Source organism: Aulonocara sp. 'chitande type north' Nkhata Bay, linkage group LG1, assembly GCF_057382095.1.
Source record: "Aulonocara sp. 'chitande type north' Nkhata Bay isolate Kocher_YH1m ecotype deep benthic linkage group LG1, A_spYH_male_GT1.1, whole genome shotgun sequence".
Taxonomy (NCBI): domain Eukaryota; kingdom Metazoa; phylum Chordata; class Actinopteri; order Cichliformes; family Cichlidae; genus Aulonocara; species Aulonocara sp. 'chitande type north' Nkhata Bay.
This window is the reverse complement of record NC_141344.1, coordinates 31,649,516-31,710,585: the sequence shown is the minus strand read 5'-3', so window position 1 is coordinate 31,710,585 and position 61,070 is coordinate 31,649,516. Positions and strand designations below refer to the sequence as shown.

At 40.1% G+C, this 61,070-nt stretch overlaps 2 protein-coding genes across 27 annotated transcripts in view; both read right to left on the bottom strand.

Annotated features, from left to right (window-relative positions):
• Positions 1–947: 947 nt before the first annotated feature.
• madd (MAP-kinase activating death domain) lies at positions 948–55,477 on the bottom strand. 22 transcript variants are annotated; one of them, XM_086293871.1, is made up of 38 exons: positions 55,115–55,477; positions 46,846–47,095; positions 45,073–45,717; positions 37,293–37,596; positions 36,179–36,310; positions 35,927–36,040; positions 35,695–35,775; positions 33,433–33,489; positions 32,540–32,712; positions 32,181–32,416; positions 31,933–32,089; positions 31,698–31,801; positions 31,408–31,613; positions 30,922–31,175; positions 30,542–30,681; positions 28,566–28,667; positions 28,188–28,229; positions 27,785–27,802; positions 23,348–23,456; positions 23,026–23,212; positions 22,027–22,177; positions 21,509–21,712; positions 20,073–20,123; positions 18,681–18,784; positions 18,364–18,447; positions 17,296–17,454; positions 16,824–16,944; positions 15,619–15,681; positions 14,570–14,690; positions 14,286–14,391; positions 14,052–14,162; positions 13,860–13,967; positions 12,303–12,467; positions 12,106–12,178; positions 11,675–11,781; positions 6,901–6,970; positions 4,356–4,402; positions 948–3,265 (listed from the first exon to the last, which is right to left on the bottom strand). In XM_086293871.1, the coding sequence occupies exons 2-38, from the start codon at positions 46,902–46,904 to the stop codon at positions 3,152–3,154; spliced, it is 5,079 nt and encodes a 1,692-aa protein (XP_086149997.1). In that variant the 5' UTR covers positions 46,905–47,095; positions 55,115–55,477; the 3' UTR covers positions 948–3,151. The 22 variants fall into 22 exon arrangements, with proteins under 22 accessions (XP_086149997.1, XP_086149970.1, XP_086149979.1 ...); XM_086293844.1 differs by lacking the exon at positions 27,785–27,802 and adding an exon at positions 26,787–26,846; XM_086293853.1 differs by lacking the exon at positions 27,785–27,802 and adding an exon at positions 26,787–26,846 and having other exon boundaries at positions 18,367–18,447.
• Positions 55,478–58,576: 3,099 nt separating this feature from the next.
• nr1h3 (nuclear receptor subfamily 1, group H, member 3) overlaps positions 58,577–61,070 on the bottom strand; it is an 11,289-nt gene continuing 8,795 nt past the window's right edge. For all 5 annotated transcript variants that reach the window (XM_086293811.1, XM_086293821.1, XM_086293793.1 and 2 more), the window contains 3 exons: positions 60,967–61,070; positions 60,631–60,725; positions 58,577–60,279 (listed from right to left, as the gene is read on the bottom strand). The exon at positions 60,967–61,070 is cut by the window's right edge and continues 10 nt beyond it. In XM_086293811.1, the coding sequence (XP_086149937.1) occupies positions 60,133–60,279; positions 60,631–60,725; positions 60,967–61,070 (346 nt within the window). In that variant the 3' untranslated portion in view covers positions 58,577–60,132. The remainder of the gene's footprint in view (positions 60,280–60,630; positions 60,726–60,966) is intronic.

Genomic DNA, 61,070 nt, shown 5'->3' with positions numbered 1-61,070 from the left:
ACAGGAAACTGGCACCACTTGAAGACTGGGAAAGAGTTGCAATATTCAACATTGATGAGAAGCTGACAAATCTGCAGCAACTGAGTGATGCCATCAGGTCAACATGAACCAGAATCTCTAATGAGCGTTTCCAGCACCTTGTTGATTCTGTGAAGAATGAAAGCAGCTCTGAAGACATAAGGGGGGGTTCAGCCCTGTAGTAGTAAGCTGTACCTAGCAAATTGTCCAGTGAGTATACTCTTGCTTTTCTCCTTTATTCACAAACACAGAGCTTTGGTTCCTGTCTTTGAGCACCTTCTATCCCACACGCTCCAGTGGATGTATCAGGAGCACTATGGGGTTCAGTGTCTTGACTAAGCACCTTTTGATACAGCCTTTAGGAGCTGAAGGTCAAACCACTAACCCTCCAAATTGGTGGACCCACTTTACCTCCTGAGCCACAGCTGTCATGGCAACCACCACTCTGATTAGGTTACTTTGAGCAGCAGCTCTTTAGTTCTTTTTGTGATGGCTATAAACCGATCGAGTCCCCATAAGCAGTTTGAGCTTTATTCAGTAGCTGCCCCGCTCACCCACTGCTGTTAGTGGAAACAGATCTGTACTGTGATGAGACATGCGTACAGGTGATGGCTCGTTCTCTGGCAGCAAAGATGGGTGCTTAAAATGTTTTGCATTCTCCTGCAGACTTCATGCTGTCATTTATGTGGCGTTTGCATCTTTGTTACTCAGCCACTGTTTGCAGCTATGGTGGACCCATCACACGCACAACGTAGAAGAAAAATCAATCATGATCAAGGTATGGATGGAAACACTTCTTTTGATGAAAGCCTAAGGTCTTCATTTGCTTCCGTAAAACAGTGTGAACTTATTTTTTTAAGAAAACTTTTCAGCAACTAGCACCACCTGTTGCCACTTCCCTTGTTTGCAGGATGACGAGCACACAGAGCTTCGTTTGGGACATCTTTATTATATTGCCAAAGCTGTACATATTTTATAAATACTTTTTGAATACTGGAATACTTACACCATCCATCTCATGTCATTTTTCCTTCTCTTTACAGCTATCAGATTTCACAGCAACAGAGATGAGTTGTAATAATCCAGTTTAAAAAAAAAAAAAAAGTTAACTCAAGCAGAAAATTCTCAGATCAGTTTTGCAGATGCTTCAGATCAAGTTCTGTCATTTATTAACAGCATCTTCTCCACATTCAGATTTCCTTTTGCACAGTTAAATTCCTTAAAAATACAAGCATGTCAGGATCAAAATAACATCTTCCAGCCTTACAGCTGTACTGATATATTGCTGATCTAGAGAAAAGTGTTCACCACATTCACACACGCGAACCACAAAAAACCCCAAAAAAACCCACGCACTCTCACTGTGAAAGTAAACGAGCCAGCGATGGGACCAGACACGACAAAGACTCAATCGTCTCCTTGGAGATCAGGTGACCACAGATGGCATCTTCAGCGCGTCTGAAGGGTCAGTCACAGGAGGAAGAACTGCTGCTGTGGGTTTGGTGGCTTATTTCTCATTTCTCCACACCCCATCAGTCGATTATGCAGCTCCTACACTGGTTTCGGCTTCTCTAGTGAATATTTGTGTTTTCAGTTGCGCAGGAATAATTCCAGCACGGATGTTACACTGTTACTAAAAATGCCTTCTTTTCCCCACTACTTTTTATTGGGGTTTCAGCGTGTAACTCCAGTGTTTGTACCACAGATATGGAAATATCTACAATTATGTCTCTAGATTATCACCCACCACTGAATGTTTTAATGACTTACATACTTGTATTTATGGTCAAGTGAAAGAAAAAAGTTTTGAAACATCCGTTGTTCAAAGTGGGCACACAAACAGCTCACATGTGTACCATCAAATACATTTTGCACTGCCTTTAGTAGCTCATTATCCATGCAGCCTTTGCCTACAATTAAAAGCTGTAAGAAGACGGTGACATTTACCCCGGCATCCCCGCCGCCTGCTGTGACATCGCTGATTGGGGTGGGGTTTGTTAGCACCCACAGAGAGCGACACAGCAGCAGTCCTTTGCACCGATTGACCTGTGATCACCTTTTAAAACTAAATGCTCGTGTCACACTGAAGTCGTAATATTCAATCGATCGATGTGTACTATAGAAAACAAACTCGTTCTTACATTCGTCACCCTGTGAAAGCCAGTTCACTCGAGAAAACCTGGCTCTGGCAATGGCTAACTACTTTTTAAGTATTGCACATCTAGCAAATTAACAGTTGTAACATTTTGTTTTCCAGAAATGTACAGTCAATATATGTATATATTAAATAAATACTATATATAGAAATATATATATAATATTTATTTGTCATCCTTATAGTAACATGCAATTGATAACAGCAGACCACAGACGAGAAATTTTACAGTAGAACTAGAACAGTAATTGAGCCGGGTGGGCCGGGCTAGAGTACACATCTGAGAACACTCACAGTATTTTAGGGTTCAAACACCATAACGAAGCATTTACATGCGGTGCTCTGGTGCAGTATACAGTAGCATTTTCAGCATGGAACATCCCGCACTACACGACAGTCTCTGGTTGTTGGACCAACTGGGACAGACTGGACCTTTACAGTAACCACATATCACAGAATACGTCATACAGTCATATGGAGACGGGCAGGAGAGGGCAGGAAGCTACGCTGTACGTCGAGGCTGTGCGCGGGACCTGCAAGCACTCAGTGCCTCGGGGTTTGGGGGGTGATGGGGTAGTGGAGCCCTCACATCACATACGAGTAAAAACTGTTGGGTCCTGCTAGCAGGAACAAGGAGCAAAACATTCACCGGGAGCAGAGGAGCTCTGGGGGGAGCAACTTTTCCAGAATAATGAAGCGGGCAAACATTTAGCTAGTTTGGGAAGAACATCTGGGCAACAGTGGTGAAGAGCTGGAAGTATTTACATGACATCACAGACCAAACATGTCTACACAATTGGATCTAAAAAGGGTCTCGGGTTTGTATATACACAGGAGGGGAGCGCGGGAGTTGTGTGCTTAGAGTGAAGTTGGGGATTGTCGAGTCTGGTTTTAGGAGCCGAGATGCCATTTTCAAGTAGAGAGAGGCACGCCAGGGATGAGGGAGAGAGGGAAGGGGAGGAGAGTGTGGGGTGTAGACTAGCTAGGAAGGGGTCTCGGTGACAGCATCTTGGGTTTTCCTTCCGCCTCCTTCCCCTTGACTGCCGCCACGTACGAGAAAAGGCAGAGGACCGAGTAACAGATCTGATGTGCCTGCAGAGGAGGAACAAACACGAGGAAGTGAGAGGGAACCACCTGCGTGCAGTTATTAATAATACAATGAACAAAGCTGGATAAGAGGCTCCTCTCGGTCTATATACTGTGGGGTATTTCAAGGCACTCTGTCAATCATTTGCCACTAATGATGGTATGATGCGCTTTTTACAAATGCTTCAGTTTTATTTGCGCTACGGGAGCTGGCATCATGACACACGTTCCTGCCACTGGCTGGAAACCACTAATCAGCGTAGCAACTTAATGAGCAGTTTAAAAAAAGAGAAGTACAAAATCACAAATCTTTAAATGTCCCTGCACTTCTTTAATAGGAAGCACTATTTGACCTTTAACCTGAAAGCTCATCATCCTATGGTCTTACTTGAGTTGGGAAATGTGTCACTTTTTGACACATTATTGAGAAATGTCATCGTGGGGTTTTACAACTGCTAAAATGTCCTCATTTTCTGAGCAAAAAAGAAGCTACAGCACTGCAGTGTGGTGGTTTGGCAAGAAGCAGCGTTGAGCCACAGATACATGGAAGCGGGCATCTTTAAACGTTATATAACCTCAGGTGATGTCACTCTGCTGTTTACCTCTTGAACAGTGGTTAAAATGCAATTTTCTTGTGTTAAAAGAACCTGTCTAATACTATAAAATTAAGAAAAAATCCAATCAACACAGAGGTCAGGTCAGGTCTTTCACTTGTGTCAGCATACTGTCGAAATGAAATGAAAACCAAAGGCATTTTCAGACCAGAGCTCTACAGACGCCCAGTGCCCACTGGGAAGCTCGCCCCGAGAACTACGTTTACCTTCGGGGCTTTTTCCTGTTTGCATTTGCACCACCAGAGCGCACACGGATATTCTCCAGCCCACAAAAAATCTTCTATAAACTTTGAGAGTTCCTGCTTCATGTGGTGCAGACGCACAGAAAAAAGTCAGTTCTTTGACTCCAAGAGTTCAAAGAACTATGAAATGAACTCTGGTCTGAAAGCACACATTTCTGCTGTGTCCATCTTGTCACTGGCATTCAGCAGTCACATAGCTGTATGTATTCATGATTTCAGACAAAGGAAGAGAGGACTCACCATCGGGGTCTTGTACTTGTGGATCACCACTTCTTTAGTTTCAGGAACTACGCCGGTGCAAGAGACAAAACAGAGAATTCAAAGGCAGCAGAAACCTCAATGAGTTCATATTTGAGAGCTTTTGGGAGGGGGCGGGGGTGTGGTTATAGGGTTGGACTTTCAACAAGGTGTAAAATGAGATGTGGGCCAAGAAAAGTTCACCATAAAGGTCAATTAAAGATCAGATTGAGGGGCAGAAGGGGCTGTCTACTTTTAGCTTAGATAAAATTCAATTGTGAAATCCTGCTCATGTTGCGTTTCCTTATTGTGACTAATGAACTGATCAAATGTTCTCTTTGTCTTCAAATAAGAAAGCAAAATGTTAAATTTCAGCTTGGATTGGTTGGTGAGACGTTCATGGCCCACATGATGAACAAATACGAGCACAAATGTCATAACAAGAGAGTTTGCGACCAAGAAGGCCGCAAAGTTAATATATGAAAAAACAAACAATAAAAAGGACGACCTCCCCAAGCCCTTCCAGCCAGTGAACTCAAAGTTAAACATCACAGAAGAGTCGATACAAGAGGCCAAAATCCTTCGACCCGGGACCACGTCGCTGTCCACGGGTCAGGCTGACTTTTCATTAGTAACTGAACCCATAGCAGAGATGGAAAGGCTGAGATCTGGACAGGTGAAAGGGCTGAGAAATCCTCAACCCCCACAAACTAACTGTCCCACCTAAGATCTCCGCTTGCTGAGATACAGATGGTCAGAGAGTGATGACCACGTGAGTGATGGAGTCTGGGGTGATCTCCGAAATGAATCCGAAGCAAGTGATGGAAGAAGCAGAGGAAAAATTAGCGGTACAGAAAAGGGGAAAGAGGAAGGGGGGAAGAAAAAAATAAAATCTATGAAAAGGACGGAGTGAGGAAATATTCTGCACAGGTTTAGTTTCAATAAGAAAGGAGAAAGGTGACGACACTTTACCTGCTGGAGAATGAAGGTTTTCATAGTGGCAAAGATGAGGGCAACATTACAAAAGCAGCACAGAGACACAACAGTAACCCAGCCAGGCGCTCGACGTCTGAGCAAGTTTAAGAGTTACAGCTACTGCTCACCATTCAGTCAGACATTTGCATTTTCCATGAAACTTAACAGGAACCCACTAACTGTGTGACGCATCTCAGGTCGGACAGAATCCTCATACTTGAGCTGTACTTTCAGCTGCTCCCTGAAGTAGGGGGTCGCACAGCGGATGGATCAGTGTGACTGATTTGGCACAGATTTTAGACCAGATGCCCTTCGTGACGCAACCCTCCCATTCATCTGGCACTACGAGTACCTAGCTTGTGACCCCCTGAGGCTGGGTCTGTGTCTCCTCCGTAGGCAAATGTGTTAGCCACTACACCATCCTACTAATGAGACTAAATGTCTTCCTCTTCATGTATCAGGCACGATGCAGTATCGACCGCTTTTAAAGACATTCAGACTCTGCTGCTCTCTTCCCTCAGGCTGACTCAACATGGAACAGTTTAAACCAGGCCAAAAAAATACATGGTTTAAGATCTAAAAAAGGTTACAGTCTTATTGAAAAGGTGGCAGCTCAAATTCTAGTAACAACTTATCTAACTCAGGGCTAGAACACATCACTGCTGTCATGGAGGACAGGCTGCCATTTAGCTACGAGGGGACTCGTGTTACTTGAGAGATTTAGATCTATTTATGGCTTTTGTCAACAAATGAAAACCATAATATGAGCAAAATGCCCTTAATGCTTACATATTTCCAAGCATTATAAGCTTTGATTATGTCGTTTCTGGAAAATCAGTTAATATGATGCTTTTATTTCTAATATTTGTATGGCACCTTTAAAGGGGACCCTGTCCTTATTTTCTGCTGAGTTTGTGTGTGTCTACATGTTAATACTACAGTGGTGGATTCTCATTTGAAAAATGTGCAATATTTTAAATATATAGAACCAAAATCAGAGCATTCAGACTAGTTTGAGAGCAAATATCTTTATACTGTGAGCAGAGCCACTCTACTGACACGCTGTCCAAAGCTGCTGTTGGTGGGTAGCAGCGAATCACAGAAAGCTGGCTTAAAGTTAAATAGGAAGAGTGCAAAAATGAGACTAAACTGCTTGCACCATAATCTAGTATAAGATCAATGAGGATTACTAATTACTCCAACATAAAAATTGAATTGGAAACAAGCAGAACAGGTCCCCTTTAATTCACACATCTACACAAACTGGCATAGCTATTTATGATACACGTTTCAGCCTTCCTTCTCTACACTGCGCACACCATTTCTCACAAACTTTGGCTTTTTATTACCTTGCTCTAAACCTCAACACTTGCATATGACTAAGCGCAAACCACACCCTCGAAATAATGCATGACGCACTTAATCGCCTGCAGACGTCAGTGTCTCAATGCTCCAGAGGAGGGCGGCTATCCAATTTAGTGAACCCTTATTAGCTTTCATCAATACATTTGCCGTGAAGCTGAGTTACTGCCGTGCCGAGTACAGGCCTAGAATCAATAGATGGTGTAATTACCAAATTCCTCCAGGACAAAGACTCCCTTCACTGTATTGCACTTTTTAATGTGACTCAGCTCTATGAAAACCTAAAAACAAACAAAAAACAAAACAAAACAAGACAGAACATTATTAACTCAACAACACTGGATGGTGAACACGTCATATTTAAAGAATTAGCCATGTTTAAACTTGTTTTATTCAGTGTGAAAGGTCAAAATAAAAGGCTACACATGGAATGCAAGCTTTGAACAGCTAAGAAAGGAAAAGAAAAAGCACACTATGAGAAATTTTCCATGATCAAACGCATACATGGGCAATGAGGAGAAGCTCAACGCTGATTCAACGTGGCTCATCAATGAAATGAATCAGAACTGGGACAGTTTTGTCATGTTTGGTGTAAACAGCATAGATACTTTTAAAAAAAATCTTTTCTTTATGCTCAAAGATGCAATATGGCCCATATGATGCATACATGGAAGTTCCATATAAAATGTAGACAAGGACACAAAATTAGAGTTGCCATACAGCTACAACAGGAAAGAAAAGAGGTAGAGAAAACAAAAGGAACCGAATAAGATGTAACTGCTAATAAGCAAACACAGCAGAGGTTGTGTACCTTCCGCTCCTTGCAGGGGGAGAGAGCATGGGAGAGAAATGGTTTGGATTATTATCGGACAGAAGAGCACAAACACTCGACGACACTCTGAGAGGGCACTGTCCACAGGAGCCTCGTACAGATTCAAATCAAAAATCCAGCTAAGTGGTTACAAGAGCCAATATGATTTGAAGGAGAAAAAAAAATCCATCACCAGAGGACTCAGCCCACAAAAAACTACTAGGAAATAGGAAAGAAAAAAAAGAAGACAACAAAAAAAAAGAAAAGAAAAAAAAAGAGAAGACTAGAGGTTTGACTAGGGTATTAAGAACTGGATTCACCTCTGTTTTCCTGGACTTTAAACATCTCAGTTCCCCCCCAGAGCCCTCCATGCCTCCTCCTCCAGCAACAAGGGCTGGCACCAACGCCACTTGCTCACACAGCAGAACAAATAAATGAGGGTAGTTACTGATGGACAATAAATCCCACTATGTGCAGGATGCCTCCTCTGATACATCTCACTGCAGAGGGACCCAACAAGGCGGACGCTCACTACACTGCTTAGTTTTCAGTTAGTCTTCTTGACCCCAACATGATCTATGAGGACGTTTATTGAGCTGATGCAAATACTGTGCATGGAAATTTTTAATTCATCATGTTGTATTTGGGATTAGTAATAGTGGTCTGTTGAAATATGACAGAGCTACTGGAATTATATATTACTAGTTTGATATTATTTGTCACATTAGGTGGGGAAAAAAACAAACTATGAAAGTAGACATGATTGTTAGTTTTGACAATGGACTGTATTTAAAAGATGGAAGAAGCCTTTAGGCTTTAAAATACCAAGATGGTCATTTTGATTTCCTGGCATTTCAAAAATCATGTGGCTCTGTCTAAAAACAAAAACAAAAAAACTTCAAAACTATCATCTGATATTCCACAAGTTTTCCAAAAATGGAGTTACTCAGCATATAGGGAATTTTTTTTCCACAATGTACTGAATCATATGAGGGCAGTATATATATATTAAAAACTACCACTTATACCTAGAATCTGAGTAATTTTGAACCCCACAGCTCAATATTAGCACACCTGGCTGTGTAGCAAAACAAAGTTTACACACATTTTGATGTGAAAGCTGCTACACCATGAGCCAAAGCTAGCTAGATGTGATTGATAGATAAAAATCCTTCTAAACACATACACACTGAAGAAGATGAATAATTACTGCAGGACTGAACGGGTCGTTGATGGGATGTTGAGCAGAGGTGCTGCAAGTCAGAGCGGGGTAGTGTACGACTGTGCAGAGTGTGGAGAACAGGTTATTGAAAGGGTTTCAGGCCTGAGAAGGAGAGTTGGGGGGGTGAAGGGTGGCAGACCGATGTGGAGCAGTGTGGACGATGGAGGTGGTTAACTAGGTTCTAGTTTTAAACCTGCAGTCTTTCTAATGGCCACCAGGGGTTGTTTCCTCTGGCTGCAAAACCAACTGAATATGTAAAAGTTAAGTGGAAAACAGTCCCATTTCTCACTTGATCTATGATCTTATATATTTTCTGATTACTTTGTCTCAATTGTTCGTTTCAGTTCTTATTTAACACAAAATTAAAAGCATTTTGCCAATTAGTGTCCCATAAAGTATTAAAGCAGGCTATTATTTAAGGTGCCTGTCAGTTCCTTGGTTGGATCTACTTGTCATGTCTGGTTTCAAAGAAATCAAGATGACAAGGGCCAAAATGTTCAAGTCGACACTTCATAAACAGGGTCTACAATATCACCGTGGCTATATCCGTCTTTAATATACAGTCTATGATTGCTGACCAGCCAAACATTTACACACATGTATATATCTACAGTCAATAGTTTGCATACACTAGGTTGTTTCTTTATTTTTGGTTATTATCCACATTTTATCTCTACTGTGATTTGTGAATAGTTACTGTAGAGTTATTCACTGACCAACAGTAAGTTGAGCTCGTTTTGCTGTAGTACTGCGCTGTCCACCAAATATGTGTATCTTGGGTATACCTTACTTTTCTACTACATAATTGTTTAAGATAAATCAATAGTAGCTCACTGAGAGAAAAACTAAATTATAATATTTTTTCTTGTTTAGACTGAATTTTAAGACATTTACATTTTCCAAAACACTTGGGAGTTTCAAAGAGTTTAATTTTGTGTAATTTTGCATCAGATTTTTATTAAATTCAGTTCATGAGAAATATGCATGCCCTCACTATGCCCAAAATTTTGACTGGTATTGTATTGGGCACCATCATGAATTAAAACTAAATAGAACAAAGTTCCTCATTTTGAGTACTGATATCCGGTCGTTAAGTCTGACATCACTAGCCGTGTCTGGGTCTAAACTCCGCTGCAGGTCCATATATCAAACGATCACTATGGCATTACTGAGAGTTGAAAAACAGTCTAAAGTCTTTCATCTTTAATAAAATGATCAGCGTTCTGCTCTACCAGGTGTAACAATTGAGTTTAACATCCAGGCATCCATGAAAACGGAATTTATGACATTTAACGGAGTTAGAAGTTAGCAGGGAGTTAGCTCACTAGCTTCTATCTAAATACAATATAGCATGTCCTGACTGCGGGGTTTTGGAAACAAATTAAAACGTACAGCTCTGTTATCACTTCCAACATAAATGAAGACAGAAAACTAAACAGCAGTGACGTTTGTAGGGTTACTGAAGTTGGGCTAGCTGGTATATAATGATGTGCTACGTGACCACTAGCGACACAGCTATGTTAGCATAATATAAACAAGCTAACTTTTTTTCCACTCTATAAAAGTTAACGTGAGTGTTCTCGGTGGTCAGGAACAAATGTAATCGCATGGCAGGATGCTGTAAAAGGACCAAACTTCAGCCAGGAGAACAACTGAGATAATCCATCCACAATACGAGGTTAGTCATTCATATACTGCTGCATGGGCTGGGCTGTAGTTACATCCTAAGGTTTTAAAAACTGAGCTTAAATAAATTATTAGCGGCAATAAAAGCCGAGGGAGGTCAACAGGGATCACTGACTGTTTTAGGAGCTTTTTGAGATCAAATAGAAGAAAATACATAACATTAAACATGTTAACAACACAAAAGCCATATTAAACGCAGACTACTTTAGACCCGGAAGTAGGATTCGTCGCGTCATCACTGAACAACCGGATACAGTACTATCCCAAAAACTTGGGTTTGGGCATTTTGCTTCTAATTAATCACAACATCCAAAATATAACAAGGTACAATTAAGTCTTTTGCATAATACTGCAGTGCATGTAATTAAAATGGGAGAAATTTATGCGGTAACAGAAAAATTATATTTCAGTTTTTGGGGGGTGGAAAGTGGGTCCAATGACACGTCTCTGCAGTGTGATGGACCGTCCAAATTACCCAGAACACCACTGCTGCAGAATTTTCTAAAAGGAAAAAACAAAAACAAAAAAACGTAGGACCTCGGGTGAACTGATGCCAGTTTAAAGATAGTGGGTATCTAACAATGAACACTTCTACCCCTAATTTGTATTATTCAGCATAGTTCAATCAGAGCTACACATTTTAAATGAACCTGTGGAAACAAAGCACCCAACTATCACTACTGCTCAGACATGAAGACAACACATGAAGATGTTCAAGGGGTCCAAACTTAAAATCAAAGGTTGCTATAAAATAGCCAATTATTAATGAAAAGTCTTTTCTCAAGGTCATCCGTCTTACCACTGTGGAACGTCACTCTTACACACACACGAACAGATTAACATCTCCTCCCACACAGTAACTCAACATGAAATCCGAGCACCACAGATGTCGAAAGAAACTTGTGTGGAAGGATGGGTTCATTTTTTGGCAAAGACATGCACACAATCTCTCTCTCCCTCTCACACACACACACAGAAACGGGGGGGGGGCCAAATCCAAAAAAAGCAAAAGCACAAACAGGAATTCTTCCTCTATGGGAAAAACAGGTATGAGTAGATGCCAATCAAATGTGTTGTAAGGATTTTCTTAGTGATAGAGGAAGACGTCACACGATGAAAGGAAATGATTCGGAGGCAAACACGAGAGACGAGCGGAGAGGGTGGACAGAAGGACGATGAAGTCTGAACCATCATGAGTGATTCTACATTGTCATGCCCTTCTGTGAGATGAGACGCAGTTTCTTTGCAGTAGAACTGGTCTCTTACCTGGCTGTGCATGAATTTAAGGTTGATTCCCTCCAGTGTGACCTGCAGTAGTCCACCTTCACCAGTCTTCATGTCCTGGACGGGGAACTCGCCGCCCAGTTCGGGACCTGAAGGATGGACACAGGAACAGGAATGTCTGAAAGCTTGTCACATGTTCTTCTTACCTTAAACAACCTGGAAGTACTTGGAAATTTCAAAACTGCAGCAGTGCTTTATTAAACTTTAGGTCTGTCCATGTTTTGTGTTATTATCAACATATCTATATCTATGCAATACTGACTGCTCTAAAATATTTAATTAATCAAAATAAAATACTATTTTGTACTACTCAACAATCAAACTGTCAAAAGAAACAATGTCCATGTTAAAGAGAATAATGAATGAAATAAGATGCAAAAAGGAGCCTGTGGTTGCTCTAACTCACTCCATACCTGGTTTAATGCTTTGCTGTCTTGCTGCAGCCCTTTCCATACTGTCTTTAACACAGTAGTAGAGTTCACGACACTGGAAAGCAATCAGAAAGTTATTCGATTTTAGAATCTTCTTAAGAGATGCAGACACATCTCTTAAGAAGATGATGTGTCTGCATCATTTAACACAAGAGATGCAGACACAAGAAGCCTCTGACCTTTTTGGTATAGAACTTATTCAGCTGCGTCTCTTGGCCGTTGCGTCTCCAGAGACACAGCACCTTGGTCTTGGGGCAGTAGGTCATGTTGATGAGTTTCTCGTACCACCAGCGTTCATAAACGGTACCGATGTTGCTGCGCAGGACTATGCAATCATCGCAAACCTGGAACAATAAAGCACAAGTAAAATAAGCACACTATTTCTATGTTCAGGAAAGTTTCAGACACTCTGAGACCATTTGATATTTTAGAAAAATATCCTTTGCTACAACCTTTGCGTTATGCTACAGGCACACTGGTGAAAACAGTGGTTTAAGACCACAACATGACCTAAAATTACTGCGACTGTGTAATGAGCTTCCAATCTCCATCCATCCATCCTCATCCGCTTTGTCCGGGGCCGGGTCGCGGGGGCAGCAGCCTAAGCAAAGAGGCCCAGACCTCCCTCTCCCCAGCCACCTCCTCCAGCTTATCCGGGGGAATACCAAGGCGTTCACAGGCCAGCCGAGAGATATAATCTCTCGAGCGTGTCCTGGGTCTGCCCCGGGGCCTCCTCCCGGTGGGACATGCCTGGAACACCTCACCCAGGAGGCGCCCAGGGGGCATCCTTGTCAGATGCCCGAACCACCTCAGCTGGCTCCTTTCGATGAGGAGCAGCAGCTGCTCTACTCTGAGCCCCTCCCGGATGACCGAACTTCTCACCCTATCTCTAAGGGAGAGGCCAGCCACCCTTCGGAGGAAGCTCATTTCTGCCGCTTGTATCCGCGATCTCGTTCTTTCGGTCACTACCCACAGCTCGTGGCCATAGGTGAGGGTAGGGACGTAGATCGACCGGTAAATTGAGAGCTTCGCTTTTACACTCAGCTCCCTCTTCACCACGACGGACCGGTGCAGCGTCCGCATTACTGCGGAGCTTCCAATCACGTCTATGAAATGGTTACGTCAAAGACAGGGACTAAGTCTGCAACCAACAATGGTTGCAACTTTAGTGCGCCAATTTGGCAGTGAAATGGTCTCAATCTGCTATTGGTTGGAGGTCAAGTCGGCAGTTAAACAAACTCCATTTATGATAATGTGAAATTTACAAATCTGTTGCCATTTGCATACACAGAAATGCACATCATCTACTTACATTTAGAGTCTAGCCAGAACCTCAACCATCTGAAATTACTTCACAAATAGTGACACAGTTGCTGCATTACACCAATTTAACTGCAAAATAATATAAGCACTCTGCAAACTTGCTTTTATCTAGGACCAGTAACAGTTGAGTCCCCTGCTGCAACGAGATACACAATCTGTTTGAGTTTGTTACAATCAGACCAAGTCAGAAAATGATTGTTTGGAGATCGGTTGTTCCCAACAGGCAACCTGTGCAATTATCCGGAGGTTGACGGCGGTTACGTGCTCAACCTGTGAGCAAAAAGTTGTAACTAGTAATCAATCTGACAAACCACAAATTCTTCCTAGTCACAAGCAGAATGCCCTCTTATTTTTACTCTAATGTGACCAAGTCATTAGGGAGACAGTACACATAAAATGCAGACTTTGCATACCTCCATGAAAAAGATGTCTCCTGTAGTATCAGTGCCAGCATGAACAACAAATGTTTGTTTCTTGATGTGACGGCTTCCGCTGGGCCTGATGGACAGCTCTCGGCCGTTCTGCAAATGTAGTTCAGCACATATTTCATCAAAACAATGAACTGAAGTTTAACTGGGTGAAATAAAACGAATACAAATTTTTACCATTTGAGCCAGTTTGTCAAGTATCTCGTTGATCTCTTGGCTATACGTGAGGCCGATGTGGGACTTGCCCATCAGGCGCCTCACTTTCTTCCTGATGTCATTTTTGCTCACCTACATGAAAACAAACAAACACAAACCTCAAAGGCTGACATATTCACAGGGAAACAAAAATTTGTGTATATTAACAAACAGTTTTACTGTGCTTTGAATGAACTGACAAAAAGCACTCCATACTTTCATCATTAGCATGTATGCAATCATGTTGTGCAGCAGGGTGGCCAAAAGTCTGTCTTCATCATCCTCCAGGCGCTTGCGGTCATGTTCTCCCAGTGACAGGTATCTGTGTCGACATGCAACACAGAAGAACTTATTCACAGTCCACAATGAGTTCCATGGAGTAGATATGAAAACGGTGATGCAACATAGTGAAAAAACCAAGACCAAGAGAAAAAAAAAAAAAGCATATGAAAATTAACATAAATCACACTGGCTGAACTAAAACAATGGCCAAGTGGAACCTTTCAATCATCTCCTGAGGTCCTTGGTCCATGCCCATGCCCTCACGCTCCAACATAACAGCATCTAAGAAGGCATCCTCCCAGAACTGCACCTGGTCCCAAAGTGTGGAGCGCTCCTTACCTAGAAACATCAAGAAGACAGATGAAGCTCCCCAAAATTTGAAAAGCTTCTGTCTGCACCTTGGCTGGTAACATATTAACACAAACTACACCACATGCAGCCACCAAGCTCTTTCAAAGATTTGCATACATTTCTATAACAGGAGAAAATATGCGTGTATCGGGGTCTGATACATGCTGGTCGTTAACACATCTTACACACAATAAGGTTTACTGGAACATTTGGATGAGCATAATTAAGCGCACATCAAAACAGGTCAAATGAAAACTAAACCAAAATGGTTTGGTTAAAACACACACACACACACACACACACACACACACACACACACACACACACACACACACACACACACACACACACACACACAGCAGGTACAGTGTTGTCTGCTGCAGCTTTTAAGTGCGGTTTTTGTAACCTTTCCAAAATAACAAGTTAGTGGAGCTTTTTTCCCCCTTTAGCCTCAAATTAGTTGCTTTCACTTTCCATTACATCATTTTTTCTCACCCCTATTACAATGTGGTAATTGGTCACTAGGAATCTTGACATTTAACAGTATCACTCATCAGCTGGTTGCTTGAGTGTGTTCAGCTGGTAATTACATCTCTACCAGCACTTAAAGGTAACACTCATTCAGTGTGCAAACCCATGAAATGTTAGGCTGTTAGGTTAAAATAAAAGTTAGAGGGAAAATGTTTGTGAACAGAAAAATCAAAGAAACATTAACTAAAAGCTCCTAGTTTAACTGTGATCTTCCTGTGAGACATCTTCCTATTGCTTACATGCTCTACCCCTCTGTATGTTTAACACAGATGTGCAAGGAAAAAAGAAAACCCAGAGATTAAACACAGAGCTAGCTGGGGTGAACCGTGGATACGCTCCACAAACACAAAGGAATTAAAGGGCAAAGGCAAGAGATCAGCCCTACTTAGTGAAAAGGTTTCCATGGCAGCATCCTCTAGTTGATCCCAAACGGAGCTCTTATCACGGCCTGGAAGAATTCCCCATGAGGAGCAGCAGGAGGGAAAAAAAGCAGCAAAAGCAGGAGGGGGTTAGGCGAAGAGGTGAGTAGGTTTAATAGCAACAACAAAAGCGGAGCGGGTCGAAACCCACACGAGACGAACAAAAACAAGGAGAAATGGACAAAGCAAGCCCAGATATTCACAGATCTAGAACTTGGCTGGCTTGTTATTTTATAACAGCACTCAAGGAGATGAGCCACTATCTTACGTTCTTACTTTAGTTTGACATTCTGTTTTGTTACACAGAGTCACAGTTCGATACCATTTTTTCTGGTGTTCTAAATTACAGTCATTCAGAAAAAGTCACAGACAAGTGCCACCTTCAGCAAAGAAAATTAGTCATTTGCACAGGTTAGGAAGGAGTGACAAATTAAAGGAAAAACCTGGCAGAGAATAAAGCATTTCTATCTTAATAATGGGAGTGATCAAAGATGACAATTGTTCCAGCTATAAGGCCTTGTGGGAGGGGCTTCACAATTAGAAATATCTGTATACGCTTTTATATAAAGTCACCAAAAATTGTAACCAAATGTATATCTATGGAGATGTTGGACTCCATTGAGTCCAAAGTCAACAGCACTCTGAACCACCATGATGAAAGCATCAAATGAGGGAATGTTTTTTGGAGGAGTGATGTCTGAGCCTTCAGTGGCGTTCCAGACACTTGAAGAATCAATGGAGAACACTGAAACTGTTATACTGGCATGTAGTGGGCTACTACTATTATTACAATTATCTTTACAGTTTATTTTATTTTTTAGACAAAACAAAACAGCTTTTAACCTTTAGCTGTAGTTTACTGGTTTGTAGCATTTAACATTACATAATCCTAAATCATCACATGTCTGACTTCTGCTTTGCTCTATTATAAGCAACTCCCAAATTAGTGAAAGTTCACTGTGATTACATTAACTGGCAAACCAAATTAGGAAGTTGCGTAAGTTAAAGTAAGTAAGGGGTAACTGAAAGTGCTTCCGTCTTTACTTTAGTGGAAGGACCAATTTTAAGTTGTTAGTACAGCAACAAAGAACAGAAAGCAAGTTTTTACCAAGCATCAGCTGTTGGAGCAAACTGTAAGAGAAAGCCTTAGAACAAGAGAGCAGGAGCCTACCCAGCAGGCCTTCGAAAAGGTAAATCCTCATACTGGTGTCCTCGATGGGCTGTGCAGGCAGCCCCTTTGCCAAGGCAGGTAAATGATCTTTTACACCAGGTTTCAGAGTATGGGTCTTCCCCTTTGGAAAAAAGACAAAGTGAATCAGAAGTTATTACAATAACCCCAAATATGTTCGCAAATGTGCAAATATAGAAAACTAGCTTAAATTCATTTAAATACGTTGACACCACTTGGGTTTTAACGCAACACGAACACTGAATTGCTGGAAGATGTAGGTTTCCTTAGTTTAATCTTAGTTAAAGAAACAAAAACTATTTTCCACTTCAACTTTTTCAAGTTTTAACCTCTACTGGTTGTGACTGAACTTCAACTGAACCTTGAAATCCCACCAAGGCCCAGTACCTTTTGTGAAGCTTTCACTTATTTTAACTTGTGAAGTCATAAACAAAGCAGTGAGTCCTTTACTTACAAACACTGAGCTGGTGGCTGGGTTGGTTTCAATCTCGCTGTCAGAAAGAGTCCCCCTGGACTGAGTTAAATGAGGGGCGGTTCTCCCGCCAAGGCCATCGCCTGCTGTGCTGCTCAGATCACTGTCAGCTCCGAGAGTCTCTCCAGAGCTATTGCTTATCTACAAAGTAAGAACCAAGGTGTAAGAACAATACAGAAGTGGGGAAGGTTTATTCTTGGGAGTATTTAGTTACTAAAAAACATTAAAAAAAGAAAAAAAAGAAAAAAGCACAATCACGCAAAATAAATTAAACAGTTATGCAACATATTCCTCATCTTAACCCAGCACTACACCAGTTTTAAAAACCACCTTAATCAGATATACCTTGAAATTATGTTTTTTTTTTTTCCTGTGTACTTTTATCAACCTCTCACATTGTGGAAGAAGTTTGGCCACAACACACTTCTTTACTCTGATACTGCTGTTTCTGTTCATTGAGGTTTATGTGCATTTCTTCTATGCACAGCTCTGATAAAGACCAACCACATCATTTCAATCATAGTGAGGTCTGGGCTTCAACTGGTCCATTGCAACATCTTAATTCTTTTCTTTTTCAGCTGCTCTGCTGTAGATTCACTGCTGTGCTTGGGATCATTGTCCTACTGCCCTACAAGCTTTAGCTGGAGAACCAATAGCCTCAGATTTGACTCCATGATATTCAGTGACTGTGAGGTGCCCATTTTCATTCTTCTTAACATCACTGTATGATGACTACATGTTTTTAAATGGTTGCACTCTTTGAGAATGACATCTGCATCATTTTTATATAATTACTTTTGTTCATGGAGAGGCTGAAAACTCATCATCTAAGGACATTTGGCATATTCAGTCTTCACTAAATCTATAACCTAGCAACAGCAACGTCACAGCTCTCAGAGGACTGGTTTGTTTTATTACAGCTAACAATATGCTAACACATACCACCCACATTTCTTGGTTCTTTTTTTTTTTTTTTTTTTTTTTTAAATTACTTTGTAGGTGGAATAAACCGAAATTTAGTGACTAATATCTGAGTTGGCCATGCCCTACCACTGTGCTGGCCTCTGAGTCCTGGCTGGTGCTCCTTGTCAGGATTGGTGGCTCTGAGCTTGCTACAGATTCAGTGTCACTCTTCTGTAACCCAAAAGAAAAAAAAACAAAAAACAATACATTGGTATTTTTATATGTAATGGTATTTTCAAGGGAAACAACATCAAAACTTGAATACTACAAGAATTACAGGCTCTGGCAAAAACATATACAAAGACTGGGGAATTAGATTGAACTATTAAGCTTTTATATTTTAAACCTAGTTTAATCTTCTCTATGCTTCACACATGTTTTCGCACAGTGCTGCATATACAAACCTGAGATCCAGATGTTACACTCAGGCCACTATCAGCACTGATTTGGGACTTCTTCTCCTCTGCATCTGTCACCTGGGGGCGCTGCTGCTTTGCTCCTTCTGACCCTGCAAAATAGGCATGATTATAAGCACATTTTCATGAAGACAACTACGCTGCCTTCTTACCTTATTCAGAGCCGCCTCACTCAAAGCCAGCACAGCACAGCGACACTGACGCTACATCCATCTGAAGTGCCAAAGCCTCAATTTAAACATTGCATTGCACTTGTGCACAGCAAAGCATACAGTATAACACTAGCTTATCAAAGTTTGGTATCAAAGACTTGGTGCCTTAACCTCATTCTAGCTGAAAAATACTGTAAGAATAAAAATTAATAATTCCTGCATCTTTAAAAAAAAAAAAGTTCTAATTATTTTATTTTTATCTTTCCATATAAAATACTGGTGTTATAATGAAAAAACAAACAAACAAAAAAACAGCTTAAGTTGTTCAAGACCAGACAGAGAAAAGACAGAAGGGGCAAGCAGAGTGCAGTAAAATTGGGAAAAAGTTACAAATGAAAACAAAACTGCCAGAGCGTGTGACATTAAGTCTCAGTCAATGCTGCAAATGTGGCCCAAGTTACACCAAAAACAGACACAGGCAGTTAGGCATGCAGACAAACTGATGGACGGTAAAGGAGACATTTTCTGTTTCAAGTGTGATTTGCAATTTGTTCCATCACCTCCGCAGGTGCAGATGGTGACGAGTACATCCTGACCCTTCCTTGTTCCTTTTTCATTCCCCCCCCCCCGTGATTTTGTGACGTTTAACTTTTCTAACATTTCATAAGGCTTTTAAGTGTACCTGTGAAATATTGGCTGCAAACACACAGTTTACAGCAAGCCACTTGAAACTGGAAAGAATACAGTTAAAAGAGGAGGACAGGGCAGCAGGTATTCATCTCTGTTCATCATAATGCATGTTTGCAAGGAAAAAGAAACACACTGGTAAAACAAAATGACATATTGAAATTCCCCCTTTTTTTTTTTTAAATGTCAATTAAGTTCCACAAGATTTTGGAAACAGTCTCTATTAAACACAGCATGGCATTTTTGAAAATAAAATGCTTTCTTTTCCCTAAAAGTATTGTATTTGTGTAAAATGCTTTAGCCTTAATTATTTTATAGAAAAAACAGCCTGATACACATTTTATTTGTAAGAGTAAAATCAAGACCTGTGTAACTATATTTCTTGGGTTATTCTCCTTCATTTCTTTTTTATTTATTCATGTATAAAAGATCCTGGTAAGTTTGAAAAGGTAGACAGAAGGCAGCAGGAAAAAAAGGTCAGCAGCTGAACACCCTAATCCTTTTTTGTTGGGTTTTTTTGGGTGTGTGAAAAGTCTCTTACTCTGTTGTTTTTCCATAGCTTTTTGCTTATCCTGGTGCTTGCTCCACAATTCTACCCAAGATGCATTGCAAGCAAGGAGAGAAAGACAGAGAGAGAGTCAGAGAGCTGGTTGAAAAGGCATGTATGGTGGATGAGCATCAAAATCAAAAGCAAAACAAAGTAAGCATTGAGAATCTGTCAATATTGACGGAAGGTATTTTGTAATGTTTGCATGTAGCTCTGCTTTAATCTGGAACATTTTAAAAAATAGAAAAAGAACTTTTTTTTTTTTTTTTACATTGAATCCATCATGTGTAACAGCTACTAAGGGAACATTACAACACACCCGTAGTTCCTGGCACAAAGTCCTGGAGAGCCACACAGTGACGTCAGAATGAGCTTTTGCTCTAATTACAGGCCACTGATTTGCATTTATTGCATTTGTCTGGCTCTCCAGAGCACAAGTAAGACAGCAAGAGAGAGAGATCAGGAGATAGAAAGAGAGCGAGAGAGGGAGAGAGATGGATGATTTGGAAAAGAGCATGGGATGAGGTTGAGAGGCCGATTAGCCAGCATGTGAAATGGAGCAGTTGCAGAAGCCAGGATGCAAGTCTCACAGCTTTCTGTAGAATTGAAGGTGCAGCTTCTAACAAGAAAAGAAGGGGGTATGGGTAGGAGAGGCGTCAGGGTGGTTTAGCTGAGAAAGTCCCCTGTATACAGACCCAGAATAACTTTTGGAAATTGAAATCCTGAAGAGATTATTAAAGATTTTTCCACTTACTTCCATCTGGACCAATAGAAAAGCTTCTTAGGTGACATTTGCATTCTTACTGGGACTGTTTACTGGGGAGTGATTCTTCCACCCACCATGCTGAGAGCAAAGGGAGCTGCTATTTTCTACAGCACGCCTTGCAGAAAACCTGCAGTGAGAGTAGTCTCGACTACTGATGCGCATACCTCTGGTTTCCCTCATCCACTACTGCAGATTTACGTATTGGAAGACCAAAACAATGACATGCATTCAAGGTGCCGAGAGGCTAACGACAGAACTCTGGGAAGGAGGCAAACAGGGGCACAGATGTTTAAGGGAAGGGAGACAAGCACACGCAGTCCAGGCTGAAAGACAGGGATATATTCCAGACACTTTGCAAGGCTTTCATCATGTCTGCAACCAAGGCCTCATTCTGAATTTGAATTTCGAAAATCATCTAAGCAGAACATTATTGTTATTATTGTTGTTTTGGTTTTTTAGTTTGGCTGCCCACTCTTGCGATTATTTTTAGTCAAAATGTGTGGAATATTATTACCCTGCAAGAATCTGAGTCTGGAACAAGTGAGGGGATCTTTCTTTGAGACGGCTGGAGGAGGGGAGGGAGACTGGTATTAAGGGTGATGAGCTTGTAGGGGGAGGGGATTTTTACAGTGCACATGCAACCGGGCTGGAGTGGTGTACACACCAATCGAGGCAATAAAGTTCTCCTCATTCAGACTCCGGGTATCAAAATGGCGGGCTCCTTTGCCCGTTGTGTGGTGTGGCAGCTGCAGGTGGGGAATATTCAGAAGGCCCTGAGGTCTGGCAGTCTCCATACGACCAGAAGGACTCTCTTTACTCCCTGGGCTGCCAGCACTGTCTGTGGGGCTTCGCTTGCGCTTTTCTGGGTCTACCGAGTTACGGAAATTAAGGGGCCAAAAACAGAGGTCATCAAAAATACACAAAAACAAAAGAGGCGGTGGGTTAAACTGGGAATCAATTAAAAGTAAGAAAAATCACACTTTTAGTGCTTCGAAGTCTAACATGCAACACAAAGCTTAATATAAACAGTGCAAAGACGGACAAGTGTTAGTAGCACAGGCTCGCTGCCGTTACACTCCTCAGCACAAAGAATCTTAAACAAGCTGAGAAAAGTAAAAGTAAATAAATAAATCCTCTAACTCACTCATTTCCACTCCTCCGTGTTAAAAGCATGAGGCATACCTTTGGTTTGATAATGTGTACGTGCTATTTCCAGCAGGCTGAATACACTGGCCATTCCCCCGAGGCCTGCATTAGTGTAGGAGTGCTCCAGACTGGAAACGGTGCACTTCAAGATGTCCAACATGCCTTTGTACACCTTCCTGTTCACCTCCTGGAAACAAAACACAGTAACATGGTTTCTACTGAAAAACTGAATAGAAAAATACAAATAACACTACAAGCTTCCATCGTCAAAGACTATCATTTCAAAACCTTAAACAAGTCTCAGTTATTAAAGGCAAACAATACTTTGAACAAGTCCCAGATTGAAACACTTCATATATAATATATAATCTCATGGAATTATTATTCCAATAGTTATATTCTGAAAATTAAAAAAATCCTCAAAGTTCACTGTTCTTCTAAGTGTTTATACACCATAAAAACATGCAGGATAAGTTGCTCTCGAAAATCTTGTGTGATGGAAGCAGCTGCAGGAAGCCAACGGTGGGACCATCACTCAAACTCAAAGAGTACCAACCAGGGATGGGTGGAGAGGGCAGAAAGGATACCATAATGTTATACATTAATGTATGTATACATTATGGGGGGCTAGGACTCTTATTGAAAAGCTGTTCTTTTGTCACTTTTTGCAGTGATTATGTTTCAAACGAAATAACGACCGCTAGTGAAAAAGGAGAAGAAAACCTACAGCCAAGCACTTTTAACAGATAAGTGCTTTAACATGCTGCAGAGTGGTGGAACTGTGGTTAGCTTTATTTTGTTGCATCTGTATATGCAAAAGCCTGGCAGGTTGATATCAAACACAGCAGAGCCTTAGAATACTGTTTCAGAACTTCCTTCTATATTGTTCTGGCTCAATACTGGACCAATTCCAAATGTTTTTGTCCAGATTAATCATTTAGACTAAACAAAATGAGAAAATATAGCCCAGGTTAAAAATACTCCTGGTACAGGCAAGCGCTGTCATGGAATAATGAATAAGAACAAAGATCTCACCACATCCCGAATGATCTCCTGCCTGGCGTCTTCCTCCGACTGGACGGCTCTGTTCAGCTTACTCAGCACAAACACACGAAGCTGCTCGTTCTCCAACAGGCGGCGCACCTTTTTCATATTGAGCCAGCCCACTCCCTGACCATCCAGAACACTCTGCACTACTTCCTTAAGGAACTGCTGGTTCTCACTGAATGGACATAACACAGGTTCAGTCACACTAAACAGCAATTACACAACAATTAAAATGCATCCAATCTAAAGCCTTTAGCTTAACAAATACAAAAGAATTAAGAAATACTTTTAATCTAAAATCGTTTACTACCTTGTGTTGTTTACCCGGCCCTGAGGAGAGGGCGATTCTCTTTTCACAGTCGGACTGTGTTTGATCACTGAAGACTTCTGGTCAACAAGTGCTCGAGGTGCGCGTGCGCCTGGAAGAACAACCACGATAATTATGTTTCTAATACATCACAAAATAATAACACACATAAACTACAAACTACTAGCTCGCTACACAGAGGAGCACTGGATTAGACTCACACAGAGGCACTTGCTAACCAGGAATTGTAATCCGGGGGGGGCTTTCAAATCAGATTTTTATAAGATTCAACATCAGATAGGAAAGAAAGCAGTTTACATCACTTTGTGAAGAGGACAAACACTGAAGGTTATCTACTGCTGAACACACAAATTACTGGCGTTGCTAGAGTCTATTATTACAACAGGAGAAGTGAAGGACAAATCAAACAGGGACATGGTGCAGACACTCTTCTTCTCTTGCTCTCTACACACAAACACACACAGGAGTCCTAATGGTGCTCTTGGTGGTGGCATCACACATTAGCAGAATAGTGATTTGAGGTCAGTGGGAGGACAGTGTGTAGCAAAACTACATCAGTGATAACATGCATGAAGGAAAATAAAGACGTGAGTGGATGGATACCACAATGCAGTAGATGTTAGGACTGTGGAAATCATTTCATCATTGTAGTATAAAATGATCAAAAAATGATTCAAGTCCAAGTATTGCAATTTCCATCCATTTTAAACCTTTACCTAACTGTGTGTAAGAAACCTAAACGCTGTTACACATCCAGCCATTTCAGACAAAATAACTTCCACTGATCTGATATTTTATTATTGTTTTTCTATTCCAGCTACACCGTGTTGACTCAAACTACACATTTCAAAGAGCCTTTCCTAATAGAACCCGCTCCTTCTACGACTCACCCTGTATGTGCCGGCGTTCATGCTAAATACTAATGTGCGGCACACCTGTTCGGTTATGTCAGTTAACAATTCCAGTAAAAATTTTCCAGTAAAAATTATTCAAACACAACACTGACCAAAAAAAAAAAAAAAAACATTAAATGGAGCTTTTTCACTATAAATGTAACATAGAAATAACAAGAAATAGGCATAAGTGGAGGAAGCCTGACATTGTGTTCAGTCTGGTGGCCCAGTTCTAAAATTTCCTTTCATTTGCTGACAGAGCATGCTGGTTCCGACACAGAAACTCTGCTTTGACTCATCTGCAACTAAAATGGCCAGTCATGCTGTAGCAGCAATAACCAACAATATGAAAGGATGCTGTCCATTATAACCACACATACAAACATAACACGCGGGAGCGCATCAAGCTTCAGCAGTTTTTAAGACTGGGCTGGGTGAGGAGCATCCCCCAAAAAGAAGGGGATGGAAATCTTTCTTTTTCCTTTCATCACAAGCTTGTTTACTTCCACTTTTATATGGCAGTGGAGATCTATTGTTTATTTCTGTTGTTGAAGTTTTATTGGAGATCAATGCTGCGACTGCACAAGAAGAATTTTTCAGCATGCTTTAGTCTGAAAACCAATAACTCATAGCTGTAATTTCGGTTTTCCTTATGATTTATTGTGGAAGGGATGGCAACTGAAGCAGCACTTGAAACACGGGGAATTTTCAAGTATGATGAATGTTGCAGCAGGAAGAGGGTGGAGACTGTATGGACTCTGTCCACTATGAATATGAACAGATAAGTCTGAGGCCAAATGAAAAGAAGCTTGTTGGAAACTCAGCTTCTCTATCCGGAGACTCAACTTTCATAATTTTTTGTTTGTGGCTTCTTAAAGAAGCTAGAAAACAGGGGTAAAATGCTCGGAAGACCTGAGTTGAAAAATAAACTGGAAGTGAGATCAATCTGCATACCAGTCTGAAGCCTGGAAATAATATACAACTGTAAAAGCAGGTCAGGGTACAATGATTGGTCAGATTTTTGCACTGACTGAGCCAGGTGGAATAACAAATTCTGTCAATAAATCAGAAACACTGATTCATCATGATACAAATGAAATAAATCTGTAAAAATATAACAGGCATAATTTTAAGATATGATTTATAGTTAAGATATTATTTGTGGATCAGGTGACAGAGTTGGTTGCCCCACCATTATCAAAGGAATCAGTGGGTTCTCATTCCTAGCATTAGTTTCAATGTCTCCCCCTGCGATGCACCTCCCTGTCTATTCCTGGGAAGCTTTTCTCATTACACATATTCTGATTGGCTGGTGACTGCAAAGTACAGCCTGCATATAGCTCTACTGCACAGTCATTATTCAAACACCTCTTCTTGTTTCGATATGTTTTATAGGGTAGCCAGCTCATCCATCCATAGGCAGGTGTGCTTAGCCAACTTCTCCATCACCAGGCACTAACTGCCTTTTTGCTTCACCTCACCCTGAACATGAGTCTTCACCATAGGCTGGGACATCCCACCATTTAGCTATGCAGTAAGGTAGTTTCTTTGTACAGTTTAGTATGCCAGCTAACACATGCTGTCCTTTTTGTCAGTACTGTACTTTGATTTGTTCTGTTGTTGGTCTGTCTGACAGAGTGGCCACAGACCATTTGTACCATATGCTCTGCACTTTGCCTGCACTCATCAGAGGGAGGCAAAAGTGGCCTCCCTCTGATGAGATCTCTGTAGGCAGACGGGCCATCCTTTGAGAGCCAGCAGACTGCAAACATGCTAACCCTGCTGGACAATAAATTCCACTTTACCTGCCCACAGCCAGCATGCCAACAGATGATGGAGTTCCATCCGGGCCGACTATACCTTGGCCCAATGTAGTAACAGAAACCACCAGATCAATTTTAAAAAATTAAGAAATTGTCCCAGGCCACCAGCATGGCAAAAACAATGTTTCCTCCAGGCCGCTGCTTTCAAAGCAGAGCTATTTGAGAACGTGGCCCCTAAAACTAACCCAAATATGAGGTAGGAGACTAATGTGACTATGGACATTTGCATGCAACAGTCTCAAGTCCTGTAATGTGCTCTTGTATAATACTACTGGTGTTCCCAGAGCTATGGTCAAAGTTCCAGTAGCTCTATTCAGGAAGCGTGCTGCAGCTGAGGTGTAAAACAACCTACACATGTGATGTATTTCTTACATCCTTTTATCAGTCTTGTGTTTCATTTGCTTCTCTGGGCTTAATAGTTTTATAACATATTGCTCTCATTTCCCTGCGATTGCTGAAAATATCCTCATTTGTTTTAACATTTTGTGATATTGCTAGTGAAATAGATGAGGTTAAACATACTGTGGCATGAACAGTTAGTCTGAGAAAGAACAGTCACTATGAATGGCAGTGCGATAAGACAACACTGGACCTTTAATGACAAACACAGTGACTGAAATGGAGAGAGACACGAGGAATGCTGGGAGATGTAATTGACTGGCTTGGAGAAGCATGCAGCTCACGCGATAAAAGGGCAGAACCCACCTTCTCCGCTCCCCGGGCCGGCCTCTGTAATTATCTCCATTAGAGAATTTAGCCCAAATACTGCACACAAAACCCAGAATTAGTGCCGCGAAAAGGTGGACAGAGAGAGGGACACCGGCCCAGACACAACCAGTCTGAACATCAACCCATAATACAACACACATGCACACTCAACATGGCGTCAAACAATAGAAAAAAAAATATTGAAGGAAAAAAAAAAAAAAAAAGGGTAGACAGAAAAGAGAAATACACAGTATGTACTGATGATGGTGTTGACCCTGAAAATGTTGGATAAAATGAACAATGCCAGCAAGATGTTCAACATTTACAACCCAAGTAAGAGCAGAGTATAGCTCATACTTTGTTGTGCACACATCAGTAGCCTGAACCACATGAATAATGCTGAACAGTTCAACATAGACAGTGTAAATCTAGTGCAATGGACTGAGTCCCTTCTTTTTGAACATGTGCATGAAGGAATTTATCACTAAGTGATTATCTTGTTTCAAGAATTAAAAACAAACCAAAATAGAAAGCAGTAAAATACTCAAATCTAAAATCATATTTGTTAAATAGTTCATTAAATCAAAAAGAAAACGCCACCAAACAAGCAAACAACACAAAAGTTTAAGAGACAAGCGGCCAGTGGGAGATAAACAGATCATTCAAAGACTTAAATGTTACTCCATTATATATATATAAGGACTTGACATTTTTCCTCTAGCGGTAATGATGAGCAGATGCCACACCAATTACAGATTATAGTCAAAAATCTTTTGACTGTAAATGTGTGCGTCACAGTGCATCAAGAAGACTCCCAACAGGCACACAAAGAGGGATGGCAAAGAAACAAAGGGGAAGGTAGGGGTTTAGATCTGTGGTGTTATAAGTGTGTCTTAGTCTAAGAAAAAGAGGTATAAAGATAAGCAGAGGTCACTTCAAGGTTAAAGAAATGCCTATTCAAGAGGTTACAAACTATCACACCAGACATAACATACCCGGGCTTTCAGGGGAATCTGGACAAAGACAAAACACATCAAAATCAAAGGAACAGAACATTTTCTATGGCAGCTATTCCACATGGTGTGGAGCTATTGAGTTAGTTTATCATGCTTTACCTTTTTTGTTTTTTTTTATATTATTTTGTTTTTCTCTCAGCTAAAGTGAAAATCCAGCCTAAACAGAATTCATTATAGAATTTCAATTTGCTCATCTCTGCAAAAACAACCTGCACAAGACCATGAAAATAATGTGAACTCTGTTTCTGAGTGGATTTTCTGACTCGAGAGAAATTTATTTATTTCATACATCCTCAATATTCTCCTTTAAATAGTGCCATATATGTTTGCCAATCCAAAAGGAGGAAAGTCAGGCTACAAAAAAAAAGCAAATTCTACAAACCTGCTTGCTCCACTTCCTCCTCAATATCAAAATTAAAATATTCTTTTTACCCCAAAACGAATTAGAAAAAGAAAAGAAAGGCAGAGAAGGAAAGTAAATTAATCAGTCAATAACATAAAAAATAAAAATAAAAAAAAAAAAAAACTTAAATTGAATTAGAATAGCATGTAATTTAAAGCATCCAAAATTGTATAATTGAGTAAATGAAGCCAGTGATGAACAAAAAATGTATCAAAATCATTTTTTTCCCCCACGATTCCTATTTTTAGGTCTTTTCATATCCCCACAAAATATATTACAATTTTTTTTAATCACCGCTGAAACCACGCTGAACAGATAAGTATACTGAACAACTAAGTGTTCACATAAGCCACCTACCCTTTAGACTGGGGAACGGTGTTGATTTCTCCCTTGCTGCCTTATTAGGAAGGGCAAGATTGGACAAGCTGAAACTTGTGCCGTGGTTCTTGTAGAGATTGCCTGTAAAAGGAGTGATGAGAAAAATCAAATACTGCTTTGTGTTTGAATTCCTCCTCCAACATGTTTATTAGGGGTGCAACGATACACAAAATTCACGGTTCGGTTCGATACTTTGGTGTCACGGTTCGATATTTTTTCGATACAAAAAAAATGTTCATGCCTTTTTAATTTGTCATTTATTAAAATTATAAATATATATTTTAACTCAAAAGTACAGTTTTTAAATTTAATGTTGCTGAAACAACAAAGTAATAAAAATAAATAAATCTGATTGAGAAATCACTCATCTTTGGAAAAGAGTTTATTACAGAGGAATGGCTCTTTCCAAAATAAAAGCTATACTATAGGCTTCTTCTGGGCTATACTCTCGGCAGCATATTAAACAGCACATGATCCTCCTTATGGGGACCTGATATAACGGCTGTCTAAATGACTCGGGTAAAGTTTGTAGCATGCGTGCTTGTTGTTTTTGTCTACTTCCACTTGCACTAGGATGATGTCGGAGTAAATGTGCAGTCATATTCGTTGTGTTCCCACTAGTGCTGTCAGCGTTAATCTCGTTGAAATGACATTAAAGCCACAACACGGCAAATCTCCGTTAACGAGCTACCGCGGATCGCCCCGTGCATAGGGCTGGACGGCCAACACGTTAACGAGCTAACTGCGCTAACACACTAGTTCCCACCAATGTAATTGAGCATTGCATGGCACATCCAACATACTGTTTTACTTTAGTCCATGACGCGCTTACCTTCAGGGTCATAAGTCACATGAAAACCAAAATAGTTCCAAACGCCAGATCTAAATGAGGGTGGGGGAGGTTCAATTTGCCATGTTGCAAGGAGAGCTTAACTTCTGTCTCGCTAGCTTGCCCTGCGCTCAGTGAATCTGCGTTCGACTACTCCGCCTAGGCTGCACTGTTGAGCGCAGATCCACTGAGTGCTCAACACCGACAGCATCGTCAGAAGGAAAGTTGATAAAATAAATTAAAAATTTTGAATTGTTCGATACATATGCGTACCGAACCGAAAGCACTGTACGAGTATCGTTGCACCCCTAATGTTTATATCTGTGTTTATGCAGACCCATATCATATGCATATACAGTACACACATTAAATATACTGTCTTTGCTATTACATCATCATTTCATCTTGTTTTTAAGCCTCCATAGCATTTCATCACCAAAGGCTGTGACATACCCTGCCTTCTTCAAAATGTTGGTATAACTTTTTATGACATATATAAATGCCATATCTCAATATCAATACTATAGCGACACCATATGTTTACATTCCCTACTGAGCACAACAACAACACAAGCAGTGTGTTGGTTGTGATGGACAAGCGGTTTTATTTTTAGGTCCAGGGAAAATGGTGCAAACGCTACTTTTGTGCTTACATTTGACTTCTGCTGTATATAATGCTGTCACTATTATTGCACTATAATGCTGCTGCTAATAGAAGGTTTTTTCCCGTTTATTGACATAAACATCAAAAATGTCCTTGAAATGTAATGATTTAATTTTGAGACTATATTGCAAAAACTCTGTTTAACATCGCTGACTCTTATCATTAAGTTTGGTAAAACATGTTTACTCTCAAAACAAGCCTTGGGTAAAACGAGGAAACTTGAACTTAAAAAGTAAAACCAAAAGCAAATATGTAAATAAAGTATGTCACATAATAACAGATTTCATATAGAAACAAAATCTCCTAATTTAACTCATCTCATCAACCTTATCTGGTCTTTCTGGCACTGCTGGCAACATGTTCTTCATCTTAGCATACAGTTGCTTTTTCTCCATATTCAGATCAATCACATTATATTGCCTCAGGTTAGCCGACAATACAATAATATTTAAATGTTCTTACTGGCGAAGGACATGAGTCCTCCAAATCCATCGTTGCTGTTGTTGGAAATGTTGGAGTTTGGTGAACTGTTACGTGAGTCTCCCTCCCCATCGGACTCTCCTGGGAGCCTAAGGCTACTGGGGCGTAAAGGACGCTGTGCCCTACGGAAATAAAATGGTGAAAAGACATTACAGTGCATCGTCGACACGGGAAAATATACATACACCACTGGTAACCCTCCAGCATTCACACTGTATAACATAACACCACCAAAGATTCAAGACCATGAATGAAGAGAGTATTCTGACATGCTAGGTTTGGAAAGAGATCATTGCATGGTCAGAGAGCCCATTTGAATGAAGATAATGCATTCATTCAAGCGATGAACAAGCTTAACACACTTGTTGCCATTGAGGTTCTGGTTGAATCGAGGGGTGTATGATTCCACTTGCTCTTCTGCATCAGGGTCATCCTCTGAGGGGAAGCCATACTGAGGCTCAAAGTATGGGTTGTCATACTCTTGCTTTTTGTTGGCTTGCTCCACCAGACCAGCATCAGCTGCAGGTCTGAGGAACGGCTGATTGGCCAATCCCGGCACGGGGTTCTGTAAAGCAGCGCTTGCTGATGCCTCAATTTCAGGTACTTCCCCTTGCTCCTAAAAAACACATGAAAACACATAAGAAGGGAATTTTGTAAATGTTCCTCAATGTGCACAACTATCATGCTGAAAAAGATGCACACTCAACAGATAAAGACAGTTTGTACACACTTATCATAAACAAAAGGAGATTTAGTTCATCAAAAAATAAAGAAAAGAAGAGAAGGTTAAAGAGGACCAATCTACACAAGTCTATTTAATCTTGAAATGAATTAGAAAGATCACATACATGGTTGACCCCCTGGATGATTGTGCTGGGGCTTGAGCTTGCAGTTGTGCTAGAGCTTGAGCGAAGAGGCTGTCCATCAGAAGGCTCAGCAGGTCCGTCCCCACTGGGTGGGCCTTCAGGGCCATGCCCTTCCCTGAAGTCATGGTAGTCTTGAAACTCAACCTCACTAGCATCTCCCAGTGCTGCATGGGTAGGCGGGTCCAAGCCTGAGACAATAAAGTTAAATTTTACAACAGAGGAAATGCTATGAATGTGGTCAAAGTGGATCATTGGGCAAAATAACCACATACTTGGTGTGTCTCCCTGGATGTCACCTTGAATCATCTCACTCACTAGGTCTCCAAGTGAGGAATAGGATGAGCTGGAGTCGTCGTAAGCCTCACTGTCACTGCCGCTGCAACATATTGAATTTATCACAACCGACAGCAATCAAAGTGAAAATATGCTAGTATATGGCAGAATTAAACAAAAACCCAGATAGTAGACTGAACTGGATTAAACAGAAAGACCTTGGTTTAATCCTACCTGTCTGTGGGGTCAGACTCATTGCCTTCATCCTCCAGCGGGCCAGCCATAGCCTCAACCAGTTGGGAGCTTCCATCATATACTCTGTAGACCACTGGCTGCAGCTGATGTGCATACCACTTGGGCTTGTCTCCAATTAAGGAGGGGTCAAACACATCTAAAGAGAGATATTCAAACGAGTTCAACACAAATTCTGTAATGCATACTCACATAAAAGACAACCTATTATGATCTTTAATGAGTCTTACTGTTATGGATTCTCTGAAAGGCAAGGTTTGTGGGATTGAGAGCCCACTCTCCATAGAACTCTACGGCCTGGGTGTGAGAAAGCTTGTCTGCAAAGGTAGAGCGTCTTGGCCGAGATGCAAGAAAAGACGTCGACTGAAAAGCAACCACTGGCCGCGGGAAGAGGCGCAGAGTGCGAGTGTGCATCTGGAACCCCTGAAGAACATTTGGAGAGTTGAAAAACCGTACCATGGCCACCCTGCAAGACAAAGAAGTTTTAATTAATTTTTTTTATTTAATTTTATTTATTAAGATCAGTGTGACTTCCGTGTTAACGGAAGCTCAGACAGATGCTGATAAACCCTGACAGTTCAATTCTTGCCTGGTAGCTACATCCACAGAATCGACATCATTGCCATAAATTAGAGGGTTGAATTCGGTGGATGACGGCGAAGCTTTATCTCGTCCAGGTGGGAGCAGGGGCATCTCCTGACCTTCCTGAAACTTCTCCAGGTTGAGAATTGGTTGGGTGTTCAAACTCATGCTGGTCAAAGCCTAGAACAGGTACCGGTGACATTAATTACAAACACAGCAGTGGCTCTGAATACAAAAACACTGCATTGTGATAGACCACACCCACATTTGGCATCAACATTTAGTTGGAATATAAATTTCTTTACTTAAATTGGACAGACTGGCAGGCAGAATTGAAATAAAAGGGGATTTGATTGTTGAGCCAATGGCTCTTATAGGTAGCAATTCTGCTGCTTAGCATTGTGCTAATATTAGATTATTTACCAGAGTCCCACGCCATTACATTACTTCAAGCAGCTAAAGGATGAGGTTTCCATATGTTGATGCCTGCAGTGGGTGTGTCACTTTGGAGTAGGAGGAGCAGAGGAGGGAGTAAGTTTGCTTTGAGGGGACTGCTGCAGACTCAAGAGTCAATGTTTAGCTTAGCATAATGGAACATTTAGTTGCTGCGTCTGGATGAATGTTAACTTTGTCAAAGTGATCAGCTTCATCATACAGGATCGTGTTTTCATTACGAGAATACTCACTGATGCCAAGATTAGATGCACGCACATTCAGTCATGCTCAAGCCAGAGCTAAGCAGTGTATCAAAACACTGGTTTGCAACATTCTGTGACGCTGTTATGCATTTTTGGTCTTGAAAATAGGAAACAAGTAGAAGTGACAAGCAAAATAATGTGAGACAGAGAAGATATCCGTGCAGGGGGCATGGCACATTCCACAGGAGGAGAAATAAGTAACCTTATTCTCAGAGGAGAAGATCTGCTTTTGGGTGATCACGGTCAACCTAACCAGACACTAGGAAGGGGATAAGAGAGATGCGAGGAGAATCACATGAAGGCCTGGGATGACAACTTTGTGACTGACACTGGAACAGCACATGACGGAAGGGTCACCACCGTAGCCCTTTTCTTTTCTTTGTCTCCTTTCAACAGCAGTTCCCTATTTATTAGATTTTTTTTGCTGACAGGAAATAAAAATATTTGTAATTTAAACAGATCTAAAAATCACGAGGGAAAAGGTTCCTCTTGATTTTTTTTGTGCAACATCAGACAGGCTTTGCTCTTTTATCATTTCCATTTTCAATTCTACTTTTTACTGAAGAAAGGAGATAAGAAAATATACATTTGTGCACGCTTTGAAAAAGTGATGAACAGCCTGGAGAGTAAGACTGAGTGACAGTGACATGTGACAAAGTCAGAGCAAGAGAGACAGAGAAAGATGAAAAACGGAAATGCTTTTATGTTTGATGTGAAAGACAAACAGAAAAACAAAAACAGAGGAAAAACAATAACATGACCAAATAATAGAGTTCACCTACAAAATCCAGCCACTACAAGATACATGAAGGACATCCATGGTGACCAGCTGGGACAAACCAGTGGTTACAATGGAGTGGTAATGACACACCGAAAACTGCAGATCTTTTCACAAATAAATAAAATACTTGCACAATAAAGCACCTGTAGCAAAATGTAAGCAGTATATAAACTTCTAGTCCTTAAGAAAAGTCAGGTAAGTTGTAATAATACAACCAGCCTTGCAAAAGTACACAAAAAATTATTGGCTGTTATAACCAGTTTATCTCAGTAACTCAACGGTCAAGTGCAAGTATTTTCAGAGACTGTAGCATCAGTAGCACTCTGCTATGGCATCAAAGTCTTCAGATAATCACTCCAACCATATTCAGTGACATTTTCTCCACTGCTCATATTAACACTGTGAACTTGTTTCCGGATATACAACAGCTATACTGAGCCTTGCACACTCCTACAAGTACACACAAGCAGCTCGGTCACACGCCCGCACACAGGGAAAGGGATGCTAACCACACACAGCTAACAGACTGGCTCTGATTCAAGGTAGAATGAACTAAATGAATGTGCAAAGACTTTAACTGGATCTTTGAAAAAGCTGTGGTCTGTGTTTGCTTCATGAATGCAAGGGTGGCACAACAGTTCTGATGAACACCATCATATTTAAAATGAAATATCAACATCAGATTACAGACTGCAGATTGCCTACAGACTCAAATTTATTAATTTAAATTTTAAAAAAGGTTATTTTTGCAAAAATATTATGATTATTATCATTATTATGATTAGTTTTGGTTACATTTTCAATGACTTTACTGATTATGATCTGATATTTCCTACAAAACAACTATTGCTGTTCATACCTCATATTAAACATATGATTACAAAGTGAATAATAGGTAGTCAGTATCTTTTGTAAATAAATATCTTTTGGAATATTAATAGTGTAGCTGTTCAACTAGGAGAGATAAAAAAGTAAAGTCAAAATGTAATAACATAAATTAGAAAATAAGGATGCATGGTATTCTGAATATCAGCAGCTAATGCCATCTAAGAATTAGCCATAGCAAACATTTCCTGGCTAATGAGCACACTAAGTAAACACATATTGGTAGCTTAAATATTTTTAATTATTTTAAATAAATATATTTAATTACATTAAAGACGTGAGCGGATTTTGTGACATGTGCTGTATTTCCATGAATCAGAACCAGATTCTGATGTTAGATAATCAGGTTAGAGGCCAAGTTAGTTGCTACCAGTAATACTAAGTATTTATTTTGGGTAGCAGCGACCTAGCATCTGATTTTACCTCCAAAAGCTAGAGCATGCACAGAAAACAGAGGGAAAAAGAAAAATTTGTTTATGTTAGTGCACTACAAAACCAGTTTCAAATGCCCCCACACTCATCTACAGTACATACAACTTTGATGAAGAAGGAAGCCCCTACTCTTCACATTGCTGAAAGACAAGTTTTACATTCAATGGGATTAACTAGCAATCATGGGATTAAACTTTAACGGTCCAGAGAAGTACCCGGGTTCCAGAAATTTCTCTGTGAAATGCTCATGTGTATGCTAGTCTCACTGTATTTGGGGCAAATATATGGCTGCCACAGTTGAGCAGAATCAGACAAATTTATAGTCATAACAATTTAAGAGGAATCAAAACAAATCGCATACATTACCTGTTTTAGATGTTTCTTAAGCTCGCCTGCTTCAGGCTCTGGAAGAGGTGGTAGAAGCTCTGCATTGGTAGGTGCTATAACCTGAAGGCAAACATAGCAGTCTTAATTTTTGCAATGTATTTGAGCTTTTTAAAAACAAATTTTTTGTGCAAGTCAGTAAACATTAGGTAAATGAACCACAATATAATAAAATAGAAAATCCAAGATGAGAAGGAGCTCTTGTTATACAGACCTTGCTGCTGTCAAGGTCAACAAGCCAAATATCGTCTGGCATTTTGAAGTCTGATTTGTAGAGGAAGAAGCTGGCTGGTACACCTATAATGTAGGGAGTAGGAGCAAGAAGGAGCTGCCAAAGGAAGAAAAATGTTCATTTAAGCAAAGCTGTTATTAAATGAAAAGACACCTTTTTTTTTTTTAATGTACACATACACAGAGAAATGACTTATTTATTTAACGTGTATCTGTTACAAACACTAAGTTTCACCTGTTCAGCAGAGGCCATACATGTTGGCAGTAAGGGAATGACTGGGAACATGTACTCCAGTGGGTAAATCATGGCCACAAAGGCCATGACGCTCATAGACAAAGCATTATAATCTCGGGACTGAAGAATGACCTGGGAAAAACACAAAAACAAAACAAAAACATACAACATGCAGAAGATTAATAAAGTGAGCGTTACAATGCAACAAATTTTGTATTTAGTTGGTTCTCACCACCCTGATACGTTTCCACCACTTGACGGTTTTTGATGTATGATTTGACTCTGATTTTGAAGCCATGTTCCATTCTTTGTTCATAATTTAAAGCCATAAAAAATCATTTTCGTTATATACATATGGATATTTAACAGCAATAAAATCTCAGCAAGAGTGGCAAGAAATCTCTGAGTGGCAGAATACATATCAAAATAGAATACCTTAAGAACCCCATATCTGCTAGACACAGGGTGACAGAAAAGTAGAGAAAAAAGTCTTTAAACAGTATGACTCAATCTGAGAAGCGTAGGTTTGATTTGGTTGCAAATGAGCCCATGTATCAGTGTCAACGTATGCACAGAGTAACACTACATCAAAATCAATTAAACAAAGAATCCTATTACATCTACACTAATGACTCTAGTGTTAAAAATACAAGATGACAGAGTCTTTCCTCTCTATCATAAACTATTAACACTCTTCTTTTTACCCACTGTGCTCTGTCCACACGGCTTCAGTGAGCTAACAGCAGAAAATGTGGACATTTCAGGACATTTCTAACAATGTCCTGAAATGTCATTGGGAAAGAAAAAACAAAAAAGACAAAACTCGTAGACATGCAGCTGCACTCCAGAGGAAACCACTGAACAATCAGACTAAATATAGCCTTGCTTGTACCTTTCACTTCTAAAATCGGCATGATCTTTAATAAAATCCCAAGGGTAATTTGACCGCAGCTTAAAAAGAAAAAAAAAAAAAAGAAAGAAAGAAAAAAGAAAAGAAAAATACGGAAAAAAAAAAATCCACATCCTTCTTCTTGTCCTTTAGTATATATGCACAAAACACAAAAGAATATAAAGAGACTGGACCAAGAGGAAGAACACCTGTGCCTGTCCTTACTTTGTGCTCCAGCAGGACACAGCTGAGGACCTGAAGACAGGCATCCACACCCAACAGCTCTAGGGGCAGGTGCAGCGGGAAATCGACCATGGAGAAGCGAGAGCTATCAGGTAGGGCAAAGGTGAGTGGCCTTTTGAGCTCATGGGGCAGCACTTCCACATCCACACGTCTCTGACCCGCCACTGGCACTGGTGAACGCAGCAACCGGTACACCCAGGATTCGATCTCCCGCAGGTCGGCCAGCAGCTGGCTGCCTTTCTCTTCCACCGACAACGCACCGGTAAACACACGCCACATGGTGTCCCTGGGAAGGACATTAATGTACATTTAAAGGTTTTTAGATTTTTCAATGAAGTGTGCGTTGTGACACAACATTCAAGAAAAAGACTGAGACAAACATTAAAATGCATGAACTGATGGTATTTCACTTTTCAGGGGAGGAAAAACAATCTGTTTGGGCAGTAAGGAAAAATAATAATATAGTTTTGTTCAAAACGACATATTACGTGACAGTGTGTATACTTACTGAAAAGCTTAACAAATTTCTGTGACAAGCAGATAACGCTAATACTAGGGGTGCAACGTTACTCGTATCGATATTGAACCGTTCGATGCAGTGCTTTCGGTTCGGTACGCATATGTATCGAACAATACAAAATTTGTAATTTATTTTATCAACTTTCCTTCTGACGATGCTGTCGGTGTTGAGCGCTCAGTGAATCTGCGTTCGACTACTCCGACTAGGCTGCACTGATCCACTGAGCGTTCAACACAGACAGCATCATCAGAAGGAAGAGCGCAGGGCAAGCTAGCAAGATAGAAGTTAAGCTCTCCTTGCAACATGGCAAATTGAACCTCCCCCACCCTCATTCAGATCTGGCATTTGGAACTATTTTGGTTTTCATGTGACGTATGACCCTGAAGGTAAGCGGGTCATGGACTAAAGTAAAACAGTATGTTGGATGTGCCACGCAATGCTCAATTACATGGGTAGGAACCAGTGTGTTAGCGCAGTTAGCTCGTTAACGGAGATTTGCCGTGTTGTGGCGTTAACGTCATTTCAACGAGATTAACGCTGACAGCACTAGTGGGAACACAACGAATATGACTGCACATTTACGCCGACATCATCCTAGTGCAAAGACAAGTGGAAGCAGACAAAAACAACAAGCATGCATGCTACAAACTTTACCCGAGTCATTTAGACAGCCGTTAGCACATGATTCTCCTTATGGGGACCTGATATGTTTAATATTGTGGCGAGCTCAGACAAGGAGGAGACGGAGGTGTCGTTTGGTCTTGCTTCCCGTGAGCTAGCCAGGGAGCACAGCCGTTTATTGACATCTGCAGAAGAACACTGCAGCTAGCTAACTGCTCAGCGTGGCAACCGCACAGCAACAACAACAACAACAACAACACACAGAGCGCCCTCTGACCCCGGAAGGACACACCGTCGCAGCGAGAGGGCGTCACCCGTCACTATGGCAACATAAACAAAACATAACTGTACAAACAGAACTCCGAACAGCCCTGACCCGCTACATAGCCCCCTACTTAAGGGGTCAGTCGTCCCCGACGACCCCATTGCCCCACACAAAGTCCTGCAAATGTCTAGGTGCCTTCTTTTGGCGCACCGGCCGGTCAAGTCCGGCGGGGGAAAAGTCACTCGGGTCAGAACATGGGGTGCCACCATCATCCCACTTCTGACACCAATGTGGCGACCTCAGACAACGAGGAGACGGAGGTGTCGTTTGGTCTTGCTTCCCGTGAGCTAGCCAGGGAGCACAGCCGTTTATTGACATCTGCAGAAGAACACTGCCGCTAGCTAACTGCTCAGCGCGGCAACCGCACAGCAACAACAACAACACACAGGGCGCCCTCTGACCCCGGAAGGACACACCGTCGCAGCGAGAGGGCGTCACCCGTCACTATGGCAACATAAACAAAACATAACTGTACAAACAGAACCCCGAACAGCCCTGACCCGCTACAATATGCTGTTGAGAATATAGCCCAGAAGAAGCGTATAGTATAGCTTTTATTTTGGAAAGAGCCATTTCTCTGTAATAAACTCTTTTCCAAAGATGAGTGATTCCTCAATCAGATACAGGTGTTACCGCGCCAGATCCGCGGCCCCGAACCGTAGTAAGGAAACCTCTGGCAGTTACTTGAAGGTTCCGTAACTGACTCGTAGCCGGCAACAGCTTACTATACAGGTCAACTCCGCTAGCAAAAAGATCGAAGGAGGCGTAGGAAACTGATTCACCGAACTTTATTTCTTCTCTAAGGCACGAACACCGCGTACAGTGGGCTGAAACAGTTTACTCACAGCGAGCATCGCCGACACAACTCTGGCTGTCGAGGGAGTTATTATATTCCTTTTCTTTTATTTTCGTCTCTTCTGTAGCTAACCGTTACTTTTTCCCCTTCTCCGCTCTCTCTCTTCACACACACACACACACACACACACACACACACACACACACACACACACACACACACCCCCCGAATACATTTCCCATCAGGCTTCATCCTTAAAGGGCCATGCCTGTAACACAGGGCTTGCAAAATCGCTAGCCCGACGTCCCGGAGCTAGCGATTTTTCCAGTCGGGCTACCAAAATCGATCTCTGCCCTGCCCATCGGGCTATTGTAGGAAGGAAAAATATATGTCAATGCTTTTGCATTCTTTCGGAAATGTCGCTGGGTAATTATGTCATTGGCATCGGTGAGCCACTGTCAATATGTGACATATTGAAATCGCGTTTGAATTTGCGCTTGTTTTTTGCTTTCACTTTGCAATCGCGCGAACTGTGTATAGAGAGCGACAGTACTGATTGGTGAGTGATGATAATTTGCGCACCAATTCCTCTGACATCGACTTATCAATCGTTAGCTTACTATGCAAATATGACAAGTGAAATCTCCCGCAGCAAGCTTAAACATATGAGAGGTTGATCGCGCAGAGAATCGCTGACCGTTGTGTGTGTGTGTGTGTGTGTGTGTGTGTGTGTGTGTGTGTGTGTGTGTGTGTGTGTGTGTGTGTGTGTGTGTGTGTGTGTGTGTGTGTGTATAAAAGCAGCAGGATATATATTTTAGTTCTGCTGAGCCAAATAAGAGAGGTCAGGGTGAAGATGTGACAGCCAAAGAAAAGCTTACCACAAAACGGAAAAGTTAGGACAAATCAGACTATAAGACAAAAAGAAAGTGCAGCTTTATGGTTTCATGGACAAAAGAATTTCTGTGGCTGCAATATGACGAGCTATATTACCGGGGCTGCACATAAGTGGTCCGCAGGTGCGCATTCGCTGTCAAAAACAAAAACAAAAAAAAAAAAAAAAACGCGCACAAGATATGAAGTTGCAACGCGTGTTTGCAAACATAAGATTTTCTGGAGGAGGACAGACATTTGTTTAAAACTCTTAAAGATGTCGAAGAAGCTCCTTTAAGCAATTACTTTGGTGTTGCTCTACCTCCAAAGAAATGTCAGGTGAGCTGGCTTCAAACAAATGATGAACGCACAGAGATGTGGTGCGGAATGTGCCGTGAAAATCCCACTCTAGCGGACAAAAACAGTGCTTTTTATACACAGTTCTTACAAGTTCATAGAAATTTCTGTTCAATTAGAACCAAGTATTTGAGTTGATGATTGTAATTTTTATACAATGTTGTAATTTGTTTTTCAACAATTTTTTGATTAATGTTTTGTTTCCTTTACAATATTATACTTTAATGTATAATATTGTAAAGGAAACAAAACAGGAAACAAAACATCAATCAAAAAATTGCTCTCTTTTTTATTCGGGCTACCAAAAACTGAAGAGTCCCTGCCCGAAGGGCTACCAGGGATTTTGAAATTTTGAGAGCCCTGAGAAATATTTATTTTTTTAATTACTTTTGTTTCAGCAACATTAAATTTAAAAACTGTACTTTTGAGTTAAAATATATATATTTATAATTTTAATAAATGACAAATTAAAAAGGCATGAACATTTTTTTTTGTATCGAAAAAATTTCGAACCGTGACACCAAAGTACCGAACCGAACCGTGAATTTTGTGTATCGTTGCACCCCTAGCTAATACATATATTGATAGATGTCCAGGGCAATTTTAAAGTTAAAAACAGAGTTGATGGGTTTTTTATTTTTGTTGTTGTTGTTTTGTTTTTCCCCTTGCTGTTGTTCATTTATTTTATTATTTACTTTGTATCTGTAATTTTCTTTTCTTTTATCTCTTCTTCCCTCTCTGGCTGGGTTTTAGTTACACTGTTCTGGATGGGTGGGTGGGGCACGACTGTTTGTTAATATTGCCGTAATTGTTGTTGGAAGCAATTCTTTGTTCAATAAAAAGAATTAAAAAAAAAAACAGTTGATGAAATCATCAGGTCATTTTATTACTGCAGACAGCCACAAAGAAACCTGAACAAATAACCAGTGAAATCCCTAATGTGATGAGCAAATGAGACAAATGCACAAGAGGCTCTTAAGTAGTTGGCGCTATAGTAATGTGAAAACCCACTACTCTATGCACGCAGTGCTACTACCCTTTCTAAAGTGCATACTTATATGTGTGTGTGGGGTAAAGAGTGAGGGAGGTAAATCATTAGCCGTTTGGATCTCTCCCACCAACTGCAGCTGTTACCCACGGGCAGGCAGAGACCTCAATCTGTCAGAGCCGCCATAGCAGAAAATGCTCGCAGTCATTATGTGATGACTCTACTTCTTTGTCACTGCAACACCACATTTCAATCAACCATGTCAAAGGGGGAAAAGAGAGATTCTCAGGTCTGTTCAGCCTTCGGCTTTTTAAGCTTGTCAGAGAAGCCATAGTTCTATATTACTGATAAGTGGAGTCAGAGCGACATTTTATCAAAGAAAAAAAGGCCAAGGTATGAGCTTAACTGGGTGCTAGACGTTCCAACAGTGCCTTTTAAAGAAGACGGGAAAAGCTGCGCTAGTTTAACAGCTATAAATAACAATCATTCGATGAATAAGCTCTTGTGAAGTGACAGCCTAATTAGCACTTTGTCAATCAAAATTTGCAATCTATTAACTCACCCATGGCAACAGAAAAACCCAAAGAGCACCGAAAAATACTGCCACATCACGCCACCGCATCAAATACAGGGTACAGCTGTGAGTACTCTGCAGCTTAAATTAAAAATGAATTAATTAGCCTTCAAGCTTAATTAAGAAAATCGAAACATGATCAGCAATTTGTGTTAAGTCTAATAGGCAGAACAGAACGATAAATCCCCTTTTATCATATTATTGGATATATTGGGGGTATCCAATTGAGACCTTTTTTTCTTTTCACTCTCTGGGTTATATTTTCACCTTGGCGTGGATGATTGTGGCCAAAATGATTCCCATAATTATTTTGATCATTATTGAGATGACAATTACATTACACTCCTTCCACATCTATGTGCAACATTCATGCTATTCTACTAAAGTCTGCATCAAAATGAAACTGGTCTTCCATATCTGCCTAAATTCAGCGCCTCTGAAGAAAAATCAACAAATATAAATAAAAAACCTGTACCAAAACTTAACACAAATTAAATGAATAAAGTACTGTTTTCCCTTTTACTCTGTGCTGTATTATTAATAATTAAAATATCTTGTGAGCTGTGAGATCCCTCTACATTCCCCTGATATCACTACTTTGGAAGAATAATTGTGTTTCCACTATGTTCACCCTTCTGCTGGAGTTTTTGTTACTCACTTGTGTTTTTTTGGCCACATGGAATGTGATTGCTGAGTTGATCATGGACAGTTCATGTTAACAACCACTGCATTGTTTTTCTTGCCGTCCATTCATTAATTATACTGCATTTAGAGGTGTGTTTTCAGGCAGCTGAATGAGTTAGTTGTTTCTTTGCTATCTAGACTAGAACAGGATTTAGGACAGAACAGGTACCAATAACAATATTTGGTGTAAAATTCCAATACATGAGTCAATACCTCTTGTCCTTCAGGCACAGGAAATGAACAGATTTCCCTAGCATTTCTTATGTATAGAGTCCTTACTAACATAACTTGATAATGCAGGAAAAAAACATAAGCTACATTTTGAAATTTTCATTTATTGGCTTAACAATGGCCAATAATACTGGCCGGCCAATATACTGATCAAGGTGTAGTGCAGACCCAACTATAGAGCACTCTTTGCATATGTATTTTTGGTTGACATGTATTTCCAAACAACAGCTGATGATCTGCCTAAAGGGAAAAAGGTCTTCACCTTCTTGTTCTTGATTTTTATTGCATATCTGTCTTAATATGCAGTGTTACTTGTCCTGACTAGTCCAGGAAACTTCAAGCTACACAGTGTAGGGAAGAGCTGTGGTTGGCACATGCAGCCAGGGGGTCAAGAGCTGATTAAGGGGTCACTTCATTTGCTTTCACTTGGTGTTTAATATTTCCTGATTATGTTCATTTAACTGTGGGAAGCAAAAGACCATGAAGTCTGTACAGCCCTATTTTCTCCTTTTATACAACAGATAGACTTTGTGAAATATTTGCTGCTCTGAAAACTTTTTTATACAGTTTATTATAGTAATTTAGCCAAGTGGGCAGTGTCATATTATTTGTTCAGTATAGTGCACTCAAACTCAATTGTTTACCTTCCTCTCAGCATTGTCTGCAGGACATGAGGAAGAGTGCATGTCACACTTGAGCAGATGGTGATGAAGTGGTGTCCTAACAATAAATTGCTTAGTAGTTTGTGAAAACAGCGACCCTTCATTTTCCCAAAAACCCACTATCTGTCAAGCTTGGGTGTACACACAAAATGATTCATTAGAATTATGTAACAATTGTTATTCTTCCTGAAATAATATTTAATGTAAAACAAACCACTCAAAACAAAGTTGATTTAAATGCACTGTGGACATTTTGTTTGGCATTATTTGTCATTGAGGTGGAGCTTGAAAGCATAAAGCATACTGTGAGAACAAGACACACGCCACAGATGGCCTGCAAAACTGTGCGGCACCACAGACAAAGGCTCCTGTATAATTGTGAAACACAAACATACAGCTAACAGGTGGACAACGGAAGAAGCAGACGGGAGTAGAAACAAAGGAGTGGGCACTGCAGAAAACATCAGCAGGAACACTGACAAAACAAGTTTTCTCCAACTTTTCTAGCCTTTAGAATTGAATGTGAAATAATAAGCTGTGTGAATGGTTATTAATGTGCATCAAATGCACAGACATTATTTAAAAGCTTGCACAAGAAATTCAAGTGAGTTGAATTCAACTGAAACTGTGCTTTAAAAGAGCGCTAATTGCTCTTTTTACATAAACTACAGGTGGGTATGAACAGATGTATCATCTGCCAACTGCTGTCTCTGGAGACTGAAGTATGTTACAGTCAACAAAAGAAAACTTTGAAGGGAATAAACAATGTACTGATTAATATGGATGCTAAAATCCTTTAAAATGAATCCACTCTGGTCTCTGCTTATGAGATCTTGTCATCTAACTTGGTATTTGCCCCTAAGGCTGGCACAACGAGAATGCTCATACAAAAATAAGTGTTTAGTGGGTGTTTAATGGTTTCATGTGCTTAGCAATTACACAGCAATCAACAAGTGGATTCTGGTGTTTCTATACTACACAACTTATTTTGACAGGATGGGTTCTTGGCAAAGACCTACTTCAAAATAATCTGTGTGTTATTTATTTGGCTAACAAAGCTTTTAAAGAAAGATTAAGACTATAAAACCTGTTTGTGAGTGAAGAAGCATTAGTGCATGAAATCTGAAACCTCACCTCTGGGTGGCACGAGGAAGCCCCGCCCGTTGTGTTAGCCTTTGACTGCAGCAGTCCACTAACCTCTTGAGAATATATAGGCATTCCCTAAAGGTGGAGAAGAAGGGGTAATGGCTGAGTATGCACAGAGAGGTCAGTGTGCTGTTGCGGTTCCTGGCCGCCACCTTAGCAGCACTCCGTTTGTGCTGTGGGGACTTGCCGGCATTTTGCTCAGCACCTTGCTGTCCACCCTCTTCTCCAGAAGCAGGCGGAGGTACTGACTCTGCATTCTTGGGTGGAGAAACCACACGGTGTGGAACTCCACCTCCACCACTATCAGACCCTTCGCTTGTGGTCTCTGTTGCCCGTTCTGCTGTCTCAGCGTGACTGCTCTTCTCTCCTCGAGTACGATGATGTCCTCGCTGAAAGGAGCGGTAGAAGTTGACACAGATTCCGTAGCGAGTAATTCCTGAGTCCTTGTCAGTCAGGGTGAAAACAAAAGAGGAGTCATCGCGAAGGCTGACCCTGCGCTGGCGTATACTCAGGCAGCCCTCCGGTTGGCAGAAGAAAACCACGTCTGGTGGGAGTGGAAAGTCTTGGTGGTCCTCTAGTGGGTAGCGTCGGAGAAGCTGAGGGGTCTGGGCCACACTGTCACTAGTAGGTTGCCTGGAGGTTAAATGGCAAACATTTGTCAGCAGTGCCCAGAATTATTGCTTAATGTGTTCTTTGAGCACATTACAACTAATACCTGATGCAACTGCAACTGAGTTCCTATCACATGTTAAGAGGGGAGCTTCAAATCCCTTACATGAAACATCAAAATATCAAATCAAGACATTAGTGTATTTATGTGTCAAATGTGAGCGACAGCAAATATGAGAAAAGAATGTAAAAGACAGACTTCTGTGCTCTCACTGTTACCTGCTTTCTGTTCAGACCCTGTTTCTTTTCTTTTTTCTTTTTTTCTTTTTTTAAACGACAGCCAATTTGAATAAAGCTGGCTTAAGGGGAAGAGGGAAATATGCTAAAACAGCTTGTTTCAGACAGTGGAGGAACTGAGGGGCTGCACCAACGCCCACTACAAGATACATTAAGATTATTTTTAAATTGTGAAATAACCAAAGCTAATCTAGCAGAGTATCTGAGGTGTAACAGGTTCCCTTTAATATGAAAGACATAAAAGGAAAGACAAATTTCATAAAGGAAGAAATGGAAACCACAGAGTTCAAACAAAAACATTGAACAAAGCCTCGATAGTATTTCTGTGGTTACAGAAGCAAATGTGTAACCAATTTAGCATTTCAAACTGAAGTGTTTGAACTGTTTGGAAATCTGTGCAGAGGAAGTATGAGGCAACAACCATTCCATCCAATAACAAATCTGAAATTGTTCTTAAACACTTAAATCACCAACCGCTCAAATAAACAGACACAGTGACTGAGAGTCCCCTCTGATTTCACTGTATTATGTCAATACTTTTTTTTGGCTCAGTCACTATGTTTGAAACAATATACTACTTTTCTTCATTTTTCATAAGGGTTGAGCTGTTGTATAAACACCAAAGCAAAAACATAAGCTGTGAAATCATCAGATTTCAAGGTTGCAGTTTTCCAAAAACCTTCAAACACTTGCAAGGATGCATTCAAAAGTGCTGAGAATTTTCAACAGAGTAAAAATAGAAGATGATATAAAAACCAAGAGGTCTACTTTGTATGCCTATTATATGTCAAGACACTAAAGAAAAAAGTATTAAGGTTAAAGGGTAGTGGGTGCCATGTCTGCCTAAGGGCTTACCTTGCTCCAACCACTACCAAGTAGTCGAGAAGGCGGGGGCACATTTTCTTTTTCTCCATGTTGGACTGACCATGTCCTGTATGTCACAGCATCCAGGATATACGTCGCCTCTTGAGTTAAGGGTACCTCTCCATCACAAGTGAGAAAGCTCAGGTGTATACTTGAAATGCAGCTCCTTTACTATCATTATGATGATTCCAAAAAAAAAAAAAAAAAAAAACCATAAAAGAAGAAGAAGACTGGGTCCAATCTGTAACACACAAAGAAGAAGAAAATATATATTATTGTATGTTTTTATGACCACAATATAATAAGCTTGTGTCTGCACAATGAAAGCACCTGGTGCACACACTGGATATCACCAAACAGCAGCGTAATTTTTCAGAGTAACAAAATGGGGTCAGATTGGGTTTTATGATGTATAGTTGTGACTTTTCAGTAAATGTCAAACTATAATAAAGTATAAATCCACTCAGCTCTGCAGCATTCTCCACTTTTCCTCTATGTACAATATATATACTACCTTTGTCCACAACACCAACTCTTCACAAGGCTTTTAACCCCACACAACAGCAGAAGTTTCACATGGAGGTGGTTTTAAGATGGAATAAAGCATTTGGAGCCTTTTCAGCTAAAGAGCAGACAAAGAACTGTATTGTTCTGTCCTTGTGGTATTCGAACAAATAACAAATTATAATTTGTTATAAAATTAAACTTATAATATCAGAAATGCTTTCTGATATTACCAAATTTCACAAGACATCATACTACTATAAACAAAGAAACAAAATACAAAAAAAAGGTGTGTGGATGTGTTTATAGGGTATATGTTGGACATTAAGACGACATAGGAAGAAGAACCACAAAAACCTATAAACAGAATTGTTGGAGATTAAAACTTATAATTTTGGGTTAAATTTACATAGACATAACTAAAGAATCACTCTAAACATATTACAAAATATTACTTGCTGCACTTTAGAGTTGACAATAATGCATTGCCTGGTTGTTTTTGTTGGAGGGTAAGGAGAGGTAAGTAAGCAGCTTAGGGGCCTTGGTGGAATGAGCACACTTCACAGCTTGGACTTTGTCCAGCAAACTAAACCAGCACCTCTACAGATGGCTATTAAACACCAGGAAGCCACTTGTAGCTCCAGTCTAGTTCCCTTATCGTGACAACAGACAACTTAACATTCATATTAAGGCAACATACAGTGCATGACTACAGTTTAGCGGGCATTCCCTGACACAATAACAACACCATCTCAAAATATTAGTTGAGTTGCTTTTGTGAGAATAAATTTAACATGAGCAGCTTTACAAACAGGTGCACAAGCTCTGGATCTCCTCTTGTAAAGTAATGACAAAGCACTGGCCACTAAATACAAAAAAAACAAGTCTGGGCCAGGATTATGTTAAGCTCAACTCTTAAGACTTTTCTGAAAAACAATTTAACATCCCCACAGCCATGGCATTTCATGCTATTTTCAGCAATAATTTATGCAGCTATATGATCTGCTTTTTAGAGGAACTCACTCATGTTCTATAACTTACAAAATCTGTGTATTTATTTCTTTGTCTCACAAATCCTCCTACATTAGGATCAGGAGTTCAGCAACCAGCCTTGGCACACAGCTACATCTCAGGCCCCTGACAGCTCTTATCAATAGTTATCATGATGATGTCATCACATCGCCTTGCAATCACCTAACGACAAGCTCAGATAACCTTTTTTAAAATGCCTTGCAAAAGCACTGAATCATTTGTGTTTCACAACAGTAACATTAATTTATATTCACTTCGCTTATGCATCATACAGTATAACGCCATCATGTTGCCTTGCAACCACCAAGCAATGAACACATATTTGTCTAACTTGTTATAACCATCATTTTACAATCATTTGAATTTTACAACCAACACCACAAACTGGTCAAACTATACTGTAGCATGGGCATGTACTAGTTAAACAAATAACAGCACTGCCAAACATGTTAGTAGTTATGACACAATCAGGACAACCCTCATGGGAAGCACTTGCAGGTGTAACCAATGAACTGGAAGCCCACAAGAAAGAAAAGAACAGCAGTGAGATCCCCTTAAAACCACAAGACACAAATTGACAATTTCAGTCCCATGCTCAACTTTTCGACTTGTAACTTTTCAGTGTGAATATAATCAGAGCAAAACCAACATGCTGACATTCAATTCAAAGACTAATGTGGCTGCAGTAAAACTACAGTCTGAAGTATCTCTGTTTCCTCCCAAAACCATCAAACATTACAGAATTACTGCTCTGCTTTTTGTTTTTCTGGAATAAGCAGCAAAATCTGAAGCTTAAAACACCTCAGAGGAAAACACCATAACTGCTAATGTTCACATCAGCTAATTGCACAAAACAAAACCACAGTAACGTGATCTACTTGAGCTATCATGCGATGCCAAACAGCGTTTACTCTAAAACTAACAAATACTACAGGAGGCCATGCTACTGAAACCCCACCCTGAAACACAAACACTCAGGACCCAGAGCAGTTTCTCACTGTCACTTAAAGGCTGTTATCCAGCTGAAGGAGCTTTAATTTAGTCAGTGGTTCATACTGCATCATTGATGCATTCCCACTGAAAAGCTAAGACCAGGATTCTTTTCTAAAAGCTTAAGATAATCTTACAATGACCACACCTCTATCAGTGCAATTACTGCAAAAAAGATTCAAACTTCACATTAATAAAAAAAAAAAAAAAGACCTGATTCATAAGGACTGAAGGATGAATTACTGAAGTCTAACAAACAGCAAAACTTGTGCACATCTATGAAAATATGCCAATTTCACTGCAGTTCCAGGAGTTGCTTTTGAATTAAACAACATGACCGCATCTACTCCATCACACAGACATATGAGAAGCAGTATATCCTATGTCTGACAGAACCCGTGTTGCTTTGTTCTTTTCCCATGTCGTTTGGACTAGTTACATGTTATAGTAGGGCTGCTCAATTAATCGAATTTTAATCACGATTACGATCTGGGCTTTCAACGATCATTAAAAATGACTGAGCCGATTATTAGCCCCTCCCTCATTTATCCGCGACACCTTAAAGGCCGGTCCGTGAAAATATTGTCGGGCATAAACCGGTCCGTGGCGCAAAAAAGGTTGGAGACCGCTGATTAAGAGGACCCGAGGGAAGCTCGGAAAGCTAAGCAGAAGTTATTTGGAGAGTGACTGCCGTTGGTTGAAAAGAGAGTTTAAAAAAAAAAAAAAAACTTCAGTGGTGTTGCACACCATTTTATATTATTTTTTAAAGTCATTGTTAACCCTTTAAAGCCGGTCAGAGCTGCATGCTCCGTTTTGCGTAACTATTGTTAAATCCCTGTAGAACCTGAACCGTGTAAGCTAGCGCAATAATTTGTTTTGCATATGAAACCGGAGGAGTTGTACTTACATCTGATGCCATCAGCTTGTCCTCGGTCATGGTTTCGTTCCACATATAGCTTTGCAAAAATTGCATAAAAAGCGCTTGCAGGAACAAAAACATAATATTCCAGAAACACGCTTTGCCGTTCCTATCAGCTGTTCGTAACACTTCCCACAGTGAAATGATGCACATGCTGTTTTCTTTGCAAATTTGCATCATAGGATTGTTTTTTGTTTTTCCTGCAATATATAAAAATTGCTGTATCTCCAAAATAAAACTATGAAGACACTCAAAATAAATTTCCTGTGGTGGGAAACTATTTTTTTGCAACTTTATTGTATTTAAAGTTTTGAGGGATAAACCTCTTAAATTTCTCCAAGTAGAAATATATGTAAACAAAACAAAAGCGATTTTCAATTTTTTTTGTAGTTTATTGCACTTTTTTGCAATTTATGTAATTACTATGGACTTAATGCATACATATTATTAAAATATGGGCTATAACAGTTGTATTGATGTATAGCAACTTGAAATGCTCCCACAAATGGCACTACAGCATGTAAAAAAAAATAATATAAGCTCTGGTGGACTTGGTTCTATAGTAGGTCTTAAAGGGTTAAATAAATATCGTCAAATAATCGTGATCTCAATTTCAGTGAAAATAATCGTGATTATCATTTTTGCCATAATCGAGCAGCCCTATGTTATAGACTCAGTAGCTTTAACTGTAGAAAACACTTCTGACCTAATTTGACTCTTTCTTCAAACAGGAAGCCCGCAGTCCCCCTAAAGACTCATTTACACTTCCAGTTCTGTTTTCATGCTCAACACAATATTAGAAAGAGCTGTCAGAAACTACATCTATTACACTAGAAAAAAAGGTTTCGCTCTATGAACATTAAAATTGCAGCGACCTTCAGTGAAGTGACACCACACAGAATGCTTAAAATGAATCTGCACCAAATATAAATAAATCCTGATATGAATATCGTGTTTCGATATGTGCGCTTGTGTGGTAGAAACAGAACAGACACACAACGATAACAGGGCAGACAAATGGACTGCATGTAAATCATGAGTGGGACACGATAGTCACACATTCTGACAAAGGTGGTCATTAACCCCCTCAGCCACAGAACTACCAGTGCGTGACACAGCTGTGTCCAGCGGACATTATTACAGAAGGCTTCAAACACATTATAGGTGTAATTATGTCTAATAGCTCCACTTCTGAGCAGAGAAGCTGCTCACAGAGGGACATGAACCATTAGAATTAAAGTATTCTTGATGCATGCTAAAATGTTCTAATGTTTTTATTTTTATATTTTTATTTTACGTCAATTTGGAATTGAGTGAATGTTTAACACATTTCACTGAAACTGCAGTATTAAAACACTGATTCTTAAGCTACCACAGATACATAATACCTTCTTATGGTTTTGGGAAGCTTGACAGTGTTTAATGTGAACTTTCACCACACTGTTAAATCCAAGAGTATCTGATGTGAGGAGCCACACAAAGACGCAGTTCAAACAGGCCTGCCAAGTGGGATGACACATCTTAGGAAGTCAGCTTAATGTTCACACTCATCACACTTGGTAAAGTTATTCAAATACCCTAAAAGCCTGGCAGCTTTTTACTGACTTTTGCACACTGATGTACAAGAAGGAAAAGTAAACTGTCACTTAACATTAATGGGTAAATGAGCTCTGAAACGGCGGTTTAAAATAAAAAAAAAAAAAAAAATCTTTTCAGCTCAAGCTTTAAAAGATAAATAAAATACATGGAACAACTTCTACAAGGTTGGATAGCGGCAACAGCATAAACCTTGTCACAGCAAAGAAAAACTACAAAATGGACAATTCAACAGGCCTATAGAGAATACAATGTAACAATTATCTCATGAAACCATCAGGAAAATGAACCTATACACAGGTCTGGCAGCCTGAAAGCTTCCTGGTACCAAGCCAAAATGGCTGTTTTATGAAGCAGTAGCGCTGCAGGCAGACTCATCCAGCACAGAGATACTGGCTCACAACATTATTTTTAGATAAGGATGGCAGGACTGTGCCACTTCACTGATTGTCTTTAATTACCGAGTGTGGTACTGATCCCCTTTTCCTATCTCTAAAAACCGGGAATAAAGAATTGTCACAACATTACAACAATCTTCAAAGGTTAAATAATGATGTACATTAACACAACAGATGAATCTCTTCAGAGTGGTCTGCAGGCAAGCAGTCACTTGTTATGTAAGCATGGAGAGGAGACAGATATGATTCATGGGCCTCCAACATGGTTAACATTTACTGCCAGTCACAGTAAACAGCAGTAAGTACAAACAGAGAATGCTACTGAAATCGATCAGGTCAGCAAGGCCGCATAAACAAGTAAGGGATAATGTGTAGATTAAGAAAGTATTATTCTTAGGAGGCGCATCTGTAACCGGAAGGTCGCCGGTTCGATCCCTGGGCTCTCTGTCCTGGTCGTTGTGTCCTTGGGCAAGGCACTTTACCCTACCGCCTACTGGTGTTGGCCAGAGGGGCCGATGGCGCGATATGGCAGCCTCGCTTCTGTCAGTCTGCCCCAGGGCAGCTGTGGCTACAACCGTAGCTGCCTCCACCAGTGTGTGAATGCGAGAGTACAATAGTGGCATTGTAAAGCGCTTTGGGTGCCTTGAAAAACGCTATATAAATCCAATCCATTATTATTATTATTCAATGAGTTATCACTTTTAAATTATCATTTTATTGAACCAATGGTACAGTGTTTAACAACTGGACCAGTATTGATATATTTTGGTCCCCTGCCGCTCATAACCTACAAGGAACGAGTGCTGCAACTTTAAAATGATTTATAGAAGTTCGTAATATATGCTTGGTGACTGGCCATGTTTCTACATCTTGAAATTGTGGTCACAAAATGAAATAACCAACACGTTTATGGTGTTCAGTTATCTGTTTGACTGTAGAAAACTAACTATGTGCTAATAATTTGCATTGCAAGGTGTGACGAAGACTGGCTTCATTTGAATCAGGTTCCAGGTACCTTTTTTTTTGATAAAATGGCAAAGCTGAGTTCAATGTGCATTAAATCAAAAAAAAAAAAAAAAAACAAGGACACTCATGCCTTGTTTTGATTTAACAACAAGTTACATACCAATATGTTTGTTTCACAATATCTTATAAAGCTTAATTTCGTTATCACCCAGATAACCCCCCAGCCTAAAAGCTCCAGTGTATAATAAATTATATTTGTCCTCAGAAACCATTTGTGATTGGCCTATTTTTACATTTCTCCCCAGAGGCTTTGAGATTCAAATCAAATTTTACCCCATCATCAATCAAGAGGATATAGTCAAAGATCTGTAGCTAGTCTGTAATGCATTGGGTGAATTACATGTGACTGGGACACACTCCTTTCTCTGATAAAGTTCTGGTAAATGGAAAAGACAACCACTTATTGATTGGATCTAGTGTATGGACATTGATTGCACTGTTTAACTCACACTTTAACACAATTTCACATGCAAATAATCTTGTCATTATTAAGAATGAAGGCTAGCTATTCAGTTATGTTAAAAGTTTATTCCTGAAGGTTTAGAAATCCACCCAAAACAAATATGCCCAATGCTGACAGGAGACTTCGGGGATCTTTTTGCCGTTCACCTCAGCACCTCAAAGACAGACGGAAGGTGCCTGATTCCCTGAGCCAATCCATACCTGTCACCAGCAAGAAATACTGGCCTGCCTGTGGGACCACAATCAATCAATCAATGTCCTTCATTTGCAATGCCTTTTACCACAGTCATTCGCCCAAACGCTGAAATGTTGACATAACCAGAAACATCATATTAACACACGTTCACTGATTGTATTGCAAAAGCACAAAATAATCACGTGTCCTTAAAATTTTGGTTTAATATGATAGCTATTTTAACGGTGAAATCTACATAAAGCCTGGGTTTATTATCTCATTCACCTAAATGTCGTCATATCAATAAAGACATGCATGACAGCAAATAAAAAAGACCGTGTATAGTTATCCATTGAACATTATGTTCCAGTCACCCTCAAATCATCTTTATTAAAATATGTTGACGTATATCTTAAATTTCTGTACATATTAACATACTAAGTATCCACATGAAAAAAAAAATACTTTCTCTTTCTTCGATGACGAAACCGTGCTAATGTTTTCACACGTTAACGTTAGTGCCCAACGTTTATGTCGCAAGCTAATGTGAACATTGTGTCAAATTATCCAACTGTTAAGCAATGCTTCAGGCGTGATGACGGACTTCACAATGGCACACTATTTCAACAGAAAACCGTCACGGGTTGCGATTGCAGAGCACAAATCCCGCATGACTAGCCTGTCTGGGTGTGTAGTCTAAATTTTACTGGAACAAGTTGAGATTAGCCATGGTGAGGACGTATGCCAAGAGGAAGGTAACATTAACAAACAGCACTTAGAAGAAATGTGATAAGGCAATGTCAGCGCCTCCCAGCTCAGATACAACCGTCCTTGGTGCACGGTGGTAGTGCTGTCATTTTTTTTATATTATATATATGGATAAATATTTCAAACAGGCTGTCTGGCTTTGATTCGTCCTAAACATTAACGCCAAGGAAGCATCTTCTCACCCCTCCTCTGCTAGCCGTATGCTTTCCTACGTCACGAGTGGATTAGCTAGCAAGCTAGCTAGCGAGCTGCCTAGCTACCACCAGTACGTTAGTCTCATACACATTACACCTGTCAAACGTAACAAACGCAATGACACAGTTGAGAACACACGACACATATGCGCTGAATGCGTTCACAGAGGACAGGCGTTAATGGGAATAACCTTACCTACGTTAGCCGGTTAGCCGCTAATGCTCGCTGCCAAGCCAGCCAGCTGCCGATGACGGCCTGGATGGTGGGCGCTCTCCTCGGTCACGGCGGAGAGGCAGCGATGTTTGTCAGAATTCAGTCCTTCTTTTATCATTGAAAACATCGAGCGCGGACAACCGCTGAAAAGGTTAGCCACTCCGTTTGAGTGTCCCGGAACATAATAAATTATGCGAAATATGTGTCCGCCTGCCTGCTCAGTGAAACGTGTGGCTCGGTCAGTTACAACCTGCCTTCACAACATCCTCCTCCTCCTCCCCATCATCATCAGCAGCACTAGAAGCCTGCAGGGAGTTCCGCATACTGAGAGGCCGACCTAACGGAAGCGACAAAACAAAACGGACAAAACCCACCTAATGCTCCCAACTGGGGATCGTCACCATTGGTTCACTCTAAAAATCTATTTGTACCATTTTCCTGCGTTTTATCGCGCAGCAGGAACGCCGGGAGCCATTTGGGTCCCCGTATTTATTTTTTGATAAGCCTACCACCCTTACATTATTTATAATTAACTAAAGTTAAAAGGACCAAAAAGCTAACAAAAAGTGACTAAAAATAATCCAAATAAATTTTAACTGTATGAATTTTAGTAGGCTACTTGGTTTAACGCAATGATAAAGAAATTTAAGATAAGATAAGATAAGATAGAACTTTATTAATCCCTCGGGTGGGTTCCTCTGGGAAATTCGATTTCCAAAAAAGCACAGCACCGACAGAAGTTACAGAGTTATACACACACACATATATATAAATACAGAGACAATATAAATAAAATATACGAAGGGGATAAATAGAATAAATAGGAATAAAAATAAAAATACAAGTGAATTGCACATTTCAAGTATTGAGTCTATTGCACCGTTGACTATTTACAAAAGTATTGCACAAAAGGTATTGCACAGTGAGGTGAAGAGGCACTACAGCTTAGTTGTTCCCTCCTTTGTCCTCCTGTTTCCCCTCCCTCTCCCCTCCAGAGAGGAGTTAAACAGTCTGATGGCGTGTGGGACAAAGGAGTTTTTAAGTCTGTTAGTTCTTGTCTTTGGGAGAAGCAACCTGTCACTGAACAGACTCTTCAGGTTGTTAATGGCCGTGTGCAGAGGATGCCTGGCATTGTCCATAATGTCCATCAGTTTCTTTAATGTCCTTTTCTCTGCCACTGTCACCAGAGTGTCCAGCTTCATGCCGACCACAGAGCTAGCCTTCCTGATCAGTTTCTCCAGCCTGGATGAGTCCTTCTTTGCTGTGCTGCTCCCCCAGCACACCACAGCATAGAAAAGTACTCCAGCAACCACCGACTGGTAAAAGTTTTTTTAAGTGAAATATGTGCCACATATCCCCAAAAGTTTCTTCAATCAGCCAACCTGATGACAGAGTACTTCATGCTGACTCTAGAGCAGTAGTGTTGAATAATCTGTCAGTAACCCGGGGCAATTAAAATGTCTCCAGATCATTCAAAAAGTGGAATTTGCATTTCAAAGCTCTCGCTTTGAACACTCAGCATGTGTTGCTGAGAATGAAAATGAAACGGTACATGTTGAACATCTCTATCAAAGATAGCATTAACCAAATTAATGGCTGGGTACATTCAGAGAGAAAAAAGTTATGAGGTCAGCAACATAAAAAGGCTTGAAGGTCTGCTGAAGACAAACCAGAACTGCACTGAACGAGTCTCATCAACCTCTCAATCCATTACAATTTATTCCTTGTAAAACAGCAAATGTGTGGATGAGCTAAGAACCTGAGATATCGGCAGCATTACCACAATATACATATACACAAAAATAACTATTGCTCTTTGATTACAGTACGCACACTAGAAAATAATAATAAAGGTAATCATATTCCCTCTGTGAACCGAAATGGTATACAACCAAGGGATATTAATAGTAATATTACAGAAGCTATTTTTAGGTCCTGCAAGCATCAAACCAAAACCCAACATACAAAAATTCACATTTTGTTAAAAAGGGACCTAAAGGAAAGTTTTGCATAAGCATTTCACCGGTTTGGTTACACGCTCCTGCATCCGTTCTTGTCTTAACCTGCTCATTATTTTTTTAATAAATAAAACACTATATCAGAGATTGATTATATGGATATCAACAAAATCCAAATCTATAACTAAATTTTAAGGATTGACATAGTACATGGTCAAAAATGCCAGGACACCACCATCTTTTCTGTGCCTACAGAATGAAAAAAAAATTGTCATAGCTAAAGTTTGTTTCCTGATGTTAGCTGCTGTTCCATTCTTCTTCTGGCAGGAACAAACCCTTATGGATGGTCTTTTGTTAGACGTTTCCCACAAGCAACTACTAAGTAAGAAAATCCGGTCACTAGGTTTTCCACAGCTATTCTAACATCTTAAGAGCACCCCACTGTAAGGAATGTGGCTGGACAAGCATTTGCATTTATTCAGCCAACCATTAAGTAACGTTTACTGTTTTTATCATTTTACACATTTTCTTAATGTTAGGCTGTGTGAGACATTTTAAAATCAGTTTTCATCCAGCTTGGTCAATGATGCATGAACCAGGCTAAAGGATTGTATCATTAGATCATTTAATCCGCATGGTGAAACATAAAAGTCAAGTTGTCATAGAGGACACGTCATAGACGATGTCAAAGGCAAATACAAACTAGGGAGTTAATTCACCAATTAATTATTGTCATCACTAATTTTTTTTTAAACCACTAGAGTTGTCATTAATTTAGTATATCAATATATCATTTTCACACAAGACATCCTTACATGTCACAGGCAGGAAAGCAAAAAAAATTAAATTAAAAATAAAGTGGAAAATAATATTGTCAGTTTCAGGGTTCCCGATGCTGTGCATGGTGGTTCACAGGAACACTTTAATAAACAAAGCCAATTTTATTAAAAGCATGAGCTGAACATGGGAGAGATAATCAGTTTAAGCTAATATTATACAATACAGACATGTTGGTCAATATGGCGATAAAGTTTAAAAAAAAAAAAAAAAAAAAAAAAAAAAAAGGGGTCAGTTTGGTTACACAATCCAAGCTTAACAACCAAAAATTCAAATAATTAAACATCAAGTCCACCAGCAAGTGCTTTTGGACAAAAATCTAATGTGCAATAAAGTGAATTTTGAAGAGTCTACGTGTGCCTGTGTGACATTTGTGTAGCAGGTGTAGATAATGTCCCATTTAACCAGCACGTTAGCCGTCTGATGGAATTTATTAGCTAAAAGGTCCCCAAAAACATGATTCTGGACGACCTCCCGGCTGAAATAATAGAAGTTGTTTGTTAGGACAGTTATTGAGAAATCCAACCTTGACATCTTGTAATGGCTACAGAGGTAATTAAATTACTGTAAAACAGACTGCAAAGCCATTAAACTGTCCCAATTTTCAGCCGTCTTCACTCAACATAGGAAGAGAAAACAGACTTCACAATTATTGGCAGTCCTTTATCATCCATTATGCAGCATTTCAGTGTTACACCGCACAGGACAAGGCATGGAAAACACAGCAATAAGAAAAACATATATATATCTCTAGTAAAGTAGTTCTTTCCTGTTGATTCCTGCTCCCTGTTAATAAAGATTTTGGTACATGTTTTTAGTGAGGTTTCCCAAAATCTGACCGGTTAAAGCTGTTGATGTTGAGTACCCATTCAAGGAAGATACTTACACTATTACAGACCTTTAGATCAAGTTAGCTTTCTAACTAGAAATTCAGCTTGACATTTATTGTCCTCCGTATTAGTTACATAGTAGATTATCAAAAATAAAATGTCACAAAACGTCTCCTTTTCTGCTCAAACATTTGACACACTTTTAAATGCTAGAGCGAAATCACAAAAGTACATTTCACTTACACAGTTACAAAGATGGTGTTAATCAAGCCAATACTTTTCATTTATTTGTGAATGCAACTTTGACAGAAAAGGGGCTTTCTCACTGGGGAAAACAAAAAAAGGCTCAGAGACATGGTAGATTGACTTTGCCAAACTGAAATTTCATCTTTCCTTACATCTTAAAGACAATACCGCCTGTATTTCAGGGTACCATTGCACTGAGTGATAAAACAAAACAAAACACACCATTTCCTGTGAAGGGCCCAGCCTACTAGTCACCTGCAGAGTTGTACTTTCTTGTGCGTTAGCATGTGATTGTACAATCTTGAGGATAAGCTTTGCATTTTTTATTTTTAATGTAAACAAATATACAATTTACACTAACTGTAATGGGCTTCTACAAACGACCAAAAAGGTCCCTTATTCATCTGGAAAAACTAAAGTAAATCTATTAAACTAATAGATATTAAAGAAGCCTCCAGTTCTCAGAGGTCTACTTCACATTACCTGAGCAACTACACCAGCCTTTAACTTTTGTACTTACTCCAAAGGGAACAAAAATCTATTTGCTGCCATATTAAAATGCATATTACGTATCAACCAAATGGCCTATATTTTAACCTAATGTCAATAAAGTGAAAAGCTGTCGTGGGTCTGATTATGCCCATCTTTTCCCCGTTCTATTGCACAAATGCAAATATCACCATTTTAACTGAATGTGTGACTGTAATCCTGACGTTTGAAACAGCCACAGCCAAGACCTGCTCAGTTCCTGTTGATTATTATTGTTAGAGGAAAAGGATAAAAACCGCACTAGAGATTGACAAAACGTTCAACAAATATTAAATCAGAGATAACTGGCTAAAGAGCCGAATGCTGGTATTTAACCACAATCACGTCAGTATCTACATGGAAGAAAAGAAAAAAAAAAAAGAAAAGCAAGGTTCAAAGAAAAGTAGGCGTTCATGTTCCTCTTAGGAACACAAAGCCATATAGCAGTCTGAGAGCAAAGGGCAGCGTTGCTCTCCTTTCCCCATGAAAAAGAAAACAACCAGTCCTTGACAAGATCGTCAGAAAGGAGTCAGTGATCTTGCTGGATGCAATGTCTGTCTCAGGCTTAACAAAGCCACGGAGTGTGACATCAGGTTTGCAGTCACTCATTGACGTCCCAGATTTCAGATAGTAATGGGGGAAGCTTCTTGTCCTGGAGGCGAAGGGCAAAAACCTGCTCCGAGTGGACGCTGCTTAGTGTACGAAGGCTCACCAGCTTCATCAGCATGCGGGGGAACATCAAGTGATCCTAAGGAAGTTCATTTAAAAATAAATGAATAGTTTCCAAAGCGCCTTTCAAACACAATCACTTCACAATATGTGTGTGAAAACACACAAATACCTATTATCAACTCAGCTGATAATGTATAATTGTTGCTGTTTTTAGATAACAATATGTGGTCTACATTTGATTCCTTTCACCACTCAGCTTTATCTAGCACACAACTGCTCTTCTAACAGTTCAAACCCCCTACAAGTCTCAACAATACAATATGACCTTAGTCATGACCTAATGTGCTTGTTGTGATGATGACAGCCTGATTATACTGATGTTCAGTCTGTAACAAAAGAAAAAGCTACAGATATATCTGGTGCTTACATTTGGTCTCTTAATCATGATATAAGAGCGCAGTGCATCCACATAGGGCTGTTGCAGCCGCTCCACCAGATCATGATCTTGCACATTTGGCCGATCTGAAAGCAAATATACACACACACACACACACACACACACACACACATTAATCTCTCCTGTTTGTTTATGGAGAAAAAAAAGAAGATCTATTTTGGTAAAATGCAAAGAAAGCCTTCTGAGGGGAAAAATGCTCAATCTGCAAATGCAACCAGTTCATTTCTCCCAAAGAACTAAAAAGGGAAGGATTAGTTCTCAAAGCATTTTCACTATGAGAAGGGTGTGTAGCTTATAAATTCTGACCCGCAGAAAAGATGTTGATAGCAATGAGCAGAGCATATTCGGCCTCGTCCAGGTGTAGGTCATTCATTCCTTTTGAAAACTCAAAGATGGGGTTGATGAACTCA

What these genes read in the sequence shown, in the direction of transcription:
- madd (XM_086293844.1), bottom strand. Translation starts at nt 46,904, where the DNA reads ATGGAGAAAAAGAAAATGTGCCCCCGCCTTCTCGACTACTTGGTAGTG. An exon ending in GTGTAACATCTGGATCTCAG is followed by an intron (nt 18,448 to 18,680) that starts GTTTGTATATGC and finishes TTTGGGTTACAG; the next exon opens with AAGAGTGACACTGAATCTGT. An exon ending in ACAAGTACAAGACCCCGATG is followed by an intron (nt 3,266 to 4,355) that starts GTGAGTCCTCTC and finishes CCTCCTCTGCAG; the next exon opens with GCACATCAGATCTGTTACTC.